At 55.5% G+C, this 63,175-nt stretch overlaps 1 protein-coding gene across 1 annotated transcript; it reads left to right on the forward strand.

Moving 5' to 3' along the window:
- The first annotated feature begins 20,368 nt into the window (after window positions 1-20,368).
- On the forward strand, window positions 20,369-60,172 carry ALX4 (ALX homeobox 4). The gene is made up of 4 exons (XM_021684761.1): window positions 20,369-20,810; window positions 50,845-51,155; window positions 57,368-57,496; window positions 59,843-60,172. The coding sequence occupies exons 1-4, from the start codon at window positions 20,369-20,371 to the stop codon at window positions 60,170-60,172; spliced, it is 1,212 nt and encodes a 403-aa protein (XP_021540436.1).
- Window positions 60,173-63,175: the final 3,003 nt, after the last annotated feature.

Genomic DNA, 63,175 nt, shown 5'->3' on the forward strand with positions numbered 1-63,175 from the left:
AGTGATGGGGCTCAGTTATCCCTTCCCCAGGACTGCCGTAACAAAGTACCACCACCCGGGTGGCTGGAAACAGCAGAAACTTGTCCTCTTCCAGTTCTGGAGACCAGGAGTCCAAAACCAAGGTGTCAGCAGGGCCATGCTCCCTCCAAAGACTCTAAGGAAAAGAGGTCTTCTTTGCTCCTTCTAGCTTGGGGCGGTTGCCAGCAATCTCTGCTCTATGCCTTGGCTCCTTACACACCTCACTCCAGTCTCTGCCTCCAGCTTCACAGAGCCTTCTCCCCTGTGTGCCTGTGGCCCAGCTTCCCCCCTCCTATAGGGACGCCAGTCGTGGGGAGAGAGCCCACCCTAATCCAGTCTGACCTCATCCTAACGAATTACATCTGCAAAGGCCCTCTTCCCAAACCAGGTTGCACTCGCAAATGCTGAGCAGGCGTGAATTTGAAGGAGACACTGTTGAACCCCGTTTGGCTGGAATTCGAACCAGGTCTTTCCAGAAGAACTGGGCCCAAGTCTTCCACCTGCCGGGTGGAAGGGAGCAGCGGCACCCTCTGGCCGACCCTCCCGTTTCCCTCTGAGTCGGGGTTTGACACAAGCGAGAGGAACACAAGGAGGTCGCCTTCCTTGAAAATGTGGCCCAGTCGCACAGCGGGACATTTGCAGGGGTCCAAGCTCCGGCTGGGGGGGCAGCGAGGGGGTGGCGTATGGCCCTCGGTGGCTGCTGGCCTCTGAGACTTCTGTCTGCTGTCCCTGTGTGTCCCCTGGAAACAGCTTCCTCTCCATCCATCCTTCCTGTCCCCTTCCAGCTACTCCGCACTGTCCCAGACGCTGGCTCCCCTCTCCTCAGTACCACATTCGGGAAGCCACCGTGAGCCCCCCTGGGGCTCAGAGTCCCGGGGGGGTCGGGCCTGGAGCGACAACCAGGACAGGCACCCCCGGTGGACCTGGGCTCACGTAGGGAAAGCGTGTAGCTCCGGCCCCCGCTGCCACCTAGGAAAAGCAGAAGCGTGAAAACCAGGCAGGCCTCATTTCCTGGGAAGGGCAGGGGACTTCCTGCCTGGCCACTGGAGGGGCCTATTTAGCTGTCGCTCTCCTTATCTGTGGTGGCATCCCATTGGTTATTAGGACCCATACTAGCGATGGGGAGTGGGTGTTCTGGAGGCTGACCGCTGGGGTCTGACTCCTGGGCCTGGCACTCACCAGCTAGGTGACTTTTCAACATGTAAGCCGACCTCTCTTTGCCTCAGTTTCTTCTTCTGTAAAATGGGCATGACAACAGTTATCTACCCCACACCATGGAGAGAATTCAGCAACTTCCAGCAGGTAGAACGTCCTGTTGTAGCAGTAGGTGCTGTAACCCCCAAGGGCAGCCACCAGCATCTCAATGGCGGCTACCATCACATAATGGTCATTACCACGGAAACTGACTGGCGGCGTGACCAGCGAAAGGTTCATGGAGTCACCATGGTTCCCAGAGGCAGAATTACTTTTGCAGGATCGGATTTTTTATCGAGTGGACCCCATGTAATGCACTCACTCCCAACACCGGTGGTCCCCGCCCTGCCCCCATGAGCTGCGGGACTGGGGCAAGTCAGCTGACCTCTGGGGGCCTCAGCTTTCTCATCTGTAGAGTGGCCTCCTCCCTTCCCAGACTGCGCTGTGGAAGGAAGGCGAATGTCTGTCACTGTGGGCCCGGGAACCTCCATGTCACTTGCCTGCACGTCCGATTCCTCGTGTGGGAAACGGGGTGATAATTCATCCCCCACAGGGTTGTCCGAATAGTCAGAGACAGGGAGCGTAGGAGTGCCCGGCTCGCAGTCAAGACAATGAGTGACGCAGGTATGATTACTTAGGATCGGGTCACCTTCTGAGGTAAACGTGTGGAAGCTGCAGGTCACGGCCTCCAGGGACAGGAACTCTGGGTGTCGGAGTTAAGGGGTCACTGCCACACACACCCGCCTTCGCCTCAGCCCCCAGTGCCCTCCCATCTGCCATGCCTATCCCAGGGAGTCAGGGGCAGAGCACCAAATGAGGATTTTCAAGCCAGGACCAGGCACTGCCAGCAAGCCTGGGGCTTGGTCTCTGGAAGGCCCTGAGGAAAAGTCGGGGGGAGGATGAGGAAGCAGGGCTCTAAGCGGGGAGCGCTCATAAATTCATTGGCAAGTAATTTATGGCAACCAAATGTAACACCTAATATGTGCCAGTGTGAGAGGTTAATGGGGAAGGTTAAGGGGCACAGCCCGGCTGATTTATGGGCCTGGCCAGGGGCTTTCATCCTGACCAAGGCTCCGGCTCCAGGGGCCCCCGCCCGGAGGAGAGATGGGGGTGGGGGGGAGGGAGGGAGCAGGCCAGCTTGAGCGGGTGGGGTGGGGAGGGCCCTGGGGCAGGGAGGATCTGAGGAGAAGTGGGATAGAAGAGGGGAAGGGAATGGTCTAGAAAAAAGGCAGGGAGGAAGAAGGGGGGATGTGCCAGTCACACGCACCCCTGCAAGGCAGTGGTGATGGAATCTGTTGCTCGGAGGCCCTGGAGGCTTGTCTTGTATGTGACCTTCAAGTGGTGGGTTCCAGAACAGTGTGCGTGTATCAGTGTGGCCAGGAAGACAAAGTGGAACCAGCGCGTTCAGTGGTGTAAACTGGGGAGTGATTTGTGTGTGCAGAGAATAAGGCAGTTGACAACTAACTTCATCAACATAGAACCACAGTCCGGAGCCAAGGCAGGCCTGCTGGCTTTGCCACTTACTGAGAGTTGGGGCTCTCAGTTCCCCGCCTATAAGTAGCCATCGTGATGTCTACTGCCAAGGACATTTCTGTGCATTCCGCAGCTAACCTGGCACTGTAGCTGACCCGGAGAAGGTGAGGTGCAAGAGTCGGGACTCAGGGGACACCAGCGGCAATGTTTTAACGTTAACAGCAAAAAGAGCAACGAGTAGCTGGCTGAGCCATCCGTCACCCCCCGACCCTGGGATAGTGATCTCAGGGCCGCTGGACAAGCTCCCAGGCTGGACCCTTGAGCCGGCACCCGGACTGGCCTTCTAAAAGAATCAGACTGACATTGTCAAATTCAAGAAGATTAAATACAATGAAGGCTGGGAGGATTTTTGAGACCCTGCCGTCCCAAACAGCAGAGCCAGAATTCCCTGAAAGCCAGGCCAGGGTCACCACTGACGGTTATAGTAAGAAACGCAGACCCCCACGTGCCCAGCCCCTCGGAACTCATGGAGCACCTTCCGCCCACCAGCCCACGCAGCCTTCCCTGTGGAAAAGCTGGGCTCAGAGAGGCCAAGTGACTTGCCCAAGGTTGCACAGCCTGTCAGTGTGTACGGAGCCATGCCGAGAGCCCAGTTTCTTGGCTCCAAGTTCAAGACTTTCTCCTTGTGCCCAGTGCTTTAGTTACAGAGACCCACGCACTTGCTGTTGTTTGCTGGGGGTGGGGTGGGGGGCAGCACTACTCACTCTGGGTGGGGGGAACGGAGGAAAGGCAAGCACCGCCTTAATGGATGCACCTCACTACATCTAGAATCTCCCACTAACCACCACCCGTTACCTGGGTCCTTCCAATTCTGCTCTCGGTCCCTCTCTCAGCTAAATCCCCCTAGAGGCCATTTTGTGTTTTCTGAGCTGATTTCTCCCACATCCTGCCCTAGCCCATAACAAGTAACAATTCCCCAAAAGTGGAGGTGGGGAGCTTCTCCTGATTCAAACCTTCCAGATCCTCCAGGGTTATCTGACTCCACTCCCGAGTAGGGGCTGTGTTCACAATTTGGGGCCGAGCAGTACTGGTACCCAGCCCCCAACACACATACACACACATACACACACACATATACACACGTACACACATACACACATACACACATACATACACACACATACACATACACACATACACACATACATATACACATACACACATACATATACACACACATACATATACACACACGTACACACACGTATACACACACATGCACGTGCACCTTCGGTTAGAGAAACCTCCTACATGCATATGAGCACACACATGTACAAACGTGTGCACACACATAGAGAACACACCTGCACAGACATCTTAACTCTCGAAAGCCAAGCCAGCTCCTAGCCCCTCTCGACACAGACCCTCAATCAAAGAAGCATCGGCCAGCATCCAAAACTAACTTGAAATTCTATTAAAATGTTTACTACAGACTCACAGGAACGGGGAGATTCTATTCACAATGCATAACACCAAAACCATCTGAAAGACTCTCCCTCTCCCCTCAGCTCCCAGGGCTCCTAGACCTGGCAGCCTCCCTCCCAGCCTCCCTCCTGGCCTGCCTTCTCTCCTGACTGCAGAGTCCCAAAACCCCATTCTCCCACCCTAGCCTGTCTGTGCTGTTCCTACTTCCCACGTCTCTGTAACCTTTCCCAGGTAAATGCAGCCCCTTTTTCTGGCTCCTCTGCACCTCCTCCTTGCTCCACAATTCCTCTGATCCCTGGTGGGTGGGGGTGGGGGTGGGGCTAGAAGCTATGAATACTCAGGCCCTAGTAGTTTACACACACACACACACACACTCACACACACACATACACACACACATGCAAGCACGTAGCCATGGTCTTATGAGTCTCCTCGATAGAGGGTCCTTCACCCTCTGCCAATCCCTGGCCTTCAAGGCATCCGCACCATGTATTAAGCTAGAGCCCTCATGCCTTCCTTCTGCCCACCTGGCTGCTGGGCTGAGATACTGATTTGGGGGAGAAGAACCAGGTGTGGCACCCGGGCTCTGCTTTGCACTTTCCTGGCTGTGTGAGCCCGGAGGGGTCACTCAGACTCCCTGGGAGACCACGTGCCTTAAATGCAAGATGTGCATGGCCTTCCTGGCCAGATCCAGACTTGAACGCCAGCTCTGCAACTTCCTCGCTGTGTGTCTTTTGGCAAGTGGTCAGCCTCTCTGAGCTTTGATTTCTTCATTTTAGAATGGTGTATCGTGATCACAATCTGAACGGTTTCTGCGAAAACTCAAGAAAACAAGAAGTTGTCAGATCATGAATACAAATATTTGGGAAATGTTTCTTCGAACACAAGGGCAACAAGTTTCCATTTTGGACAAGGCCTTCTGTTTCCAACAGAATATTCACTGTAAGGGAAGCCAGGTGGGCAAGAGAAGGCAGTGTAGGATCTCATATTCCAGGGTTGGAATCTCAGCTCTGACCCTCCTGAGTGTATTCACTTTGTCAAGGCTCCAGGCCAACCCCCTGCCTCATTTGTCTTATCTGTAAAATGAAGAGAGCACCATAGTACCTTCCTATAAGACTGCTCTGAAGAGTATCCACTCACTCAGACGAAAAGTAAAATAATAAAATATTTACCGAGCACCTGTTCGGTGCCGAACACTTCTCCAGGCCCTAGAGTATGAAAACTACATAAGGTTCCTGGCCTCATCATGGGGGAGACAGACCATAGACAGGCAAACAAATAAATAAGCCAGATAGTGACAGATAGTGATAAGCGCTCGGAAGAATTCAAGCAAGGTAAGTGACGAGGAGTCCCCGGGGAGGTGAACTTGCATCAGGTGCCCCAGAAGACAAAATCTCTGGAACAAGCTGAGAACTGAGTCTGCCTCATCATAGGTGCTCAATAAATGATACTAACCATTGATGATTGTTACTATAGGTCAGATTCACAGATTGATCAGGAAGTGCTTCTGGGAGCTGACGGAAAATCACCCGAAAGAGCGGGTCTTGCTGCCCCGTTTGGCAAGGGAGAGATGTGGGAGGGATGGCCTAGCGAGGGCAAAGGCCCGACTTGCTCTAGCTGCCACAGTGTTTCTGGAAGGTCCGGCACCATCTTCTCCTCCAGCCCCCATCAGGCTTTCATTTCCTCAGGCAGAGGCTCAGCGCCAGCGCCCTGCTGCCAACCTGGATGGCACATCAGAGACCAGGACCATTTGCCACGGATTTCACGGGGTGTAAAGTGCTCGGCACCCATTAAAGCTAGAGGGGTTGCGGGCTGGGGGCTAAGATCCTGCCTACAAGGCTCAGAAACACTTTGGAAAGAGCCAAAGATTTCCAGCACTTTGGGAATAACCCTGATCTCTGGCTTTGCCCTGGAACTGTTTATCCCAGCTTTTAAATGTCGTGGGCCAGGCTGAGAGTTTTGTCAAAAGGAAAAATGGAGGGGCGCCTGGGTGGCTCGGGCTGTTAAGCGTCCGACTCTTGATTTTGGCTCCAGTTATGATCTCGGGGTCCTGGGATCCAGCCCCACCTGAGGGCTCTGCGTTCAGCAGGGAACCTCCTTCTCCCTCTCCCCCTCCTCCTGCTCACATGCACACTCTCTTTCTCTCTCCCTCTCTCTAAATAAATAAAATCTTAAAAAAAAAAAAAAACGGGAAAAACGGAGCCAGGATGAGTGAGTTGTCTCCCTGAGAGCTCCCCAGTATGGGCAATGTAGCCCCCGTTAGTCCATCCACCTATGGCAGCTGGTAGGCCCCGTCTGTGTGTAGGACTTTAGGAGAGGCACCCAGAGCAGCAGGTACAAGGGATCTGCTTGTCATCCACGTGGGGAAAGGGAGGAAAGAAACACCATTTATAAAGTGCCCGTGACCTGTTAGGTACCACACCTTCCCATCATCTCCTTTACGTCCTCAGAGCAATGCATCAGGGCTCGCATTATCATTCTCCTTTATCAGATAGGAAAACAGAGGCCCAGAGAGGTTAAGTAACTCACCGGAGGTTGCCCAGTGACTATGTAGCAGAGGCAGGATTCAAACCCTTGATGAAAGAATGGTTTTCCTCCACAGAGAAAGTAAAGGAAAGCAGCTTGGAAGAGACTATTCCTCCCTTCTGTGGAGGGGGGTGGGGTCGAGGTGGGGGAGGGGCAACAGGACCCCTGCCCAACCAGCCCATCGTGCCCAGAGACCCGGGAGTGGCAGGTAAACAGCCAAGTCCTCTTCCATCCTAAACAATGAGGAGAGAGCACTTACCTATGCCAAGCACTTCCCAGGAATTTGCTCAAATAATCCTCTCTCCTCCTCCCCAGGACCTGGTTATGAAAGTTATTGCCATTTTACAGATGAGAAAACTGAGGTCTCATGTCAGTCAGTGACACAGCCTTAATCATTTGGACTCCAGTGTCTGACCCGCTCACTACCCATGTGACTCAACCACTGAACTGTGCGCAGTGTTAAGTGCTACCCTCGCCGTTCACAAGCATGTTTTCCATTCATTATCTCCACTGACAATTTGAGCAAGCCTCGGGGATGGGGCATCCCCCCAAATCCAGGCTTTGACCAGTGGTCCTGTGGGAAGATAAGCAGTGGGGCCATGAGGTGCTGAGAAGGAGAGGCTAGGGGCAGGAGAGTCCTGGGGAGGCCCCACAGCCAAGGTGTGAGGAGGCTAAGCCTCGTCAGCCATCAGGCGTCTTCAGGACCCTGAGACTTAACCTCCAGGAAGCAGTCACCACATCTCTGACAGTATGGAATAGCACCTCACCTTTTGTTTCTACCTGGAGGCAAAGGAAGGGACCAGAAGACCTAACTGACTTCTCTTCTGACCTATGTCCCAGGCACAAGATGGTTGGAAGACAGCAACTTGGAATGAAAAGGGGGCCATGAGCTGGTTTCCATATGATGGAACTATTCAGATCCTTTTTTTTAAGGTTTTTTTTTTTAATTTGTTTGACAGAGAGAGACACAACGAGAGAGAGAGAGAGAGAGAGAGAGAGAGAGAGGGAACACAAGCAGGGGGGAGGTGGGAGAGGGAGAAGCAGACTCCCCACTGAGCAGGGAGCCCGATGTGGGGCTCCATGTGGGGTTCCATGTGGGGCTCGATGATCCCACAATCCCAGGACCCTGGGACCATGACCTGACCCGAAGGCAGATGCTAACTGCTAACTAACGACTGAGTCATCAGTTGCCCCATTCAGATCCCTTTTTAAAGCAGAAAACAATTAACCCCTCCCCAAACAGCTGCTTTCCTGGAGGTACCTCAGATGTAGTGAAACAGAATTCGCCAGCCAGTGCTACTAAGTTCATGTGTTCATTCATTCTTTCAGCATTTTTGCCTGAGCCCATTCCAGCCAAAGATTATATTACAGGTGAGAAGTGGATAGAATGAATACTCTTCAGGGGAGGGGCCCATAACTCCAGTAGAGAAAGGGTGTGGGGAAAATTCCAGAAGACTGAGGCTTCTGTGCCTCAGAAGCTGCTAGGGGGAAGAGAGAAGAGCATTTCAGACAAAACACATGGCATGGGCAAAGGAGACATTCCAGGAAATCCTCTGGGGACCCAGATTGGCCGCGCCCAGCCCGGGCCTCACCCCAGCTCTCTCTAGAGCTAAGGCCCCTGGTACTTCCTGATAAAGGTGCCATGATTTCCCTCCTTCCCTTCCAAGTGTCAGCTCCCCAATTTGTGGGGATTTTATTAAAAACACACAGTTAATGGCTAGGAAAGAGGAGGCATTTCTGCCTTCTCTCTCCCCAACCTGAGCCCCTACTCTGGCTGGAATGTTGCCATCAAAATAAACATTAAATACGAAATGCTATAGCTGAGTTATGACTTTTGAGGGTGCTGGGAGAAAAATTTATAGCAACATTACAGTGTTTTGTTAGAAATCTCTTAATGCACCAAAATGGGAAGGTGTGTGTGTTTTTTATTAAAATGTTACACTCTATAAATCCTATCTGCAGGAAGGACACAGGTGGCGACCCAGGGACTCAGCTGAGGGAGCTGTCACTTCTATCTTTGGGGCCCGTCCGGTTCCCTAGCTCTGGGAATAGCTCTCCCCAACCCTGATTCCTCTCCACGCTGCTCCCCTTCCCTGGGAAGGGGTAAAAAAAAAAAAAAAAAAAAAAAAAGCTTGTTTCTTCCGTCCCCACCCCAGGAAAAGCCACAAAGGAGTGTGAAGATCTTTGTGAGACTTCCCTCAGGGTCTGACTAAAAGTTGCAATTTTCTTAAAAGGCTTCTCTGAGCCAGAGAGCCCCTACAGGGTCTTTATGAAGTTTGTCTGACAGGGCAAAATTTCCTGTTGGTCCGTTTTTGCAAATTTAGATTCTGGCTGATGCTGCAGTTTTCAAGGCTTCTTTGTAAAAAGGCAACCAATTTCTGTCTCTAGCCTTCTGTTCTGGAATGTCATCCCTCAAAAGGGTAGATGATATCAAGGGGGCAGAATGGTGGGTCCATTTTCTCCTTTTAACCTTATGTCGGTGCTCCCTTCCTTAAGGAAAACTGTGGACCCAGGCGTGGTATCTTTTCCCTTTACCTTTCTAACAGTGACATCCAAGGATTCCTTTGTGACTTGAAATCAGAGAGTCCTAGCCTGAGCAGCAGTCTGGGAACCCCTGAAGTTGTATGAGAAATTGGGTGTAGGCACCCATACTGGGTGAAATGTAAGCCTCCAGAAGATATCTCCAGGTCCTAACCCCTGGTACCTGTGAGTGTGACCATACTGGGGGGAAAAGGATGTTTGAGATAATCCTGGATTCTCCAAGTGGACCCTTAATCCAATGGCAAGTGTCCTTATGAGATCCAGGGAAGAAGGTCATGTGAAGACAGAAACAGAGAAGGTCATCATGAAGCCACAGGGAGCCTGGAGCCTCCTGGAGCTGGAAAAAGCAAGGAAGGGGTCCTCCTCAGAACATGGCCCTCATATCTCGTTGAGTTCAGTCGCCTAGCCTCCAGAGCTGTGAGAGAATAAATTTCTGTTCTTATAAGGCCCCAAGTCTGTGGTCATTTGTTATGACAGCCCTAGAAAACCAATGTAACATTGATCTGCATCTTTCTAGAACGAGGGTCCTTTGCTTTCATCTGATTACCAAAGTGGCTCCTCCCAAATTGCTAAAAGACACTGATGTGAAATGTTTGTATAAAACTATAAATGCAGCGTCCTCGCTCCTGCAGAATGAAGATGGTACCTATAATTTGGATGAGCAGGACCATGACGCACCTGCTACCTGGGCCTGGTTCTCCAGTGTCCGGTCTCACAATCCCTTCTCTGCACACACATACACACACACACACTGGTTCCCTGGGTTCTGAAAAAGCACCCTATTCCCACCTCCTTGGCTCCCTAGTCCTCTGAGAGCAACCTTGCAAATCATTTGAGAAACTGAGCTCCTTTGAAAGACATTAAAAAGGGAAATTGTAAAGGTACCGAGTCCTGGCATCTAGTTTGTCTGCCTACTCCCAGCTCCATTCTGGGGACAGAGCTGAAAAAGGAAATTAGGTCCTTTCAAGGTGATGAAAACGTTTTGGAACTAGACAGAATGTACGCTGCAGTTCACTCTAAGATGGCTAATGTAAAAAAATATTTTAAATAAAATGGCTAATTTATGTTATGTGAATTTCACCTTAAAAAAAAAAAGGAAGCTAGGCATCAATTTCTACTCTAGGTGCAATAATTAGCAAAGCTCATTTTGTTCCCCACCTTTATCCCCCAGAAATGGAAACCATGTCAGTTAGCTTGGCAAAGGGAAAGGGTGAGTCTGGTGAATTATTTTAAAGGAGGCAAATCCCGAAAGGACTTGACTGGCCACACTTGGGGACCAGAGGGGCGAGTCATGTGGCCCCAGGACCAGGAGAGGATGAAGAACTCCGGGAACCTGGTGGCCAGGTGATCTGAACGTGACTGCATACTAGGTCATGGTGACTGCAAGAACTGTGTGTTCCTCCAAGCCGGGCAAATCCCGCAACTGTCCTAAATACGAATAAGAACTGGAGTCGAGGAGCGCCGACCCATGTGATCCCTTCGCTAGGAAACAGCAATAACCACCGCCAACTCACAGCTGAGGACACTGAGGCACGGAGAGAAGTGACCTGTCCAAGATCGCGCATCCGCAAGCAGATCGGGGGATTAGCAACCAGTTTTGCCTGGCTCTAGAGCCCAGGCGTTTGCAACTAGCTGTTGAAAAACTCGACTCCAACCTGGAAACGAATTCAATGTAGAGAAAGTAGCTAGGAGTTTCCGCGCCCCTGAGGATGGCAGAGCAGCTGCGGGAAAACAGGCGGAGAGAGCAAGCTCGGCGTCCAAGGCCCCACAGCGCGTCACTGCGCAGACGCAGCGAGGACACGGGGGCCAAAGTCTGTCCCGCCGCCAGCTCTGGGGGCTTGTGGTTCTCTACGTACTTCGGGCGGGCGGCTCCTCTTCGAGGCCCGGCGCTGCCTCCTTCAGTCCCCAGCCCGTGGGCGAGCACCGAGGGAGAGTGCGTTGCGGGGATCCGCAGAGGCGCGCGGGGCCTGAACCGGCACCCAAGACCCTCAGAGAAGGGGCCACCACCTCGGGGCCTCGCCTCTGTCCCCTGGTGGCGGACCGAGCCCGGCGCAAGGCTCTAGATTTGTTGTCTTTTATCCTGTCGGCTGCCTTTTCGGTTTTCCAAGTCGATTCACTCCAGTCCCGGGCGACCGGGAATCCGCGCTGGTTCCCCCTAGGGCTAGGTGTCCAGCTGCACGACAATTCGGCCCTTAGCTCGGTGGTCAAGGCCCCTGCTTCCCCCTCCCCCCACCTACCCTTCGGCTCCGGGAGGAGAAGGTCGACTGGAGGAGAAGGACCCCCAGTTTGCCCGCAGCTGTGCGCCCACGGGTCCCAGGGAGGGAAGGACAGCAGGCTGGGCAGGAGACAGAGGGTCCATGGAAATCTTCCCACACAAGCCGCCGGATGGAGGGGGTAGGGAGGTTGGGAGGCAGCTAGTGAGAGCAGGAGGCAAGAGAAAGAGAATAACCACCACCCCATACTAAGCACCTACTATGTGCCAGGCACTGTGCCAAGCTCTGTAGCTGTCTGTCCTTCAGTCTCTGGTTTCTAGGGTTGCTCAAATACTTTTCTCTCCCTGCCCTGCCCTCCCCCTAACCCTCCCTCCCCCTCCTCCCTGCCAATCACAAGCCTCGGGATTATGCGGATCAGAATGTGCGCTCTGGCTGCCTCTTAGGACAGGTGCTAGGGCCAGGATCCCTCCCTCCCGATCCCTCCCTCTGGAGGCAGGCCACGTGGGGCTGGCGGTTGGGGGATGGGGTGCAGGCGAGGGATGTAAATTCCAGCTCCCCCCTACGGTGAAGCCAGGGGCCTGCTATGGCTGCCCCCCCAAAGATACCAGGCTGGGAGCCCAAAGCACTGAGCCTGAGAGTCAGCCTGACCTCTTGTGGGCAATGTGACTTTGGGCAAGGGGCGTCACGTCTCTGGGCTTCCATTTCCCTGGCTGTAAACAGGGACTCACACCCTACCCCACAGGACAGTGGGGAGCTTACAAAGAGAACCAAGGGATGTGAAGGAGCTACTGCTTGAAGTGCAAGGTGGGGTGACACTGGGACCTTGAGGGCAGCAGCTACCCTCCAACCCTAAACGCCCCCTACACACACACACACACACACACACACACACACACACACAAACCCACACCAACCACCGGGCACCAACTGCAGGAAGGGCAGGACTCTGGAAGCCATGAATTCCTTTGGCCTTTTCACTCCTGGTGCATTGAGAAGAACCTGACACATCATGGAGGAGCTATGGCCAGAGAGAAGGAGGAATATGACCCATTTCCCCAAAGGAAGAAGGACAGAAACCCCAAATGGCCATTTCTGGTTCTGCGAGGCTGGGCTACAGTACGATGTTAAAATAGCAGAGTCTCCAATATGGAAAGGAGGTGATTACTGTTGTTACTAGAAAATACCTTAACTGGGCGTGATCTCACTTACTCCTTACAGCTATCCTGTGAAGTGGGTACTATCATCATCCCCATTTTACAGAAGAGGAAGCAGAGACTTATGAAGGTAATCACTTAGCCTGCGTTACACAGCCCAAAAGGGGCAGAACTGGGATTCAAACTTGAACCTAAAGCTTGGCTCTGGACCACTAATGGAATTGCTGTCAGGACACCTTGCTGCCTCCTCCTTCCCACCCCCCTTTCCCAGCCCCAGAGACCTCCCAGTCGCCACAGGCAGACTCCCCAGCCCAGCTGTGTCCCAGAAAGAATCCCGAAGCCCTCTCCCACCACCCCTGAGGATAACTGTGGGGGAAGTGGGAAGTGTCGGGAAGGAGTCAGCACAGGTCCCACCAGCTGCCCACAAACTCTTGCAGCTGGGGGAGGGGCAAGTGGGCAAATGAAACCCTAGAGGAGGGCGCTGGAGCCAGGGCCCTGGAAGTTGGGGAGGAGGAGAACTGGAGTTAGGGGCCGTGCTCCCCTCCGTGATGGGAGCAGAATGAGGTCTGGTCGTTGAGGGAGTGTGGATGTGCCAGTGGGCTTCGGGGATGCTGGGGAACTGAGGGGAAAGGGGGCGATGGCCCAGGGCTGAACTCAAGGATCCCCAGTGGGAGAGGATCAGTCCTTTCCTGCCCTCATAAAAGCCTGCCCCTTTGCCTCTCCTGGCTCCAGCTCGGTTGTCTGGGTGATGGGAGGGGAAAACCACTCGTACTAGGCAGAAGTCCGTTTGTTGAGTAGTCCCAGGAGGAGTACGTGAGCCTCTCCGTTGCAGAGTGAAGGGTGCTTAGGGAGGAAGGGGCTCAAGTGCAGGTCTGAGGGACAGAGAGGACTTTGGGGAAAGCCCTGTTTTGTCCCAAGGGGCCAGCTCTGCCCAGACCAATGAAGTTTAATCTTCCGGAGTTAGGGACTCCTTTGAGACTCTGCTGAAAGTTTTGAACTCTCTCCCCAGAGACAAGAACACTTGACACACAGTGTGAGGGCGGCCTCAGATCCCTCTGGCCATCAACACTTCTTTTCCTCCACTGCTGAAGCCTCCATCCTCCCATCAGAGAAATGGGTGCAAAGTTCCTAGTGCTTCCCTGGAACTCAGTCTGAACAGGGCAGATCCTCTCCTCCCAGCAAGCACCTCAAGAAACCGAGGCCTCATTTCTGCCCACGAGGTGCCTCAGGACCCCCATGTATGTGAGGCTGTCTGTTTGGGCCTCCATCTTCCCACAGCCAGTCTTTTCCAGCCACTTTTTGAAGACTTAAGGACTGCCTTCCAGGAGAGAAAGGACAGGGAGAAAACAAGGGACAGGGAGCTTTAATCCAAACACCTGGCTGGGGGTTTGGCTAATGACATTTGAGAAGTATTTGTAGATTTAAATTATCCGTGTCCTCTTGGGCCGTTACCAATATTCAGGGGGTGCTCCGGCTGGGACCCCAGAGGAGGCCTTCCAGTTCCAACAAGGTCCTCTTCAGATCAAGCGAGGATGAAGGAGATCGAGCCATGTTTTCTACAGGGCTCTCCAGACCCCAGTTCCGCCAGCTCTGGGCCTCGGAGCTCTCTCCCCACCTTGCGCGCTTCCGAGGGAAGGGCAGGGAACCGGGCTGCCACGCCGGGCCTGCGCCTTCAGATGGGATCCCCAGCCCCGCGGGAGAAGTCCGGGTGCCAGGCGCGCCGCGAGTGTGGGAGGCAGATCCCCGGGAGCGCATCTGGGTGGGCCAAGCTGTGTGTCCCCGGGGGAGCGGGCGGCGGCGTGGATCCTTTGTAAAAACCTCCATCCCTCCTGCGTTGGACTGCTTTGACGCCTAAGACAGTGTGTGAGCCACGAGGACTCTAGAACATCTAGCTTATCCGGCCCCTTGGGAGCTCGAGCCCTTCGCAGATTAATGTAGGAAGATATGCCCCTGAACGCAGGCTTCCTTTCGAACCCCTTGCTCTCCGACCTTATTAAACATAGTGCAGGAGGTGGGGGAGGTGGTTGCCCTCGAAGGCCTCTCCCAGCGCCCAATTCCTGAGCATTCGCCAGCTGGGATCGATAGGGGCCCGGAGCATGGGAAAAGGCGAAGCACTGAAACTCGGGGGACAGAGCCAGGCAAGGAGGAAGGGCAGGCTGGGACCTGCTCCCTCACCCCCTAAGACTGGGTCCTCCCTCGAGCTCAACGCTCCTAGGGACACCCACTCCTTCCGCTGGGCAGCTGGGCGCACTTGGGCACGGACCTGCCGTGTCCTGAGCCCCCCACCCCTCACCGCGGGCCTCGGGGAGTGCCTGGAGAACCTCGGTGGGGCAGTGCCACCCTCCCCGCCTAGGTCCGACAGGGAGCGCGGCCCACCCGAGGCAGCCCGGGTGCGGAAGCGGAGCAGGCGAGTGCCTCCGTGTCCGCATTGGGGAGACTGGGGCGGGGTCTGGGAGGCTGCATGCGGGTGGGTCCACGCGTGTGGCCAGGGCTGGCGATCGCTCCAAGTCCCTGGCCCGGCTCACTTCTATCACGAACCTTCAGCACTGGAGAAGTGAAAGCTTCTCTGTAAGGTCTTCAGGCCAAGGGGACCAGGAACCATTTGACCCGCAGGTCCCCAGAGATCTCTGAGAACCAGACTTGCTTACAGAGGTCTCTGACAACGCAAAGTGATCAGGGGCATGGTATAATGTAAGATCACCTGAGTCAGAGTCCCAAGTCCTCTGCTTTGCTGATGACGCTAAGCAATTGCTTCACTTCTCTGGGCTTGGATGTTTTAATCACTGTAAAATAAGAATAATAGTACCACCATGGGGCTATTGTGAGGACTGCAAAGATCTCCACGTGCAAGAACTTACTTGTAACAGTTGTCCAATACACTGTTGCTAATATGTTATTTCCAGAGTGTGAGGCTTGTATACAGGGGTCTGCAAGGTAGGGAGGGGTCCTGTGCAAAATTTATAAGATTTCTGCCTCCCCAATTTATATCTTAACTCTTCCTGCCCATTCTGCGGGTGTCCAAAATGGCCTTTCATCGGCCCCAAACTTCTGGGCAGTCTTTGTTGCCTCCTGCCATTTACCAAGGGGCAACTTGGAGCCAAGGAGTCCGCACTCCCGCTGAGGCGGGTATGATCCCCATTTTACTCACGCTGCAAGTTGAGGTTTGGGGCAGTCAGGAGAAGTCCCGTAGAAGACAAGCCTGTCTGCCCGCCCCCGGGGGGAGGCGGCTAGAGTACCCAGGCCCTGAGCTCCACTGTTTGTCCAGTAGGGGCAAGAATGCAATGGGGAGAGCTCAAACCAAAGGGGGTGGCTCCAAATCTGTCCTTCCCCTTGAAAGAAAGGTGTGTCTGCTGCGTCTTTCCCCAGTCGGGACCTTCTACCCAACTCAGTCCTACATGCCTGATCTCCAGAGTTCCAGCCCCTAACTGCAGGGACTGGGCAGTTACCCTCCAGTGCTGGAGCATGCTCCCCTGCTATTCATTCGTTCATTCATTCGTTCGTTCATTCGTTCGTTCGTTCGTTTATTCACTCCTTCAGCCATTCATTCAATAGATATTACTGAGCGGTACCATGTGCCAGGCACTTACTTCCTACTGGGGAGAAAGTAGCCAAGAACTCACATTCTAGTAGGAAGACAGACAATAAACCAAGCAGATCAACAAACGTGGAAATAATGTCGGATCAGCATAGATACTATGGAAAAAAACAAACAGGCAGACGGCACTGAACAGTAGCTAGGGTGGGGAAGGAAGGTCTCCCAGAGGAGGTGACACTGAGCACTTGGCCTTGACAAAAAAAGGCTTTTTCTTCAGCACTTTCCCTTCCCCAGCAGTGTGGGGAGCCCTCAAAAGGGGGAAGCTGTTTCCAACCCTCAGAGGAGGAGTTGCCACAGGGAGAAGAAAGGGGACAGTCATGATGTGGCTGCAGGGGGTGGGGGTGCAGGACCTAAAGCAGAGGGCCCTGCTGACCCCCACTGTTCCTGGTGGCAGTGAAGTAACAGGAAGTACAGAGATGGCCAAGCCAGGGGCGTCAAGAGCAGTCGGAGGACCTTCAAGACCAACAGCAAGTCAGAGGGAGCTTTAGCTGCAGGAGAAATACCCTACCCGGAAAGCAGAGGCTGGGGCCAAAACCTGGCTTCAGTGCCCTCGGAGTTGCCAGGTGGCTGGTAACCTTCATTGGGGAAGTGCGTGGGAGGGGCTTGGCTTTCAGCAATGGATGGAGGGATGGGTGGGCTGATGGGTGAACAAATGACTGGACGCACACAGACAGAAATAACCCGCTACACTTATTAGTGTTCTCTCCCGAAAGGTGTGTTTTGGGGGAAGGCACTTGGAAGAGGGGGTCAGTGACGGTTTTCATGAGGCAAACAACATGCCCAGCATGTTCTCACCTGGGTCACAGGCAAACCCACACCAGGTTCGTACTTCCCCACTCGCAAGCAAGTGCCCAATCTTTCTGAGTCCATCCATAAGATACAGCATAGAAAGGTAGAATTCTGGTTCTCATGATGGTTCCAAGGATGCAGGACGTCAATGCACCAGAGGGATTCCGGTTGAAGGCATCAAGTGCCATACCCGCTTGGGTTTGAAATTCCCCAGGTAGCTGGGGAAAAGGCTGGATAATGAGGAACTAATGAAATAGGTAATAAAAACCAGGGTGGGTAGGTGGTGAGAGGCAGGGCTTAAAGAAAGCTTCCTGGAACTGGGCGGGTTTTTTACATTGAGAGCTTGCAGCAGCGCAGACATCACTGGAGAAGATCATGTCATTGCAACTGCACCTGTCTTGCACCCATGCATTTCGATGCTTCCCCTCATGTCTAGGCCTGGAATTGGAGGGGTGGGGGAGAAATAGAGGGTTTGCTGCCACGGTGCAGGGGCTTGTGGGCAGCTTCTGGGTGCACGGAACGGAGAGCCTGCTCGCTTGGCACTCCTTGGCAAAAATTCACCCCTAAGCCTCTGGACCACACGCTGTTTTTTCGTTCATTCATTCAACACACATTCTATGAGGACCTATGATGTGTCAAGTCCTATAGTGAACAAAACAAGCCTGGTCCCTGTTCTGAGAGAACTCGCTATTCTTGGGCAGCCCCAGAGAGGTTGGCAGGCTCTTAATTTTGTCGCTTCATTCCTGAAGAGGGGGAGGGATAAAGGAAGCCAAAAACCCTGGAACTAGTATGGCAAGAGGCAGTGAATAGAAACCTGGGTCCAACAGCTCTGACGTTAATATTTTTTTTCACAAATATTTGTGGGGCACCAAGCTTGGAAGACCCTGCCCTCTAGGAACCTCTGACTAGTGAGGTCAAGATTCACATGGACATGGGCAACCAAGACAACAACGGGGTCCGAAATAGCAACTCAGCAAAAGGGAGCACCATATCCCACTGGGAGATATGGGAAGGCTTTCGGGAGGAAGGGACCCTAGCTGGACCCCAAATCATTTACAAGACAAAAGCGCAGGAATGAGATTGGAGAATTCCAGGTAGAGGAAACCCCCAGGCTACTGCGCACAGGCAGGACTTGGCAGCTTCTGAGAACTGAAAGAAGTTGGCTGGACTGGAGCATTTGGGATGATGGAGGCTCATCCACTTTTTACTATCTGAGGTTGGGAAATGCGGTGGTTTCTTTGAGTTTCAATCTACCCATCTGCAAAATGGGTAAGACAAGGTGAGTGATGTCACATTGTTGGGGGGGTGGCAGGGGGAATGACCTGTGGATGGCTTCTGGCACAATAGGTGCTCAATAAATATAAGATGACGTATATCTGCGTGGCTTATGTCTGCGGGCCACAGAGGCACGGGTCCCATGGGCCGCGGGGGAGGGGTTCAGACCTGCGCACCCTTGGCCTAGGTTTTCGGAATATCTTTATTAACGAGCACTTCAAGGTAAGCCGCGATGGAAACCAGATGTGGGATCCAGCAGTCGGCGGCAGAGCAAGGAGCAGAGATAGCAAGGGGGTGGGGTGGGGGTGAGGATTAGCCCAGCTGAGGTTGGGGGTAGAAGCACGACCCCCCAGGTATTTTTTCTTTGGGAGACCTTTGGTGCAGAAGATTGATTTCTGACCCGCATCCCTGGGTTCGTGGCGCTCAGGCACTCTCTCCTTTTACTTTGCCCCTTCACCTCTCACCCCATCCCCCGCCTCCTTTGAGGTAAATCCTCAATCCACGGACTTTCCCTGCAGTTTATCAAAAGCTGCTCTAAGTGGTCTCCTTCCAACTGAGTCATTCCCCAGTGGGAGACCCATTTCCTCTGCTTTTTGCGTTTTCACTGTCCCCAGCGCCATCCCAGGACCATGGAGGGACTAGCCCCAGCATGGGTTCCAAGGCGGGCCCCCGCCAGATGACCGCACCTCTCTGAGCCTCGGTTTGTTCATCTAAAATTGGGGACCCCAACCTCCACCCTTCACAGTTGTTGTGAGGCGGCGCAATCGATGACCAACCCTGGGGAAAAGTCTGGACGCACCCTAAAAGTTCTTCTCCCTTGCTGTGGCTGGTCCCAGTGGCCCGAGGCGCGTGCTGCCGAGGGAAACCACAACCCGTCAAATCCAAGCCATCGGTTTTACAGTGGGAGACAGTGAGTCTAGAGAGAGAAAAGGCTTCCTCACAGGTGACAGCGAGACGACAGGGCACAGCCAGCAGGTCTCCAAACTCCTCGCTCTCAACCTCGCGGACCGAAAACCCCCTGGGCTGGGTGCAGATGGGAGGAGAGCACAGCTCTGTCCCAGGAGGGGAGGGAGGGGACCGAGCTATAAAGCTTCCATAACCTGGCCCATCAAGCGCTTCTCTGGTGTTTGAGCACACACAGGCCCCTCGACACCCTGCCCCAGCACCCATGTAAGGGAGGGAAATAGTTAATTAGACGGGAAAGTGGCTGAGCACAGGACTACCGCCTTGTGTGTGTGCTAATTTCGCAGAGGGACCGAGAATGGGGAAGAGGGGTTGGAAGCAGAGAAAGAGGCGCTGGTGGGAAGGCCCAAAGCTGTGCCGACAAATTCGAAGGTCATTGTCCCAAGGACTGCACTAGGAGGCTAGCGACCCTTCTGACTCTGAAAGTGAAAACCTGTTAGGTATTTTTTGTTTCTTTTCTTTTCTCTTTTCTCTTCTTTTTTTCTTTCTTTTAATCTGTCCCTAAAGTTTTGCCTGCCTCCCTCCCCTAGGCCAAACCGTGGACCCGCCATTCTCAGCCTAGTTTCAGGAGTCTTAGGGCCGGGTCACCTCTCCCACCCGGCCTAGAATCGGAAAGGCCCTCGGGCGCCTCCGGGTTTAATCCCCAGCGAGCGAGTTAGTAGCATCTCCGTGAGAGAGAGGAAGGGAGGAGCAGGGGGTGTTAGGAGAGTAGGGAGAGAGGAGGGGTGGGGTGGGGGAAGAAGGAGAGAAGGAAGGAGAGAGTCAGGGGGAAAAAATTCACTCTCCCTCTTTTTTCACCCCCACTTCAAAATCTTAAGAGGCTTTGGGAGATCTGGTCAACTTTCTGAAACATCTGAATCTTTTTACAGCCCTCGGTTCTTTCCCTGGGCCAGCTGCGGGGAGGGAGAAGGAAGAGAGAGGAGGAGGGGGAGGAGAGAGAGAGGCAGAGAGACAGAGAGAGAGAGAGAGAGAGACGAGAGGAGAAAGAGAGAGAGAGACGTGGAGGGAGGAGGGAGAGCGAGCAGGCCCGCGCGGAGCGCAAGGCCACCGCCTCCTCGCCTCCCCAAACTCCCGGGCAGGGCGCGCGGTGGCGTCCTCGCGCTCTCGCTCGCGCCCCCGCCCGTCGCCCGCGCAGGCCAGGCATGAATGCTGAGACTTGCGTCTCTTACTGCGAGTCGCCGGCTGCTGCCATGGACGCCTACTACAGCCCGGTGTCGCAGAGCCGGGAGGGCTCCTCGCCTTTCAGGGCATACCCCGGCGGCGAGAAGTTCGGCACAACTTTCCTCTCGGCCGCCGCCAAAGGGCAGGGATTCGCAGACGCCAAGAGCCGGGCCCGCTACGGCGCGGGGCAGCAGGACCTGGCGGCACCCCTGGAGAGCGGCGCCGGGGCGCGGGGCTCCTTTACCAAGTTCCAGCAGCAGCCGCAGCCGCAGCCGCCGGCCCCGCAGCCGCCGCCGCCGCCGCCCGCGCAGCCCCCGCATCTCTACTTGCAGCGCGGCGCTTGCAAGACTCCCCCGGACGGCAGCCTCAAACTCCAGGAAGGCAGTGGCGGCCACAACGGGGCCTTGCAGGTCCCCTGCTACGGTGAGTGCACGTGCGGGGCGCTCGGGGCCGGGGCTCGGGGGCGGGAGGCAGGGCTCGGCGGGCCGGGGAGGCGCGGGGCCGCGCCGCCGGTGGCTCTGGGTCGGAAAACGGGAGCCGACGGTTCCGAGGGGACCGTGGGATCGGTCCGGCCCCCTTCATCTCCCCACGCCGAGGGCTCGGAGCGGTTGTGGCTGTTAAACCCGCCCTGGGGTTTGTTTTCTCCCCATCCTCGCCGGTTCCCCCGACCACTTGCTTTGCGCGGCTCGCGGGGCCGCCTCCGAAGCGGATGCTTCGCCGGCTCGGGGCGTGCGGCGGCGAAGTGTGGCGGCGCGGCGCTCGGGCGCGGGGCTCCGGGGCTCCGGGGCTCCGGGGCTGCCGAGGCCTCGCTCCCCGCAGGCCTGGAGGCTCCCCGGGCGGTGCTGCAGGTGGGAGCGTCGCAGGTGCCGAGCCCGCTGGGAGCCCGGAGCGCAGTCGGGCTGAGCGCGCCCGGGGAGCCGCGGGTCGGGGACGCCGCACGGGTGCGGGGCCGCAAACGCCTGGAGCCGCCGCCGAGGACCCGAGTTCGCCCCCTACACACACCATCCCCCCCCCCCCCGCCCCCCGACAAGCGCGGCTCGCTGGGGAGAGGCAGGCCGGCTGGCGTTCGGAGCGATTCTCTCCCGGCGAACCTGGGAGGCGGCTGGCCTCGGAACAATGGTTTAGGACCGACCAGCAAGAAGGCAGGGAGCTGCAGAGTTCCAGGCAGCGCAATGCTGGGGGAAGAGGGAAGCTTCTGGGTCCTGATTTGGGCCCACAGGGAAAGCCGAGGCCTAAATGACCTCCAAGCCCCCTTGAGCTCGCAGGCAGGACATAGGCCTGGGCCCCCAGAGCTTAGCAACCATGATGGAGGGAAGGGCAGCCTGAGGCCAGAGCCGCTCAGGAGCCTAGGACTTCTCGCCCACTGAATCGGGATTGACAAGCCCCAAGCTGGCAAAGAGAGAAACCCAGAAGGGAGGGAAAAATCTTCCTGGGCTAGGAGCCCTGGATACACTCTCCCTGAGGCCTTGGCCTTCAGGCAGGGCCCTGGAGATGAGCTGGTCCTGACACAGCAACAGCTTTGGCTGCACTGGTCCAGTCTGGATGGAGAGACACCAAGACTGGGGACAGACATGGGACATGGTGGAGGCCTTGGTGGCTAGAATTGCCTTAGGAAAACAGCCCATGGCAGACACTTTCTTATATCCAAACTAGCTTTCCAGAGGCTCACAACTAGTTCATTAGGTGGTTGTTGACGCAAACATTTGCACAATCATACACTTGACTACACACACAACCTCTTCCTCATGAGCCAACAGAGTCACATACTAAATACACTCAGTCATGTGGCCTCACACATAGTCACACACTCCCAAACCCACAGGACAGGACTGAGAGCAGATTTAGAAAGGTCCAGTGGCCTTTCCCCACTTCCACCGCCTTTCCTCTCCACCTTCCTGTGGGAATGAGATCAGGCACTCAGATCACAGACATTCACGGCCGCACACAGGTGCTCCTTCCCCACTCGGGCAGGCAGGGGTTGTCAGCTCCTGTCAGCAGGCATCCGCCTGCCAGGGCTGCAGACTCGCGCTCCCTCCTCCAGGCCTTACCCAGGCCCCTCCTGGTCCCTGTTGCCAGGACTATTAGGTGGGAGCAAGTCTCAGACTGAGGGGCCCGTGGAGGTCCATTGTGCAAAGCCAGGAGCCTCATAGGCTTTCTCTCCCACTATACTGGATTTTCATGTTTTAAAGAAATCCACCAAAGAGGCTTCTGCAGAGGAAGAGACATTACATAAGAAGAGGTGCCAAGCTGCTTCCAACCTCTTGTTTGGCAGATGTCTTCAGGTCCAGGGAGAGAGAGGAAAGGGCTGGCCTCCTCTGGGCACTGTCTCAGAGCGCTGCTGGGCCCCCACACACCGGCCTGGCCCTTCCTCTAACTTGCATTAGCCGGTTGAGCAAGCGACTCCTCGAAGGCCCTTTTCCTCATAGAGGTAACTGCATCAGTGGGTGGTAAGTGCCCCCCCACCCCAGGCCAAGAAAGCAAAAGTCTAGTTTCCTCCAGGATTCCACCAAAAGCCTCTGTGCTGTTGGGAACCTGTAGACACTCAATTCTGAGGACAGGGCAGGCCCCTGCCCCTGCTCTGGGCAAAGCCCTAAGCTGCAGATTGGGACAAAAGGAGGCCCAGAATCAGCCACAGGACCACCACTCCCCTGCTGCCTGAGATGGAGGCACCGCTCAGGGCAAAGCCACAAACAACAAACAGCTCTGTTTATTCTTCTCCTAGCAGCTGAGCTTCCCTGGCCAGGAGGAGATTTCTGGCCCTTGCGGAAAGATTAGGCACACGAAGTCCAAGACGAGAAACCAAGGCACCAAGAGGTTAGGCTGTGCCCTTTACAGAGGCAGCTGGGAGGAGGGCCTCTGGAGTTGGCTCTGTAGGCGGCCAGCAAGCAGGGAAACTGAGGCACACGCTGGTGGCAGTTCTCTCCCACACTTGGAGAATGTGGACTCAAGAGGGGGTAAATGGGGTTCAAAGAAAAAGCCGGCCCCGAGATCTGACTGCAGGTAGCTTGGACCTTGCAAACCTCCCTCCCGGCTCTTTTGGTCCCGGGGCTGGAAGCTCCGTTCTGAATCGGCGGAAGGGCACCGAATGGGAGACCTCCTCCGGGACCTCAGCCTGGGGAGCCACTCCTGGCGCGTCCAAGCGCCCCTGCGCGAGCGAAGCCCCGGCCTGGCGGGGTTGCGCCAGGGCCACGCTGAGCGGGCGCGCGGCGGGGAAGCCGCCTGCAGTCCCGCGGGCCCGGCCTTCTCCTTCCCAGAGCTGCCAAAAGTGGAGGTGAGAAATCCTCTCAGTCCGCAGGCGTCCCTACCCCTTCCTGGGCCTCCGTTTCCCCCTCAGTACTAAAAGCTCGCCGAGCAAGCCGACTGGGCAGTCCCCTCCGGGTGCAGGAGATGATTGCGAGTTTGGGAACGTGCCCCACGGTTCGCGCGTGCTGCAGTCACCATCTCGCCGGGCTCCCGGGGCGCACCTCGGCCTTGCGAAGTCCTTGCTGGTTCCTGGCCCGTCCTTGGGCCCATGGGCCCCAGCGGACACGCCAGGTTGGAGACCCGACGTTTCTCCGCCGCACAAAGAGCCTCCTCGTCGCCAGAGTGAGGTCCCCCACGCCTCGCCCCCCGAGCCCCGGGCAGCCGCCCCGGGCCCCCCCCCCCCCCCCCGGCCCCCCCCCCCCCCCGCGGCCGCCGCTGCCCCAGGCCTCGGCCATGCGCCCCGGGAAGCTTCGGGGAGCAGCTCTGCTCCCTCCTTCTCTTTCGCTTTCGATTCGGTGCGCGCAGGTTTTCGTTGCTAGCCGCTGGCTACCTTGCCATCCACGTGCCCCCCCCACTCCCCCAAAGAAGCGCTCACAGCTCAGAGGTCGCGAGATGCGCGGGCCGGGCCGGAGACCCCTGGGGCGCCGCCGAGGGGCTGGTCCTCATTTGTCGAATTAGATGCAGTGTTTGAACGCTAAGGGTATTTATTTCCCCCCCCCCCCCCCCCGCACCGACACAGTCCATACACCACCAAATGTGTAAACCCCGCCTGGGTCCTATTCGAAGTTAGTCAAAGAACCGGCGTGTGGTTTATAGGAGAAGCCCAAAATAAGACCGCGAGAAACGGACAGGAGAGAAGAAGCAGTTAAGAGCCCCTGGGTGATTGTAGGATGATGGAGAGAAAACTCCAGCCTGGGAGCTGTGCCGTTGCCGACCCGGGTCACTTTTGGAGGGGCAGAGAAGGAAAATGCTTTTAATGTTGTACTTTGTTAATTTCTGTAGCCGTCAGCGGGCTGGAACAGTTGGCCTAAACACAGATGACCTTAAATAGAAAAACAGAAGGCCTGGATTAAAGGTTTAGTATTTTAAATCAATCGATTTGCAGTTTTTTTTTTATTATAAGTTATTTCAGTGCAGTAGACAGCTAAGTGGAAAGTTCGAAGAACTGTTCTGTAAACTACCACCGGGATCACGATACAGACGCATATATATACCCGAAAATTTGGGGGGAATTTTTTTTTTTTTTTTTTTTTTTTTGGTGAGTTGTTTTAAGAAAAATTCAGAAGAGACTTGGGAGAGCCGGAGACCCCACCCCCGTTTGCGACGGTGGTGTTTCTTGAGCAGGGTGACCTTGTATGCCCGGACATTTGCACCACCCGGACTGGAAAACGAGGTTACTTACCCGCTGCACCAGAAACCTCGATGCAGCGGCCAGGCTGTCCCGGTCTGGACTCCCCAAAGCCCCGGGCTGGGCAGGCTGCAAAACGGAGCCGAGGTAGGAAAACAAGTTAAAATACCATGCATAACATTTCCCGAAGTCCCTAAGGACTTTCGTTTTGGAGAGCAGCGGGGCACACTTTTCCGGGGATGTACCTTCATCTGGGCCTCAGCCGCTTTCCTCCTGCAGCTCTGTGCGCGCGGCTTTGTTTTGATGGAAAATTGGAATACAAAGTGGAAATATGGTGGCCTTCGCGGCGGTGGGGGTGAGGGGAGGTTGGAGTCCCGCGTGCTCAGTCTGGGTTCGGGCTTCTCTGCTGACCGGGGTGCCCGAAGCAGCAGGAGGGGAAAACTGCCGGGAGCGCCCGAGGCTCCGAGGCTCCGAGGCCAGGCGTCCGGGAATGGGGAAGCCACCGGGCTTGGTGGTGCTTGGTTTTGCTGCAAGGAAACGGGAGTAGGGAAGAGGGGCTGCGACAGAGTGCTTGGCTAGAGAGAGCTCCCTGCCCCCGAACGAAGCCTGCTGCCCAGACACCTCACCACCACCACCACCCCCCGCCCCACCTAGGCCCCGGGCACTGTTTTGGGTGGGGCTGTGGGAGCCCAGTTGTGCCTCTGGACACCGCCTTCCAGGCGCCATCTGGCCACATGCTCCCCAAGCTATGGGGTTCCCGGGCGTCGATAAAGTGACAAGGTGGGTCATCAGAGTAGGAAATCAAGACAGCTCCGTGCTGATACTGCTCAGTGAATTCAGAGTTTAGGACACCGGGGCCCCTTGATCAGGGGCCCTGGGCACCACACACCTTCGTTGGGTCTGGATTAGACTAGTGAGAAGAGGCCCTTCTTCCAAAGAGTACCCTTTTGCGGAAAGAAGATGCACCTCTCTCCAGCCGGCAATCCCTCTCAGTCGCAGGCTGGTGCCTCATCTGGGATCCCAGTTTTTCGGGGTCCCCAGGGACCCCCCCCCCGGGGCGGGGGCCCCCCCCCCCCCCCCCCAGCCTTCTCTGGTCTACAAATGTGCACGTGGTCCACACCCCCTCCTCTTTGCAAGATTCTCCTTCCTCACCCAGTACAGGGGGTCAAGGTAGCCTGGGTCGGCCGCTCTCCCCCTAAAAAAGCTGACTCAGTGGTTGGATAGAAGCCTCCCATGTGTCCAGGGAGGTGTCCTGGGGACCTCAGACCCGCCCACACACCCCCGGGCCCAGGGCATTCCAACACCTTACCAAAGACCTCTTCTCTACCCCCCATCCCACCCCACAAGCACCGCCAGCACCAAGGGGGGTGAGTGGAAAGGGAACTGAGGCTCGGGTGAGGGGAGGTTCAGAGGAGCAACAGGCTGGGGATTTGGGTGGTGATGCGGGGCAGCGGGCAGTTTCCTATTTTAGCTCCAGAGGCAGATAGAAGTATCACCACGGAGCTCCACTGCACCCAAAATGCCTTTTTGGAGAGGAGGGTTTTACTGCGAAATACTAGCGGGGTGTGTGTGTGAGAGAGAGAGAGAGAGAGAGAGCGCGAGGAAGAGACTGAGGCGCCACCACTGGCCAAGTACCTGTCTTTCCCCGGCCACCGCGCTGGGCGTGCTTGAGTACCCACGCTCCGAGCTGCTGGGCGCCGGCTCTGCTGCGTGTTCCAGAAAGAGCGAGAGCTGGGTGTGCGCTTCACTGGATTCTTAAAGCAGATCGCTTTCCAGTAGATTCTCTGTCCAAACTGGGGGCCGCGGAGGGTGGGCGTCAGCCCCAAGGCCCTTGCAGATGGACTGCCGGCGACCCAGGCTGGGGCAGAGCAGCTGGTTCTCCCTGTGCTCCGAACGCCCTGGCGGCGAAGATTGAGAGGCTGTGGAAGGTTTGGGCGAGGACGCTAAGGTCCAGCGTGGCACACGTGCAGGGCAGGGGGCCCAATCCAGGACAGATCACGGGTCTCCACGGCTGAATTCTCTATTCCCTGCGTGGCCTTGGGAAAGCCCCTTCCCCGTCCCCTCCTGGGTCTGAATTTGTGAAATGCAAGAGTTTGGACAATTTCCAAAGGCACTCTAGGGGTTTCTGCGAAGGTACCAGTCTGGACCCGCCTTCAGCTCGCTTCCCTGGAAGCAGAAACGGGTCTTGAGGGTTCCCTGAGGTGAGCTTAGGGGGTACAGGGACAACGTGGGCAGCTGTTCCAGGATAAGCGGGCTGGTGGCTCTGGAGGGCCTTGGTTGAATGCAGGTTCTAGACTCCAGGCTTGGACTTAAATACGGAGAGGAGCCAACTGGGGAGCGTCTTCGTGCCCACAGATGGCCAGGCTCAAGCTGAGGCTCTGGGGTTCCTGGTCCCTCCAGTCTGCTCATGTCCCCTGTCTCCACTCATGGTACCTATGTCCACACTTACTGAGCACCTACTATGTGCCAGACTTCCTCCTAGGAGAACGCAGTGCTTGTCTGCTATCCTATAGCTTAGGTCCTTCCAGATGAAGCTCTTTGGGCATAATAAATGTTTACTGGCTAGTAGAAGGATGAATGGAGAATTGGTGTCTCATTCAGAGTGTGGCTTGAGCATGGATAGGGGGGTTTTTATGAGCACGAGCACAGCGTGAACTCAGTGGGCGTGTGTCCCGCCCATACTCACTGGATCTGGGGCTTGCGGTCCGAATGTGTCTCAGGGTGCGGCCACGGGTACTAATTGATGTGCACTCCTGCGTGAAAGACGTACTTGCGCCCATTGTACCCCATTTGGGGAGCTGCATGCGTGTTAGGGGGCCACCTGTGCCAGTTAGGAACGCCCCTCGGGGCCCCCTGTGGCACGCAGGGCCTCAGCTGCCAGAGTCACTTGTGGGGAGACAGTGACTAAGCATGTGTGTTTCACAGCCTGTGGCCTTCCCAGCCACGGGTCCCACCTCCCCAGGAAGGCTGACTCAGTGAGTGACAAGAGAGTCCCACGTGGAGCCCTGGAGTCTTCCTGGGGCCCTGACCGGCTCCACCCAGCCCACCCACACCACAAAGAGACCTCCTCCAACCTCTAGCTCTCAAGTGTACCCTCTGTCCTGTGTAGCTCACTGTGGAGGAGAAACCAGTATGAGTGCCATTTTTATGCACAATGCAGATCCTATTTAGCAGTTGAGCAAACTGAGACCCAGGGAGAAATGGAGTCCTGCAGCCCGGTTAGTGGGAAGGCAGAAATGCACAGCTGGGTTTTCTTCCTTCCACAGCTAGGGGTGGGGGAGGAAGGGGTTGGGGGAGTATCTGCTGGGCTCACCCACTCTCTTCCTTTGCTGTAACCCTTCCAAAAAGTCACACACTCTCTGTGGGCACCAAATAGGGCAGGTGCTTGCAGCACCACGCTCCTGAGAAAAAAGGCGGGCTCCACCCTGAGAACCTGGGGATTCAAGGCAAAAGTTGAGTACCTGGGCTGGGAGCGGGGGATGGGGGTCCCTGTAGGATTGCAGGGACTCATCCCACCTGTGACTCGGCTGGGACTCCTGATCTCTGCAAGTCTCCCTAGGACAAGTTTACTTCCCTGAGTGGCGGAAACCATGCAGGTGCATGGCTGAGGGAATTAGCTGAGGCCACATGACCAATCTTCTCTTCTTTGGGACGGCCACTGGTCCAGCCCAGGGCATTGGTCACGTCCAGGAGCCTTGCTTCTCCCCCACCACACACAAATGGTCACAGTGTTGGAAGAGACGCCAGATGTCTGCTGGCTCAAATGTCCTGTTTCACAGACAGGGGGACTGAGGTGCTGGTTCTACTTACTCATCACTCACCGAACTTTGCCTGTCACTATGCCAGGCCTTGTGGGGGATTCTGAGAAGCACAGGACATGATCCCAGCCTTCAGGCCTGGAGTGGGAGAAAGATCGGTACTGGGCAAGTCCAGTTCACTGGGGCTGGTACTGGGATGCAGAAGCCTGGACTCAGGCTGTGGGGCATGCACAGCAGGAAGTGCTGTCCGCAGGGTTTGCAGCTCATGAGAAGTCCTCCCAGCTCCCCTCCCATTCCCAGGTGAGCCTAACCTCGCCCAGTAAGGGGAGGACTCAGAGAGATTGGGGGAAATCGGAGGTTACAGAGGTGGATCCTCTCTGGTAGCTGAACAGCCCAAGGCTGCTTCTTCCCTTCCTCCTTTTCTCCCTCCAGGCCTTCTCTAGAGAGCAAGAGGTCTGGGTTCAAGTCTTGGCTTTGCCACGGAAATGTGCCTTTAGAACACTCCCCTATCTCCACGATTCCACTCAATATTCTCATTTGCAAACTGAGGCCCTTTGGGCCTGTCCTGCCTAGGAGGGAGGAGAGTGTGGGGAGTATGAGGGTGCAGAGAGGTAGTGTGCCTTCAGGGTCAAGTTCTCTGCTGGGGAAGGATTAAGAGCCCCACCCCCTCACACTGTCCACCCTTGCAAATGATGGCGAGGAGGTGGGGGTTCTGATCAGGTTTCAGAGTGGGGGATGGAGATTTGGGGGCTCTCCCAGGTGTATGGGCCCCTCAGTGTCCATGGATCTCCCTCGCAGGGTCTGCAGCCCCACCATCCAGCCGCATGGGTTCCCATCTGGCTCAGGTCCCCATTCGGGGCCTGGATCTCCCCTCTATAAAACCCCCGCATGACACTAGGTGATTTCTTTTTTTTTTTTTTTTTAAAGATTTTATTTATTTATTTGACAGAGAGAGACACAGCGAGAGAGGGAACACAAGCAGGGGGAGTGGGAGAGGGAGAAGCAGGCTTCCCGCGGAGTAGGGAGCCCAATGCGGGGCTCGATCCCAGGACCCTGGGACCATGACCTGAGCCGAAGGCAGATGCTTAACGACTGAGCCACCCAGGCGCCCCGGCACTAGATGATTTCTGAAGCCCTTGGGTTCTGTGCTGTTCCAGGCCTGGGATCGAGGCGCCAGGAGAGAGGTGGATGGTCCCTCCAGGATCCTCTGGGCCCCACCACTCTGCCTGATTCATTGTACTGAGAGAGGCCCCTCTGGGAGCGGAAAGTTAGTCTGACCCACCAAAGCGGCCAGTCTGGCGTGCTGGGCCTGGCTCCCTGCCTCAGTTTTCCCATCTGCAAGGCAGGGACAATAATGAAGTGAGTCTGGTGGAGTGTGAGGTGAAAGGGGGTTTGAGTTGGCAGGGCAAAACCCCTGCGCTACTGGTACCTTGTGACAACCCACATTTACCTGCCCCAGTGGGTGCATCAGGCAGCGTACCAAATCTCAAGGGTGATTTCATTGAATCCCAGTTGCTGTCCCATGAGATAGATCCTCCTGCCATCCCTGCTTCATGGATGCAAACAGATTCCAAGAGCTGGAGTACTTCCTAAGGTGGGAATGCTAGGAAGGGAGAAGGTAAGTTCTTGATGGCCAAAGGCCCTGAGAGCCTGAAAGGCATTCTTTTGTAGGATGATCCTAACTAGACTTGAGGCCACCCTAATCCTATGAGATTGGAAGCCTGGGTTTTACAAATATGGCCTCCAAAGAGCTCTTCCCTTCCCCACGTCTGGGGATGCGGTGGGTGTGGAGGTCAAGGGTAGGCTTGGTGCCCGGCAGGTCAGAGTTCTAGACCTGACTCTGTGACCCTGGGCATGGCTTCTTCACCTGTTCAAGTGTCCTGCCAAGCTGTGGTGAGAATGGGGGGGGGGGGAGGCAGGCATGACACAGGGACCTCAAGCTGGTATGAGGGAATTCCTCCTTGAGTTTCCAGAGGCCGTAGGAACATGCCAGAAACTCTGCTCAGGGCAGGGTGGAGCTGAAGACCATGGGAGGGACCAATAATGGGCAAATCTTTCCATTCTCTCTTCTTCCCTCCTCCCTTTGAACCCAGGCCTGGGATGAAAACCCAACTTCCAGTCCTCTTGCACCCTGGTGGGAAAAAGTTTATTCCCCCAGGGATCCCTGTGGAGCGCGAGGTGAGGGAGCAGAGAGGTCTTGGGTAGCCCCATTTTGTATGAGCCTTGAGTCCTCTCAGCCTCCACCATAGGAGGAACACCCCTTTGCCCTACTGTTTCCCCTTGGCTGTCACCTCAGGGGTCACAAGCCAGGGTCCAGCTGCCACAGCCAGGGCCAGCTCCAGTGAGATGGGTAACCTCCCTCCCCTCCCCACTGTCCTCCTCAGGTCTCCCCATTCCCTGCAGTGAGTGTTAGGTACCCCCTGCTTGCGGCCCCACCCCTGCCTGCCCCATTCTGGGCCCCTTGTCCTCTAGTACTGCCCTCCTGAGAGTTGCTACTGTTCCTGCCTGAGTACCCCATCTACTCAGCCCTACCCCCTGGGGTTCAGAGACCCCCCTCCCCCCCACACACACAGGATGCAGCACTCTGCTCTGGCAAGGATCTTGTCCTGAGCTCAGAGCCCAGACAGGAAGAAGCATTTAGACCTGAGCCTCAGGTGTAGACAGCACTTGGGGGGGGCGGGGTGGCAGCCATGATTACAGTGCGCCAGGCACTGAGGGGGATGGTGTGGACGGAGAGGCGGAGGGCTCCCTCCTCCCCCTTTGTAGAGGGAATTGGGTGTAAACAGCCCTGTGAGAAGTGTGCTGCCAGAGCTTCTCCTGTCCCACAAACCCCCCGCAGCCTTGAGCCCCGTGTCAGGGACGCGTGGAGCATTTGGCTGTGAGTGAGTTGATCCCGGACCTCAGGGAGCTGGATGTGCAGAAGCCAGAGTCCCCAGGGGAAGTGTAAATGGACTGGGGCTTTGTGGGTACGGACATCTGAAGTTGACTTGGGAGGCTGAAGAGGGGCTCCTGCTGAAGGAGCTGGAAATGGCACTCTTGACCCAGAAAACAGCAGGAACAAGGGCTTTGAGTTGGGAAAGTACCTGCAGTGTTTGGGAACGAGCGAGCCTGTGGTGTGCAGGGGGCCGCGCTGGACACAGGCAAGATGGGGCAAGATGGGGCCTGAGGAATGGCAGGCGCAAAGCCCAACGCGCGATTGGCTTTCTGCTGAAGGATTTGGACTTGAGAGAAGCCCCTGGAGGCCTCTGAGCAAGGCAGAGAGAAGCCAAGATCCCAAGCTGAGTGTTCTCTGTGCTACTTAGATGGCCTTTTTAAAAATTCAAAGTCTCTTGCTGAATTAGGGGTAGTTTTTTATTGTGGTAAAAATACAAAGTTTGCCATTTTGACCATTTTAAGTGAACCATTCGGTGAGGACTAGGTACCTCATGGAAGGGGACTCACACAGCAGCTGTCCTTTTGTGTCTGGTCAGCTGTAGATCTTCTTTGAAGAAATGTGGATTCAAGTGTGTTTCCCATTTGGGAGGTTGGGTTGCGTGTTTGTATGTTGTTGAACTGTGGGAGCCCTTTATATATTCTGGATAGTAATCCCTCATCAGGTACATGATTCTCAAATATTTTCTCTCGTTCTGTGGGTTGTCTCTCACTCTCTGGATAATGTCCTTTCGATGCACAGAAGATTTTAATTTTGATGAAATCCAGTTTATCAATTTTTGTCTTTTGCTGCGTGTGCTTTCAATGTCACATCCACAGAATCATCACTAGCTCACGTCATGAAGAATTTCCCCTGTGTTTTCTTCTAAGAGCTTTATAGTTTTTGCTCTTAAGTTGAGGTCCATTCTGAGTAAGGATCCAACTCTTTATTTTTTCGCATTTACATATTCAGTTTTCCCAGCACCATTTGTTGAAAAGACTGCCCTTTCTCTGTTGAATGGTCTTGTCACCTTTGCCGAAAATCAGTTGGCCGTATGTCTGAGAGTCTATTTCTAGGCTTTCTATGTTGTTCCATTGGTTTGTCTGTCTGTCCCAGGCATGGCCTTCTGAGGTGAGGTCCAGAATCTCTGAATGTGGGGAACCTGAAAAGTCGTCCTGTCCATCCGCTTGCCTCCAAACTAATGACTAAGCAGCCAAAGAGATCCAGCTCAGGGACACTTTTGTTTTCCAGGAACCAGAGCTGGTAAGGTAGCTGGTAGGGCAGAGCCATTGGCAAGAGTGCCAGAATTATGTCCTTGGCCTCTGGCTAGGCCCCTGGCTGTTGAGGAGCCCCAAGTATGTCAGCTGACCTTCCTGTGAGGACATGGCCTTTGAGAAAATTCTCATGTGCTCTTAGGGTCCACATACCATTTGGGCCACTGCTGAGAGCCCCAAATCTGGGACCTCTTCCTTCAGTAAGATGATCCCAGTGCCCCCTCCTGGTGGAGCAGGGAGGAACCCCAGGAGGGAAGCCCCCATCTACCCCAAACCAGCTCCATGCTGTTGGCCCTGCATCTTGACTATTTTCTGTTTGAGTCCCATGAGAGGCACTTGCCACTCCCTGGCCTCCACCTCGGCCATCCCAAGTGCTGACCAGTGAACAGCAGAGCCTGGGGCCGAGGCTCCAGGCTAGACAATGATTCTGGTCCCCCCCGTAGGTGGCCAGAGAGGAGGGGGCTGTAGAGCAGAGGAGGGGGGTCTCCCTTGTGCTTCTTACCTTGCGGTTCCCCGGCCCCAGTGATTAGACAGGCACCTGCTTGAGCCTGGTCTCCCAACTGCTTGTCCAAAGACAAGGAACAGGCACGCTCTCTCGTATTCTTGGAATCTTGTAGAAACTGTGTTCAGCCCACCATGGGGTTCCCAGGCAGCCTGAAGCTTTAGATGCCGTTGGTTTGGGGACGCTGCTGTGCCAGGGCCTAGGAACAGGTGTCAGCCTATGCAGCTGAGGGCCTCGGGCAAACTGGTTGACCTCTCTGCCTCAACCTCTTTATCTGTAAGGTGAGGCTCAGAAACTTTGACAGGCAGTTACGGTTGACTTGGATACATCAAATTGGAAAGTGAACAAATGATCATTGAATCTACACCAGGTGGTTGACAAAATCCTTTAAAATATGGCTGAGTGAAACAAGGGGTGGGGGCTGGCCGTCGGCCTTAACATGGGGGCAGGAAGGGTCAAGAAGGGAGAAGGAGGGCACCCCCAGGCCCCTCAGAACCCACAGCCCGCGTCTCCCCAGGCTGCTATACCTTGCACCCAGGCATCATGAGCTGGGGCATAACTTTCTTTCTTCCCCATCCGAAAGTCTGTTCTCTGTGCTCATTCGACCGCGTCAGACCCAGAGGTCCCCGAGGGCAGGATTTGTGCATGTTCATCCCTGCATGGACTCAGGGCTGGGCACAGAGGATGTCCGGCTTGGGGCCTGTCAGGGAGGTTCTGCACCCACTCTGGGCCCCCGCACACCCATCCGTGATGAAGGGAGTGGTGGTAAGCGTCGCCCATGGGCCAAGCCTGCACTGGGATCTTGCACTCAACCCCCTCAGGAGGTATTAGTACTCCTAATTTACAGATGAAGAAGGGGAGACCCAGTGTGGGCCAGGTGCCCAAGGGCCTGAATTGAGCTCAGATCTCCTGAAGCCAAAGGGCCTTTTTCTTCTCCACTCCTCTGCCCTTAAGGTTAATGCTCTTGGCCGTGGTGACGTCATGTCTCTGTGGCCATCGGACACAATCAGGCACGTGGGAGAGCTCAGTCAGCTGTGGAGTGGGGCACGCCTGGGGGTGGATTTCCAGTATACAGCACACCGTCTTCCCCTCACCCACTACAGTGATGACCACAGATCTTGACCACACAGGCCCCATCTCCCTCCTACTTCCAGAGTCCTCCACAGAACCAGGCCAGCCCAGCTCGAGACCCCGTGTGTGGGAGCAGCTCCGAGGGTGAGGAAGGAGGAGCCAAGCGCACCTGCTCCCTCCGAACTCATGATAGATAACTGACCACACGTGGAACGGCCTCCTTGTTTGCTCAGCATCAGCATCTGGACCAGGGTAGAGGGAAAGAGTTGACCTGGAGAAACCTTTCCTGAGCTGAGGCAGGTGGGTGGGCAGCGAGGGCCGGGCTTCCCCCCCATGAAGGCGTGTGCCTGACCATTGCGTTACCTCATGAGCCCCACAGGACTCAGCCCCTCGGAGAAGATCCACAGAAGTCAGTTTTGTGCCACACAAGGTGGATTCTCACTGTTTTATGGGATGCTTCATTCTCCTGAGAAGTGGTAACAGGTGGAAAAGAGATGAACTTGTCACACATCCTCTGCGGATTAAGGTTTTCTTGGTAGAAGGTGCATGCCGTGCATTTTATTTTATTTTTATTTTTAAAATTTATTTTATTTATTTGAGAGAGAGAGCGCGCATGAGCGGGGGGAGGAGCAGAGACATAAGCAGACTCCCCGCAGATCCTGAAGTGGGGCTTGACATGGGGCTTGATCCCAGGACCTGAGCCGAAGTCAGACCCTTAACTGACTGAGCCACCCAGGCGCCCCCACACCACGCATTTTAAAGCAGAGACTTATTTGAAAACTTTTTTCAGTCCAGATGAGCAAAAGTCAATGAAAGAACCATTCTCCAACCAACACGTAAATACTGGAATATTGAGGATTATTTATACTTACCTACCTGTATGTGATGGGCAAAACACTTGGAACTTACCTACTCCAAATCCCAGCCACATAGATGGAAACCCTAACCAATAGCTTAGATACAAGCATGTTCTAGAAGTTTTGAAATTTTAACCATTTGATAGGTATAAAGGTGGAATTTTTTAAAGCTGAGATTGAATAATCTCACCCATCTCTATCCATCTCAGAAAACTCTAACTGGCAGGCTTACAATTACTTCCACCATTAGTCTTCCTTTCTCATCCAAGAGGAGAAAAGTCTTCTGGCTTTTTCAGCTTATAAATGATTCTTTAGGTTTGAATAAACCCATTTGGAGAAAGAAAACGCTTGATCCTGGTGAAAGAAGCAAATTTGCAGCAGGCCCACGTGGTCCTTGCGCAGGCTGAGCCGTTCAGTTATTTAACAAGATTAATTCGGTGCAACAGGTATTCGCTGGGGGGCATCAAGGGTAAGGGAGCAGGGCAAGATGCCGTCCCTGCCTCTGGTGCGGGTCCATCCGATGACGGAGGCTGCCCATCTTCTCTTGCAATGCTGCGTGATGAGCGATTTAATTAGTAGGGGCCACTAGGGAAGCTCAAAAGAAGGTGTGGCAGGGAATCCACAGGGAGGAGGTGATACCAGCCTGGGAAGGTGGCCTGGGGCCCACTAGGCAGAAGGGGCCCCGACCTGGCCCTGAATCAGCGAGCTTAGTTTCTCTGCGACAGCACCAAGTGGTACATTTCTGGAATGGTCCCTCTTGCCACTGCCCACCCCGGATGCCTTTCCAATGATACAGTGGGTGGAAGGTACTGGATGTTCCCACTGAGAAATTCTTGAGCAGTTAAACACTGGGGTGCCTGCAGAGACCAGATGTCACCAAGAGTGTCCGTGGAAGTGAGGCTTTTATAAGTCGTTCACAACGGACCTGAACTTCATGATCAGTGCCGTGATTAAAATTCCCTTTCTCCTTTCCTGGCTATGCATTCACATTGCAATGTACCTTAGGCTAAAATGTATTTATGGAAGTGTCTTTCTTTAAAACACACTAAAAGTTTTAAGTAAATGTCAAACAAAATAAATTTAACATCTCGTTTTTACAGTGGTTCCAAGTGTGTCAGCCAGCCCATGGACAGTCTTTGCTATAAATGTGGGAAATGGGCCCTGATTGGAAGGGGACATTTGCAGGCGGAGTGACTTCGCCTTGCTCCTGCAGCTCCCCTGGCCTTCCTTGGCCCCAAACAACAACTGTATTAATTTCTCCCGGAGGACTCCCACTGATGGAGGGCATGCTGTGTCTCCGGCAGGGATGTGCATGCTTGCGCTCTGCTTCATTCAAAGCTCACACCCATTCTGGAACGTGGACCGTATGGGCCTCACTTTACAGGTGAGGAGACCCGGGCAGCCCAAGGCCAAGTCATGCCCTTCAGGGGTGACAGAGCGACGGATGGCTTGGGAGCCTTCCCTGTAACCTTCTTTAGACTCCTTCCATTTCCTGGATTGGGAAAACTGACATTTCCTCCTCTTATGTAAAGTGCTAGCAAAGCACGGCTTCCACAGACCCGCTCCAATCAAAGCCTTCCTATATAGAGATCTGGACTGGCCCCTCCACTGAGGCTGGTCTAGATGCCCCTGCCCTGTCCAGCACCCTACACCGTAACCGGTCTCCCTCATGACTGTGGGCCTTTGAAGGAAGGGCTCTTTATCGGACTTTGTGTTTCCTCCACTGAGAACTTGGCATGCACATAGCTGGTGCTCCAGAAATGTTGCTGAATGAATGAATGAACAAATGAATGAGTGAGTGAGTGAAGCAAATAAGTGACAGAATCAGAAATCAAGTCTGTCGGACTCCGAAGATTTCTCATTCATTTCATTTCACTGAGTGCAGGATTTAAGCTTCTCCGCCTGGCCTGCTTTGGGTCTGAAAGTGCTATTTCAGCGTCTCTTGTGGGGTGGGGGGTGGGGTGCAGGGGATGCAGGTTTTCGCCCTGTTAAGGGGAGGAATGGAGGCTCAGAGGGGTTCTGTGGGAGATGTTTAGGGACAAGCCCAAGGCTGTATGGTTTGGCGGAGGTGGAGAGGGACAATGGGCAGACAGACCACAGGGCTGATTTGAAGTCAGGAAATGGAGATCCTCCACTAACAGGCTGTGTGATGGGCTCAGGGCTTCCTCATCCTCCCTATAAGGTGGGGGGTGGCCCAGTGTGGACCCTGAGCTCTCGGGCTTCTTGCTGGGGGGAGGGGAGAGTTTGGGAGGCTATACCTGCTTCTCTGGCCAGCCCCCTTTCCCCTGGAAGGTGCCAGGATCTCGGACGCCTGGGTGGCTCAGTCCGTTAAGCGTCTGCCTTTGGCCAGGTCATGATCCCAGGGTGCTGGGATCAAGCTCCGCATCGGGCTCCCTGCTCAGCGGGGAGTCTGCTTCTCCCTCTTATTCTGCTGCTTCTTTCTCTCTCTCTGTCAATTATTAAATAAAATCTTAAAAAAAAAAAAAAAAGGTGCCAGGATCTCTTCCAGGCATGGGAGGCCGAGCTTAGGGTTGAGACCTGGGCTGGACCTGGAAGGGAGAAGCTGGGAAACTTCCAGTCTCCTTGAGGAGCAGCTAACAGGGGGGTGTGAGTTCTGGCTGAGGTCAAGACCCCCACACCACTGTAGCAGATATCAGGAGGTAATGTTCCATGTTCAATCATAAGTGGGCTTTTCGTGAAATAGTGGATGGGTTGGTACTGCTCAGAGGGATTATGTGATTGTTTTTATTATTGTCCCCAGCCCTGCGGGGAGGCCCCTGTCTAAGGCTCCTCCCTGGTAATTAGGACCTGCCTAGTCTGGAGAGTTGGAAGTGTCCTGTTTTACTTTAAAATGTAACAGGTCTTACCAAGACTTCATTGGTTTTCAATACTCAGTTCAAGGCCACGCCGTCATGAAGCTTCCCCTGACGTTTTCAAGCAGAACTGACCACTCCTCCTTGGGGACCCCGCTGTGCCCAGGACGCAGGGCTCTTGCCCTTTGGGTCCTGGGACAACTGACCACCGTTACCTGTCTCTCCCCTCCATAAGGTCACGACCAAGGGGAGGCACTCCACGAATGGACACCTGAGTGAACCGAGGGATGAGGGCATGAACAGATGCAAACCCGGACACAGTATCAGGAGAGGACAAGAAAAGGAATTTGGGGGTGTAGGCTGGGAGGTGGAGGGGACCTAGCCCCGGATAGAGTGAGCTGAAGCCAGGACAAAGGCCCTAAGGGACACTGACTAGGGGACTTTCTTTTCTTTTTTCAATTTTTTTGTGATAAAATACACACATAACATAAAATTTACCATCTTAAAACTATTTTAATTAAGTATAATTAACAACTATTTTTAGGTGCATAGTTCAGTGGTATTAAATATATTAGTGATGTTGTACAACCATCCCCGCCATCCACCTCCAGAGCTCTTCTCATCTTGTAAAAGCAAAACTCTGTACCCGCGAACCACTAACTTCCCATCCCCCCCCCAGCCGCTGAAAACCACCATCTACTTTCTGTCTCTGTGAACTTGACCACTCCAGGTACCTCAGATGAGTGGAGGTTTTTCTGTGACTGGCTTATTTCATTTATCAGCATGTCCTCAAGGTTCATCCATGTTGTAGCATAGGTCAGAATTTCCTTCCTTTTTAAGGCTGAATACTATTCCATTGTATGGAGAGACCACCGTTGTTTGCTTATCCATTCATCTGCCATTTATTGGCTTGCGCCCATGTGTTAGCTATTGTCAGTGGCTTTCTTATCGTTCCTTTTTTTTTTGGCTACAAGGAAACCTACCTCATTCATACCACTTGTAAGAAAGCTGAAATTATAACGGCCTCAAAAAATAAAGTACTTCTTTTACTTTTAAGTTCCAGCGGTAGCTTGACCTCGGCTAACAAAATATGCCTCCTACAGGTCTTAGAAACGCTGCTAGAAAAATCACGTGCTCCAACTGGGTCACCCGTCGCTTCCATGGAAGGGAGGGTTTCCAGAGGGCTGGGGAAGCAAGGTTCGTCCCCAGAGGTGGCATCTGCCTTGCGATTTTAAATTAACATACAACATGTTATCAGTTTCGGGTATACAACATAATGGTTTGGTACTGGGAGATGTTGAGAAATGATCACCACAGTAAGTCTCGTTAGCATCTGTCACCTTCCATAGTTCCAATAAGTTTTTTTCCTTGGGATGAGAACTTCTGAGATCTACTCTCTTAGCAACTTTCAAATATACGATACAGCATTATCCACATACTTCTTCTTTTTAAAAACTTTTTATTTGGGCACAGTTTCCGACTTAGAGAAAAGTTACAAGCAGAGTACCAAGACTTCCCGAATTCCCATTGCACCAAGTCCCCAAATGTTAACGTCTTACCGTATTTGTGTCCTTCTCAGTCCCTCTTGCAGGCTCTCTGGGTGTACATGCGTGTGCTGATTTATATGCACACACACACACCTGTTGTGTCCTGCACTGTTTAAGAGTGAGTTGGCACACACACCTCCTTCCTCTGAATCCTTCAGTATTTAGCAGAGAATGAATGCAAAACAAGACTCAGTGCTGGGGGGGGGGAATTAATGGGGTGCAAGCTGGGGGATGGAGGAGACCCCAAAACCGAGGTCCCGAGAAAAGGCCTGGGTCCCCATTGGAGGTCGCAGATGTTCAAGAGAGTTCTATCCAGTGCCCGAGCTGAAGGCGGGACATACTGGGGCTGCTATAGAGGCAGCCGAGAGGAGCGGCTTCCTGGGACTCTGGGTCTTGTTCCTTCGTCTTGACCCTGTCTCCCAGCTGCCCCGTCCCAGCCCCGCAGAGAAGGTTTGAACCTTAGCTCTGCCTCCGACCCCTTGTAGGTTCTTACACAAGCCATTTACTCCCACCAGCCTCAGTTTCCATCCTGGACCTGGGTCAAGCCCAAGGCCCTATCACTGGCTTGTAGGGAGAGCGCACTGCTGGTTTCTTTTTCTTCCTCGGCTCTGGGAAGCCCCCTCCATCCTCTGGGCCAGAAGAAGACCATCCCCCAGCCCATGTGGGAAGAACGGAGAGAGCTTCTGGGAGTGGGACCACAGGGCTCCTTCACAAGCAACTGGGGGACCCGGGATTCCCCAGGGTCTCCACGAAGGGAGGCGACTTTGGGGAATAAACTGCCACTCAGTGGCTGGGGACATTCAGTGAGTCCTTTCTCTCTGAGCCTCAATTTGCCCGTCTGTGGAGTGAGGATGCTCAGGAGAGCCACTGAGTGGGAATTTTGAGGGGGCTGAAATCAGTCAAGAATGTGAAAACCCCCAGAACTGGAGGAGGAATGAGCTCTGTGGGGAAGGACAGGGACCCATCTCATTCATCTCTGTGTCCCTTGGGGTGCTAGGAGGGTGGCAGACACATAGTAGGGCTGGACAGCTGCTCGTCTGGCCAACCCTCCCAGGTCGGGCCTTGGTCTTCAAGCAGACTTCTAGAAACCTCATCAAGCTTGGGGCCCTGGGGGACCACCTTCCACCCTGAGGAACTTCACTGGGACTGCAGTGCCTCCTGGTGGCAAAACGAGCAACTGCAGCCTTGATCCTGGTCAGCGGGGGAGTGGGGCTCTAGAACCTTCCAGCAGGCAGGGGACCGGGGACCTCGCCCTGTGGTTGAGCATCATGTCCCCTGGTGACTCCTCCTCAGTTGTGACTTCCCACAGGGACTGTGCCCCTCCATAACCCCTTCCCCACTCCCTGAGAGGGAGTCAGGCAATACTTGTTGAAATGAGGACACAGAGAAGCCAGAAGTTCTGTTCAGGATCATAGAGGCAGCAGGGCTGCCTGTGGTCCTTTATGCCCGTCCCTGTGGCTAGGTGGGTTTTTGAGCCTTCTATCCCACCCTGCTTCCACAGCCACCACAGTGTGAGCCGAGGGACCAAGGCCCACCTGGGTCTGGAGCCCAGCCCCGTGGCCTGGTCCCTTCCCTGCAGGTGCCCTGGATCACCCCCCAGCAGGACGTACAGAGCTCCCAAAGGCAGAAGGAGCCCAGGCCCCCAGCAGTGTATCAGGGACGCCCTGCTCTGAACCGCTCACACACTCGAGTGGGGGACAGGCCCCGACACGAGCGCTCGAAAGCAAGGAATTCAGTATTCAAGAGGTAAGCCCAACCCTGGGGTCGGGGAGGGAGAAAGGGCATCCTCACACCGAACCTTGGGACTCCAGTAAAAGCAATCCACAGAAGAAAGAACCTAACAAATGAAAGATTCAACTTTGCAAGTAATAAAAACGTAAATTCAAACAAGATCTCACTTCATTTATCATACTGGCAAAGATTTTTAACACGCTAGGACAGCCCTGTTCCTGTAGCAGGTGGGCACGCTGGTAGCTGAGGGGAGTGTCACGGTTCTGGAAGGCAGTTTGGCCGTGTTTATCAGAGACCTTCAAATGTGAACATGATGTAATCCAGTTTTTCTAGTTCTTGGAGCTTCTTCTAACGTAATCACCATGATGTATGAAGGATTTAACTACGAGGATGTTCATCGAGGGGCTGTTATCACTTCAATCAGAAACCCGGGTGCCCAGCAGCAGGGGATTGGACCAACCACAGAGTTGGTCCCTGTGGTGGAATCATACGCAGCCATTAACAATGGTGTGATGGAAGAATCAAGAACAGCATGGAAAGATGTCCAGGATAGAGTGTTAGGTTAAAAAAAAAAAGTGTAAGAAAAAATATGTCCCCGCGGGTGTGTGTGTATGTGTGAGTGTTATCGTTTTCTTCTCTTGGCTTATCTTCACTTAGCTGATTGATTTTTAACCTTTTTCCATGTGGAACATAGATAATTATTAAATTCGTGTGGCGCTCTGGGGGAGTGAAAGCAGCTCTGCGAGACTAGAAACAAGGTGGAGGGTGGGAGGATATGAGTCTATGAAGCAGCCAGGGGTCAGTCCTGCCTGGGGAATCATGAATGCCACAGTAAGCCTGATTTGTGGGGTTGGCAGATTCAGGGGGGAAAAAAAAAAACAACCCTAACAATAAACCCAGAATGCTCAGTTAAATTAGAATTTCAAATAAACAATGAATAATTTTTCTGTCAGTATTTCCCATGCAATCTTTAGGACATACTTATACTAAAAATTATTCATTGTTTCTCTGAAATTCTAATTTAACTGAGCACCCTGTGTTTTATTTGGCAATCCCAGTGAGAGCTCTGGGAACCAGTGAAAGCCTTTAGGGAAGGTCACGATACAATCAGATGCATGTGTCTGGTTGTATTTGAGGGTAGTGGGCCTGAAGGCAGAGAAACCCTTTAGGAGGTGAACTTAAGCCTGTGTCTGGAGGCTTCCAGTACCTAAGAGAACTCAGAGTCATAAGGGGCCCAGTTTGTGAGGACAGCGGCCAATCCCCACCCCAAAAGGGACTTTCTCTGAAGCATCCCTACCCTTCCTCCACCCCACCCCTATTGGTGCTCATCTCCCACCTCCCAAAACTTCACAGCAGAGTCCAGCACCCTACCAAAGCAGTCATCTTTCAGGATTCTAATCGCTGCTTTCAAACAGTATTTTAAAATGATAAAAGCAGTTCTTGTTCGTGGTAGGACAAATAGAAAATTAACTCAGACCAGAAAAAAAAAAAAAAAGGAACAAAAATCAACCCATATACCTGTATTCCCACCTCTAGAAACTTCTGGAATTTTCTAAGGACAGATACTCCACCCCTTCTCCACTTTTTTTTAAGATGAGATTTACTTACTATAACATGCGAACATCCTTCCAGATACTAAAATGCTATCCTTTTATAATACCGGTTTCATTCATTTGTTCATCAAATGCTTATTGAATACCTACTGCATGCCAGCCACGATAGCAGGTGTTAGACAGGGGTAGACAAAGCAAATATATTCAGATATACTCCCCATTTTATGGAAGGCAGAGAGAGATAATAAACAAAAGGGGGAAAAATCCCCAATAAATACATAATAATGTGTGCTAAAGGCCAAGAAAGAAACATTTTGCAGAATAACAAATATCAGGAAGGATCTCCTATTTATGGAAATAACATCTTTTATTTAACCAATCTCCTGTTACTGGATATTTTGGTTATTTTTGGTTTTTCTATATAATGATGCCATAATGAACTTTCTCCCTAGCAAATTCTTTGTGCCCATCCATAATGATTCCTTTAGAATAAATTCCTAGAAGTGGGATTTCTGGGTGAAGACATACAAACTTTTTATTAGTTTTTCTGTAACATATTGAAATGCAATTTTGTGGGGCACCTGGGTGGCTCAGTCGGTTAAGCCGCTGCCTTCGGCTCGGGTCATGGTCCCAGGGTCCTGGGATTGAGCCCCGCATCGGGCTCCCTGCTCGGCGGGGAGCCTGCTTCTCCCTCTCCCTCTGCCTGCCTCTCTGCCTACTTGTTCTCTCTCCCTCTGTCAAATAAATAAATAAAATCTTTAAAAAAAAAAAAAAAGAAATGCAATTTTGTATTTTCTCTATAGCTTACGTGTCTTTCGTTTTTAAAATAACATGCTGCAAAATTAAAATTTGGGGCGTGTATAGTTTTATGAATCTTACATCCCTGTGCAGATTCATGTACTCACACCCCAGCCCTTTCTGCTCCAGCCTTCCCCCTCCCCAGCCCCTGGCAACCGGTGATCTGTTCTCCATCCTCTGCTGCTGTCTTTCCCAGGATGTCCTGTGATAAATAAGCGGAGTCATACATATGTAAATTTTTAGTCTGGCGTCTTTTAAGAACCATAACGCTGCTTTTGAGAGTTATTCGTGCCACTCTCTGTGTTCCTTTCATCTCTGAGTCCTCTCCCCTCGCATGGCAGTTCCAGTTTGCTTACCCATTCACCTGTTAGAGGACATTTGAGTCGTTTCCAGTTTGGAGTGATTCTGGCCAAAGCTGCCATAAGCATTTGCACGCAGGTTTGGTGTTGCTCCCCTGAACACCAGTCTTCATGTCTTCCGGGCCAATGCCGCGCGGTGGCGTCCCTGGGTCACGTGGGGAGTGTGGGTTTAATTATGGAACTGCTGCTCTGTTTTCCCACCAGCGACGTGGGAGACTTTCCGTGGCTCTGTGTCCTGGTCATCACCTGGCGCCGTCCGGGTTTTCACATCCGTGGCAGTCGGTGCGTGGGGCTATCTCATGGGGGTCCTAGTTGAAATTTCCTGGCTGGATAATCCGTCCGGAGGGTTTTTCATGCTTTTTTGCCGCCTGAAGGTCTTTTCGGGGGAGGTGTCTATTTAGATGTTTTGCCCACTTTTTTTTTCCTCCTTTCGCATTACTGTTAACTAAATCCCACCCTTTATTCAGAGGTCACTAGTTTTTCCCCAGATGTCCTTTTACTGTTCCAGGACCCGATCCAGCACACCGCATGTGGTCCGCAGGTCTCCTTGGCCTCCCTTGGTCTGTGCCAGTGTCTCAGACTTTCTGTGTTTTAAGAGGCACGTTTAGGGTGCCTGGGTGGCTCAGTTGGTTAAGCGACTGCCTTCGGCTCAGGTCATGATCCTGGAGTCCCGGGATCGAGTCCCGCATCGGGCTCCCTGCTCGGCAGGGAGTCTGCTTCGTCCTCTGACCCTATCCCCTCTCATGTGTTCTCTCTCTCTCATTCTCTCTCTCTCAAATAAATAAATAAAATCTTAAAAAAAAAAAAAGAGGCATGTTTAGAGCTTGCGTGGGTGAGCAGGGGTGCCCACGTCACCTGTGGGTGGCCGGCCTGAGCCCCCGAGTGTCTACCTCCCACTCTCCCCTGCAGATCGGCAGCTCCCCGAGGGCAGGGACCCGGTCTGCCTCCACCGCCTGAGACCACGTCCGCTGAAATGTCTCCCCAGTTACTGCTGCCCCTTCGGCATTAGTTATAGGCCTGGAGCTAAACCAGGGACGTCCAGGCTGAGCTCTGCACAGAGCCCAGGGGCAGAGGAGGTGGGCCGGGTCTGTGATCAATGGCTAACCTTTCACCTTCGCCCCTACCCCCACACGACTGTTTGGACAGCAGTGGGTTTAGTCGGTGCCCTTTAAATAGCATGAAAGGGCCTCACGCTGGCCTGTTTTGTTTAAGGAGATTACATCGGCGCAGTGCGTTCTGCCACAGGGTGTGCAAGCCGGCTCACCCGAGAACAGAGCGAGCGGCATGTCCCCCACGAAGCACATGTTTGGAGGAAAAATAGATGCAATCAAAACCATGGAGGATACAGTTACTCAGACCCTTAGACATACACCCGTATGCACAGGCCCGTGCACAACTGTACACACACACACACACACACACACACACACCCCTCCCGCGTCCGTACTCACCTGTGTGTACCTGCAAAGTCACGCTCGCTTGCACAAATCCCCAGACCCAGCAGCACACATCCTACTTGTGGGCCTGCATTCAGCCCCGTGGGCCTGCTCACTCCGCAGACTGTCTGCAGGCAACCACACATGTGTTCCGCACACCCATTCACAACTGCAGGCTTGTGCCCCATGCCTGCGGGCGCACATCCGGGCACACAGAAGGAATGCACACACACAGGCCTCCAGCAGCCTCCCCGCTTCAGAAGTGCACACGCTTGAAATCACAGTCATAAAAAAAAAAAAACACACGGTCACCTTCGGAAATCTCTAAGGGCTTTTGTATCAAAGGAAAAAAAAAAAAGGTTAGACTAGGTTAGAGTGACGTCATTGGGTTGAACCAGGACAACAAGCAGAGGGGAAGGGAAGGAAGAAAGGTTTTCCATCGCTTGTCTTTCTCGGAGTTCAGGCAGAGGTTGGAGGCCCTTCTGTGGCTCCTGATTCGGAATATACGCTCGAACCAAATGCTTCTACTTCACCAGAAGTGGTTGATGGAAATACTTACCTGGGGTGGTTCGAAGGGCGTGCTGCCCCATCATGGCTGCCATTGCGCGTGGACCCTCGGAGGGGCAGCCACTGAGCGCTCTGGGTGTTTTCTGTACGCGCGTTGCTTCATTCCTCTGGGTCGTCTGGGATTTATATCCACCTCAGGACATTCTGTTGGGAAGCTGCAGATCAGGATGACAATTTCTTGGGCCCCAGAGACCGGGACAGAGCCCTCTCAGGGGCCCCTCCGCGCTGTGGAAGGGGCATCGGCGTGGCGCCAGCCCAGAGTCCATAGGGAAGGAGGGGCAGGGGGGAAGCCGGAGATGCAAGCAGGTGGCCTGGCCCAGGGGGGCTCTGTTGCTGCTCAGCCTCGGGCGGCACAGGGCTGTCATCCCTGAAGAAGCCTGGCCCAGAAGCAGGGCGAGCGGAGGGTCTCCCAGGGGCCTTTACCCCACTGCGGCCTCATGGTGGGTGTGGAGCTGGCTCCCGGCAGGTCCTGGGCTGGCTTCCCTGGATGTTTACATTCTAGAGCCCCTGCCAGGAATCCCATCCCTTTGCTTCTCCGTCTGCTTCCCTGATGCTCCCTGTTCCCTCCTGCCCCACGTGGAGACATCCTTCACTGTCTGTGTTGGTCCTGTCTCCGGCCATCTCATCTCCCCCTGCTACTTCTGCTGCCAACAGTTCACTCGTGAATGTGAGCCTCTTCCTCACGTATCCTAGCCACCTGTCTCCTCCTTGTCCAGCAGGATGAACTGTTCACTCGGGGGTTCAGCAGTCACTTTCTGCAGGCAGCTCCAGAGCGCGTAGCCGAAACACGGCGGGCACACGAAGGTAGCTGCCCAGAGTGAGAGCTCAGCAGTATTTGGTTGTTAGAAATTGTTCGCTTATTCTTCAGCGACTTTTCACTGCACATCTGCCGTCTGCCCCATCCTGGGCTAAGCCCAGGGTCCGTGACATGAGGTTCCAACCCTCGGGGAACTGATGTGCTATAGGAGGAAAGGGACACTCAGGGCTTGATTATGTACCAGTCAGAAACACAGGCAGTAATTGGAGAGGCTGAGCAGGGGACAGAGGAGTCTATATGGTTGTCGCAGTCTGGGAGGACGTCCTGGAGGGGCTGGTGTTTGACGGGATCGTGCAGGTCAGCTGGAAAGGAAGGCATTCCAGGCAGGTGGCTGGAGGTGCAGGTGAGGGAGACCAAGGGGGTCAGTGGTAGTGGGTTTGCTCAAGAGTATTTCAGCATGAGTTGTGGGCTCCTGTGTTTCCAGCGGCTGTCTTGTCGAGGAGGGCACTGCAGGGCGAGCTGGATCCTGACCAAGCACCCAGGCCTCGGGCCACCCACCTGATTCTTCACCCAGCTCCTCAGGATTGTTCGGTTGGAGAGCAAACTGCTGGCTTTGCCCAGGGGCCAGCACCATCACGCAGCCCGTCCCTGGCAGCCCCCTGTGTCAGTCTTATTAAACTTGGGGCCACCTGAGGAACAGCAGTGGGAACCCCAGCTGTTGAGACAGGAGGACAGAAGACTCTGGGAGGTGTGGCAGCCGTCTCGGGGAAGGGCCCTGGAGACTTGGAACGAGGACCAGTGAGCCGTACCTCCAAGACACAGACATGGGCTGGAGCTCAGGGAGCTCTCTGTCCCCACAGGCCGTGTGGCCCCCTTGCTGGAGAAGCTGCAGGGTGGAAGGAGTTTGAAATAGACTCCCCTCCCACCCCAAGTCTGGGATCCTTAGACTGAGCACCTGTGAGAGTCTTGGCTTGTCATTCTGACCAGTCGTCCATGGGACCTTGGGGAATCTAAATTAGAGACCCAGCCTCCCGATTTAAAGCAAAATGATCAGTAGTGAAGACTGAGATGGGAAGGCTCTCTTCCCTCTTCTTTGAGGAGCCAGAAGCATCAGTTTGCCAGAATTCCTTCCATCTCTAAGGTTTCCCAGTTGGCCGACGTTTGCCTGGACACAGACCGGTCCCCATCCTGCTCCCCTCTTCTCGCCGCTCCAGACCCTAAGGGAAGGCCCCGGTGGTGACTGAGGCAGGAGGGACACTCCACAGGGCCGAGGCGGTGACACATCCCTGCCTGCTCCCCCCACTCCAGAAGGGGCACCATCAAACCTCCAGCTGCAGAGGAGACTCTGGGATGTGAGAAGAGTCATCTGCCGTCACGGGCAGATCATGGTAGAGCTGGGACCAACAGCAGATCTGCCAACTCTTGGTCCGGCGGTCTTTGTCCACCCCGTGCTGACTCCCCATTTCTCCCCCACTCGCTTGGTCTCAGTGGGTGGCTGGAGGTTTGAGAAACTGGATTCTTACTCCTTGCCATAGAAGACTGGATGTTCTGCTGCCTCCCCACCAGCTAAGCCTGGAACTAGGTCAGCACTGAGGGGCTTCCCTCCTCATCCTCAGAGGCTGGTCCTCCTGCCCCCAGGAGCAAAGCAGGACTCCTTGATTTTGTGCGCTCCTTGCCTTCTGCCCCTACCCTTCTCTCCCTGGGAAGAGGCCCCAAGCCCACAGGGTAGGAATAGAGGACAGAGCCGGGGGCTAGAGGCCGTGCTTTGTCACTAACTAGCACACATTCCCTGCTCTCTCTGGTGTGAGTTCCCCCCAGTTAAAACTCGGAGCTTGAGCTCATCCCTACAACCCTTGGTCTCTGCAACACGGAGCTCCCCATGCGGCCCAGCCCCTATTGCTATGTGGGGTGGTCCCAATCCCAGGCCGGATGCCAGAGGACACTCCAAGGGTCCATGGGGTCATGGGATGGGGCCCGGAGATCAGTGAGGGGGCAGGAGGGGCAGGGGCTGCCCCCCAGTCTGGCCTCCAGGAAATTGCATAACAGAGATGTTTATTTTTGGTAAGGCTGGGTGGGATTTCTTCTCTTAAAAAAAACCCAAAACATAAAACTTGTTTGTCTGCCAGCAAGATAAATATCTTTGCTGAAAGCTCTTGGCCCGGCTGCCATCTGCAGTTTGCATAACGTTGTCACCGAAACCGCGGCGGTCTGCGTGTGCCCGGGCTCACGTGGGCGTCCTGCACATGGCCCCTCCCGATGCCGTGTGCACATCCGCCCGCTCCGGGCACTCACCTCCACCCCCTTCGTCGGGGCCTTGGAGAGAGAGGTGGGGATGGCAGGCAGCTGCCCCTCGTGCCTTCCCAGGGCACACGCAAAGCTCGGGAGGAGAGCCAGCCCGAGGCCTCAGCCGCCAGGATGCGGACGGAGCAGGGAGACCTGAGCCAGCAGCATCGTCCCGACACTTGATGCCCGCCGCGTGGACCTGTTCCCAGAAGAGGTGCTCACACCAGCCACGCGTGCTTGCGACAGTCAGAGCTTGTACGTGTGCAGGCCTTCTCCAGTGCTCCCCGGAAGCCTTATTAATAATCGTCGGTACATTACCGCACGGGCCGGGGGGGGGGGCGGCGCAGAGAAGGGCTCACACCAGTCTCTGGACACCAGGCCAGGGCCTGCACCTGCTCCCGCACCCAGATGCTCTTGGGAGGGCCCGCCTGCTGGGAAGACTTCTCCAGGGTCCACGTCCTCTGCTGCTCGGAAGTCCACACTGGAACTGGGGATTCCAATATGGGCAGAAACCTACGGAGCCGGCGCCGTGCTAAGGGCTTTGCCTGTTGGCCTCCTTAATCCCACAGTATGCCAGGAGGAAGAGCCCACAAGTATCTTCATCCCCATTTTATAGAGGGGGGAAACTGAGGCACAAAGAGGTTAAGTGAGCTGTCCCAAGTACACAGCCAGAGCGAGGTACATGTGGGAGTCCTACCCTCCTCCACTAGCTCCAGAGTCCACGTTCTAACCTTGACTCTGAGGCAAGTGTGTCTGCCCAGGGTGCTGACGGGTCCATTTGGGTGTGGACAGGTCACTCCCTGCCTCTCTCTCCCCCTGCTGGCCTCCACCTCCTCATCCCTGACTTACATAGATCCACTGGTCCTTTCCAGCTCTGGACATCTAGGAATCAACCAGTGGAGCCCCATCCTGGCAGATGGCAGTGGCTGTGGGCCCAGGCCTCGAGCTTAGTGTGAATCTAGTGGGGCACACACGTCAGCATCCTGGGGACGCAGGCGCCCGCCCTGCTTCTTTAGTAAATGTGCCACTTGCCTGGAGCAGGCCGGACCCTGCGTGGACAGTAGGTGAAACCTGTGGAGGGCGAGGGGCGTGACCCCTCACGCTGGATTCTTCGGGGCGGGGTGGGGGGATCTCCTCAGCTCCTGCTGAGCCCAAACAGGATCAGGCCTGGATAGGAAGGGCGTTCCTGTCTGCCTCGACGCTGGCCTCCTCCTTGCCCCTGCCCTGTTGGGCCAGACATGGCTGCTGAATTAGCTTTCCCTTCCCCTGGGTGTCTGAGGCACTGGGTCAGCATTCCCAATGCCCAAAGCAGAAGTTCTGACAAAGGGGATCCTTCTAGAAGGAGGAGCCCAGGATCAGTGGGGGCGGGGATTAAAGGTCCAAGAGATCAGATTGACCCAGAGTCATATTACGTTGGTGGTAAAAGGGGTCCATTCTGAGATGATGGCAACGAGGCTCAGAGAGGGAAATGGACTTGCCCAAGGTCACACAGCATGTTAATGGCAAGTCAGGACTAGAACCAGGGCCTCCTGCCCTCGCATCCAGTGTGACACTGACAGGGGAATGGCAGGGGAGGGCTCTCCCTGTCCCTCCCTCCTCTCTTGCTCGGTTCAGTCATTGTTCTCTGACCTTGTTTCCTCCCCCTTCAGCCAAAGAGAGCTCCCTGGGTGAGCCAGAGTTGCCGCCGGACTCTGACACCGTGGGGATGGACAGCAGCTACCTCAGTGTGAAGGAGGCTGGAGTGAAGGCACCCCAGGACCGGGCCAGCGCCGAGCTGCCCAGCCCGCTGGAGAAGGCTGACTCCGAGAGCAACAAGGGCAAGAAGCGGAGGAACAGAACTACCTTCACCAGCTACCAGTTGGAGGAGCTGGAGAAGGTCTTCCAGAAGACCCACTACCCCGACGTGTATGCCCGGGAGCAGCTGGCCATGAGGACAGACCTCACCGAGGCCCGCGTGCAGGTCAGTGAGGGCAGCTGGGGAGAGGCTGGGATAGCAGGGCCTGCCCTTGGGCTGGTGGCCAAAGCTGGGACTGCCTGACTGTCCCTCAACCGCACCAGGGCTTTCTTTACTTCAGTCCAAGGACAGCCTGCCCCTCACACCCTTGCTCCAAACAGGGCCAGTCTGCTTTTACCCACCTGACTATCAGGCCTCCTGCTCTGGCAGGAGCAGGGGCAGAAGAAGGAGGGTCGCCTGTTAGCTATATTCCTGGGCTCTGTGTGCTGTGAGTGTCCAGGCCCTTTCACAAAGGAGAAGATGACTGATCTTTGCCCTCGAAGGCCTATCTCTTAGGAAGGAAACAGGATAGACCTAAAGACATCCACAGCAGTCCAATGGGCAGAAACAGAGAACAACCTGGCTCTTCTTTCTGCCCAGGATAGCTGCCTCCTCCATCTTTCAGCTCCCAAATCAATATACCTCCTTTGTGAAGTCTTCCTGACCACCGTGGCTAAAGCAGTAGCCCCCTACCACTATCCAGCCACCAGAACACCCAAGCCAACAGAACCCAACCCAACACAACATAACCCAAACCAACACAGCCAACCCAACACAACCCAACACAGCCCAAACAACACAGTCAACCCAACCTGACATGGCTCAATGCAACCCAACAGAACCCAACCCAAGGCAGCATAACCCAAACCAACACAACCCAACACAACTCAAGCAACACAGTCAACCCAACCCAACACAGTTCAACATAACCCTAAAGAACCCAACCCAACACAACATAACCCAAAGCAACACAGCCAACCCAACACAACCCAACACAGCCCAAACAACACAGTCAACCCAACCCAACACGGCTCAACACAACCCAACAGAACCCAACCCAAGGCAGCATAACCCAGAGCAACACAGCCAACCCAACACAACCCATACAACACAGTCAACCCAACCTAACACAGTTCAACACAACCCAACAGAACCCAAATAACACAGTCAACCCAACCGAACACAGCTCAACACAATCCAACAGAACCCAACCCAATGCAACATAACCTAAACCAACACAGCCAACACAACACAACCCAACTCATCCCAAACCAACATAACACAACACAAGCAAATCAGATCACCTTCTTCCACATTGTCCTGTTTTTTTTTCTTTGTAGAATATATGACTGGCTTAAATTATTTTATGTTTATCTCCTCTCACTATGATGTGAGTTCCTTGAAGACAGGTACTGTCTGATTGTTCATCACTATATTCCTACCAAATAGAGAAGGCTGAACTCAGAGCAACGAGGGCAAAAAATAAATATTTGTAGATTGGTGGACCTCTTTTGTCCAGAGAGGTGTGTCCTCCCTCCTCGCATGAAGTTACAGCAAGAAAAGAACCAGAGAGGAAGCAAAGACCTCTGAGTACCCAAAACACAGAAGACAAAATCCATGCACTAAAGCTCAGGCTTCAGCTTCACACAAATAAATGTCATGCTCAGTCTACTTTTCCATCCCAGAGCATGTGAGGAATGGCAAATAAAGTGTTGTCAGATAGCGGTTTTTCCCCCTCCAGTGGGGTGAGGGAAGTCAACAGCTTGAGAACGAAGAGCAGTTCTTGGGTTGTGTTTTTTTTTAAAGCAACACAGCTCAGCTGGGCTAAGCTCAGCTCAGATGTGGGTTCAGGGCCAGGACAGAGCCTTCCGTTATCCGCAGGCCCCAAGGGCGCCCCCTGCTGCCTCAGTTCACTAAGGAACCTTCAGCGAGCGTTCTTAAGGCATCAGTCACAACCATGTTCTGTGTAACAAGGCAGAGCTTCTGTAACATCGTCCAGAAACGTTTTCATTCAAAATGGATCATGCGAGAAAGGACCAGCAATTACCATAAATATGCAGCCATCCAGAAACTGCAGGTACCCAGAGTGAACAGTCGGGTTGTTTGGCCACAAGTTCCCGGAGTCCGGCTGCCCCTCTTATTCCTGCCCAGTGCCTGGTGAACGGTTGGGGAAGGAAGGCAGGGCAGGTGAGGCTTTCCTGTCATTCCACAAGCATTCACGCACCAGCTGTCTTATTTGCATCAGGATAGGCCGCCGTGTGACCCCCTGGGCCTCAGAGTCTGGACAGTAACCCCAGAACGTGGCCTCGGCCCAGCCCCTGGATTGGGAGGAACTGAAGGAGCTGGTGGAGAAGGGGGTGGCTGGTTATGGGACATTCCTATAGGCACCGTGTTCGTGTGGGATCGACTGATCCATCCTTTGCACAGTGTGTGTGTGTGTGTGTGTGTTCCTTACAAGTGCATGGGAGTGCCTGGGAGTAGAATTCACTTAGTATCAAAAGAAGGATGGCGCTTCTAGGACAAACCATGGAAATGACACTGGGCTATAGAGAACATTTTTCAGGTGCCATCGCATAACCAAAGCAGAGTGTTCCCTCTGCGTGTGCGCACACACCCATTTATGCCTGCTTCCAAAATGGAGTAGAGGCAGCTACAATTAAAGACTTGTTAGCTTCATCTAAAAACAAGAACGGTGCCATGAAATAGACAGGTAATTACGTCAAACATCTAGGCTAATAATCATAGTTGCCACTGAGCACAGATTTCAACCCTGAGCTTCCCAGCAGCCAAGGCAGAAAGGGAAATGCTGATGTGTTTGCATATCTTCTCATCTAAGGGGAGGATCATAGGAATATAGAACGTTAGTGCTGGAAAGGATCATCTATCTGGTCCTCTCGTTTGATAATAAGTAGGAGGAGGCCCACAGGTGGGACGTGATCACCTGTGGTCAGGTGACTCAGGAACAGTGACTCAGTGGCAGGGCTAAGACTAGAATCCAGGACTCCAGAGCTCCAGCCCAGTGTTTCTTTTACTTTAGTTGGCTCGGCCAGGACATGGGCCATATTGTTCTGAGACTTTTCTTTGTATAAAGGCAGCAGGGTGGGTGGGATCTCCATGTGCGTCAGACCTCTGGATCGAGCCTGGCAGTGCCCCGAGGTTTGGGGGGAGTGGTGGTGGAACCCCCTGCCTGCCCCTGCTGGGTTTGTTCGGGGCCCCTACTCGGCTGGTGGGAAGCCAGGTGCCTGGCATAGAGTGGCGCTGGGGACAGGGAGGGGGTGGGCGGCTCCAAGAGGGACCTTTCCTGGGAAGAAGCTCGGGGCTTGGCCCTGCTCCAGGGGCTGCAGGGGCCTCTCTCTGCTGTCTGGGATTCCAATCTCCGCAGCTGGTGCTGAAGACAATAAGACAGAGGCCTCCCCGCCCTGGGCCACCCCGCCCTGGCCCCAGATGGGCTGCGGTTACTGAGGCCCCTGCCAAGACGGTTGGTTCCTTGGGGAGAGGCCTGTGCTGAGCAGGCCCAGGCCAGGGTGGGCCGGGAGCGGGGTGGTCCTGGGGCGCGACATGCAGACTAGAAGGCTGGACCTCGTGGTCCCCTCTCCCCCTTAGGGTTGTCCTGTGGAGACAGGCTGGGGCCGCAGAGCCCTGAGGCACAGAGCATCTGTGGGGAGCTCTCCGATCGCCAGGCTCCGGGGGCCAGAGATGGAAGGACGGCCGTGCCTCATCTCCAGGCCCTCCACCGTGAGCTCAGAGGGGCCGTGAGGATGTCCGGCCACCACCCAAGCTGGGGGGCTTGAGGCTTGAGACTGCAGAGCCGCGGGGCTCACTTAGCAGAAGAGCTCCAGCCCTGCGCAGGAACGGGGCCCAGTGCTGCAGGCAAGGGAAGAGGGTTTGGGCGGTTCTGCTGCCCCACAGCCTCGCCTCCCGCCTCCCGAAGTCTCTGGGTCTTTAACCCTCCCTTCCATCCCTGGGCCAGGCCCTCCTCCACTCCCATCCCAAAGACAGCGTTATCTCTGCGCACTCCCCCGCTGCTCAGCTGTCTTCCCAGATAACCCAGCACCCCCACCACCGCTCCAGCCCCCACATTCCATCTCCCCCCACTGTGCTCCTCCTCCCACTTCTGGGACCGGCCGCCCCTGTCCCCTTGCAGTGCCTCCCCAGCCCATCCAGAGCCTGCGGGACATCTCCAGGAGCACCCCTCCACCTGCCGCTCCCGCCTCCCACCACCGGGGCTCCCGGCAAACCCCCCACAGTGGCGGCCACGGACACTTTTCCTCACCTTCTCCCCACCCCCCGAAGAAAGAATGGAGCCATATATCTTGATGCCTCCAGTGGGCTTCTCCCCTCCCCCTGGCTTCCCCCCCAGCAAACCCTGGGAGGCTGAGGAAGGAGCGGAAAGACGGAGCTAAGCCTGCAGGAAATTAAACATGAAATGAAAACAAGCTCCTCTGATTCATTCTCTCATCCTGCCCCCCGGCCCCCATTCCAGGCCACTGATAAAGGGGGATCCCGTTTCAGTGGTGCAGAGAGGAGACCCGATCCGCCCTTGGCTCTCAGCGGGCGGCCTGGGCCTGGGCCCCAGGAGCCCCTGGAGGAGAAGGGGCCCAGGAGGCTCTGGAGCAGGGGCTGAGTGCGTCTCCTACACCAGACTCAAGTCAGGGAGGCAGAATGACTGTCAAAGCAATGCCAGCCCGTGCGTGCACATGCGCGTGCGCGTGCGTGTGCACACATGCATGTATCCCTGGGACCAGGGAAGGAAACTGAGGTGCAGCGCCACACTGGCTCCCTGCCCCCACCCTCCCCACACTAACACGAGTCACACACATCCCAGCTTCTTTTCCTTTTAGCGAAAGACAGCAAGAAAAAGGTGAGGAGCTATAAATAAACGAGTGTGCAGTACTCTCAGAAACTCTGTGACAGCATTTATCATCTCTCACCTGCTGTTCTATGAGGCGCCACCCCCGTGAGGACATCAGTACAGATATTGGCCCCATTTTGCAGACACAGAAAGCGAGGCCAGTGGCAATGCCAGGGCTGGAATGGGCGCTCGGGGGCGCGGCTCCACTGGAAGCCGGAACAGGCGGAGCAGCCTCTGCGCTACCCTGCGCTACCCTGCGGGGCTCCCCGCCTCTGGCCCAGCTCCTTCTCCCTCCTCCGAGGATGCTCGGTGCTCTCAGCTCGGCTGCTGGTGGGCTGCCGTTGGGGTGTGCCCACTTGCACCTGAGTCCACTGGCAGGGACACAGCTGACAGAAACCTCTCTCTGGGGACTCCGAAGCCTGCCTTTGACTCAGCCTGAAGCCATTTCTGGTCTGGAAGCTGACCCCTCCCCTCCTCACACCCTCTCCCACCTGTCCCTGCCCCCTTCCCCACCCCACCCTGGCCCCAGATCCCAAGCCACGTGCAGGGCTAGCAGGCCCCAAGTCCAGCTCTTGTCCATGAAGCCTGGGAAAGTTCTCAGCCTGTCAGAAGTGTTCCTGCAAGGGAGCCAACAGCCCCCACCCACCCGTCAGAGACCACAGCTCACACACCTGGCTCAGAGACCACCCTCCCCACTGCAGCCAATGCCCCAGCGGCCCCTGCTCAGGGACAGGGGGGTCTTCACTCCTCCTTAGAGTCAGGCCACCCTCTGCATGAGACCTCGCAGTGGCCACCTTTACTGACCACACCAAGAGCAAAGCCCCGGGCTGGGCATCAAGGCCCTCCACAATCTGACCTCTGCGTCCACGGGTCTTTCTCTCCCACCACCGGCCAGCTGAGCAGCGGGGCCTCCTGGGGTCTCCTGAGCGTGCCCTGCTGTTTCTACACTCGGGCCCGGCCCCAGGCCCCCCCTCCACGAAGCCATCCCTGAAGGCCTCTGCTGCCACAGGGGGCCCGAGTGGGGAGACTTTCCAACACGAAGGCTGCAGAGAGGACTCAGACAGGTAGGAATTCTGATTCTGGGCCACTAGACAGGCCCCAGGGAACCCCGGAGCTTTTGGGAAATTATGGCCAGACTGTGTGAGCATCTAGAGAATGATTTTCGAGAGGAGCCGTCACAACTTTTGTCAGGTTCCCCTCAGGAGTCCGTGGCCCGAGGCAGGCCAGGCCACACGGTGCTGGGGTTGGTTAGATGACCGCTAGGATGACCAGTGACATGACGCATGGGTGCGACACTTGCCTGCTCTGCATTCTGAAGCTTGGAATAACGAAGTCTGGCCCAAGAGCACACTGTGGTTAGTTGGGGTTAAGCTCGCCTTCCCGACCCTCAGCACGGCTCGTTCTAGATTGTGAGCCTGGAAGCTAAAGGCTGAGGCAGACCCTTCCCTGCAGCCCCATGGCCCAGACCATGCGCTGCGATGGGTGGGAGCTCCAGGGAATGACGTGTACCTTCTGACCCCCCCATGACAACTGCTCTGTCCTGTAGGTCTGGTTCCAGAACCGGAGGGCCAAGTGGAGGAAGAGGGAGCGTTTTGGGCAGATGCAGCAGGTTCGAACCCACTTCTCCACTGCCTACGAGCTGCCCCTCCTCACCCGAGCGGAGAACTACGCCCAGGTAAGTCCCAACCCCGAGCGGCCGGCTCCAGCCCCTCTGGCTCCGGGAATGGGCATCTCAGAGGAGGGCCTAGCCCCCCTCAGATGGGACTCATCAAGCCCAGTGCAGGTGTGTGCCTGTTTGCCCCAGAATGTGCGAGGCCGGGGCCATTTCTGCCTACCCTACGTGCCGGCCCAGGCTTGGCTGGGCGTTAGGGAGGGCCAGGCCTGGACAGAGAGGGAGGCTTTCTCCTCTGCCATGTTTGCCCCTTTCGCTGTGGGCATCAGAAGCAAGGCAGGCTGAAGACCAGGGCCCCCAGGCCATCAGGAGCCACCCCGAGTGTCTCCTAGGAAAGCGAAGTCCGGAAAGCTGGGGGGCTTGAGGCAGGGCTCTAGCGAACAGGGAGGTCTTAGTCCCGAGACTCAGTCCGGCCCCAGACCCTTCTCACTTCAGACAAGCCATGAGCTCTCCGAGCTTCGGTGTCTTCTGAAAACTGGACACGATGAAAGTACCCACCCCAACTCTTTCGTGAGGTTGTTGAAAGGCCGAAATTAGACAACACAGAAGTACTCTGGGGACTAAATAGCCAGTTAAAGGTCGCTCTGCAGCTCTGAGCTCTCCCAGGCGGCTGTGTCCCAACCTGCCCTCTCCTCTGTCCCGTCCCGTCAGCCTGGCCCCATTCTAGCGGCATTGGAGTCTTCAAGAGATGCAAAGGGGTGAGAAGTGGTGTGAGCAGTGGCCGACACCGGGGCACTTGCAGAGATGTCTTTCTAGCTGGGCCCACTCCTCACACCCCACAGCCTGCCCGGCAGAGGCGACTGGTCCCTCCCCTCAGGCCTCTTGGTGGCCGTGGCAGCATGGCCTCTGCCTTCAGCTCCAAGCCCGGCCCCACCCAGCAGCGAGCCGGTGGCGCAGGCCTTCCTGTTTCCTTTAAGACCCACTGTCCCAGGGCCCTGCTGTCCCGTGGCCCCTGGGATGCCCTCCCCCCGCCCCCAGACCAGCTCTGCCCCTCCCCCTGCCGGGATCCATGGGGTCAGGGGTCAGGCCTGGGGTGAGGCTGAGGAATGTGGGGTGTCTCTCACACACACACACACACACACACGCACACACGCGCACACACACACCTCATCCTCAGCTCCTGCTGCATACTTTCCTCTCTCCCCGCCCTCTGTCCTGGGAGGATGAGCCTCCAGCCTGGCTCCTGGGTCTGGATCTCTGCTGCCTGAGCTCCCTGCTGGAGGGAGCGGGGAGGGGACCAACACAGGGCGGGCTCACCCCTCCCACCTGCAACACCACATATCACATGCCTCCTGACGGAGGGGAAGGGAAAAGCCGCTGATTCCCCACCACCCCAGGCAGGAGGAATGTGGTCAGGCCAATCTGCCAGTGGTTCTTGTGGCCATGACAATGCCCTGTGGGACTTGGGGGCGGAGGTCCCCCCTCATTCGGCTTTCAATGTGAGTGGACTACAAACATGGGTGGGGAGGAGAGCAGGCCAGCAGAAGCTGCTTGAGGGCCCCCTGTGATCGCATGCACAGGGCTGAGAGTTCTCGTTTCCTCTGGTCCTGCTCACCCGGGCCCTCCCCAGCCCAGGTCGGCCTCCAGTCCACCCCCAAGTGCTGCCTGAGCATCACACACACACACACACACACACACACACACACATGCACACGCCCTGGCCTGTGGGCATCCAGCCTGGCTTCATCCATCCACCCGTGGGCACTCACCACGTCCTGAGGCAGCCCCTTCCATCCTGAGCCAGTTGTGAAGCCTCGAGGACACAGCCTTTGGAAGCTCAGCCGCTGGTCTTGACACTGGGAGATGAGGCCCCACTGCCCAGCCCTGCCCCCTCCACACCACAACCTGCAAGCCCAGAGCCCACGTTCCCAACGCCAAAGCTCTCTGAGTTGGGGGTCAGCTCCCATTTCTCAGGTTCCTGAGATGCCCCAGGCCTGGTGAGGAGCCACAGGGGAGTAAGACACAGTTGCTGACCTTCAAGGGCGCAGGGAGGGAAAGTCGGCCCCTGCATCTCAAATTCCGAAGTCAGCTGACTGAGGCGGGGCCGCCCTCAGCAGCTTGGCTGTGCCCTGAAGGCAGCCCTGTCACCGGGCCCTTGATGGAGTTCGAAGTTCGGTCCTGAAAACAATTTCTCCCTGCTGGGAGCCAAGCACAAAACCCAAACCCTCCCAGGTCTGGATGGCCATAAAGGTTTTGAGAGGCTCCGGGTAAACACTCGGGCATGATCTCAGCGTAACGAAGGGCTCGTGAGTGGGGAGAGGTCGTCTGGGGACAGGGCCGGCCACCCGCCCCCCACGTGCCCTCCCCCCGCAGCCCTGCCCCAGCCGGCTCTCCCTTCCCTCTCCCCAGATTCAGAACCCATCCTGGATCGGCAACAATGGGGCTGCCTCGCCAGTGCCAGCCTGTGTGGTCCCCTGCGACCCGGTGCCCGCCTGCATGTCGCCTCATACCCACGCCCCCGGCTCCGGGGCCAGCGGCGTCACCGACTTCCTGAGCGTCTCCGGGGCAGGCGGCCACGTGGGCCAGACACACATGGGAGGCCTGTTTGGAGCAGCGGGCCTCAGCCCGGGCCTCAACGGCTACGAGCTCAACGGCGAGCCGGACCGCAAGACCTCGAGCATCGCGGCCCTGCGCATGAAGGCCAAGGAGCACAGTGCGGCCATCTCCTGGGCCACATGACAGGGCACCGCTCGGCCCGTCCCCACACCCTCCCCCACCTTGGGGCCCTGGCCACGCCCACGCTCCCCAGGCCCCCAGCCTCCCGTTCAACTTTCCCCTTAGGAACCTGGCCTGGGCCAGGGGCCCGGCCCTCAGCACTTTCAGCCACCCCAAGTGTGAGGCCCCGTGGGCCACTGGGAGGGAGGGGGCAGCAGGTCCCGCCCGCCCTGGCACCGAGGCCGAGCCCCCACTCCTGGCCGGAGGCCGTGGAGGAAGCCGGGTGGCCGAGTTTTGCAGCTTTGCATCCATTATAAGCTGAAGACCCTTTCTCCCCACTCCTGCTCTTCTGCCCTGCCCGGTTTGAGGGTTGAGTCAAGGCTAGTTTCCCATCCAGACCGAGCAACGGCCACATGCCGTCACGTCCGTCCTTCCCTCTGCCGTGTGGTCCCCTGGTCACCGGGCCAGTGACTGTGTCTGAAGAACAGAGTTCTGTTCTTCCGAGTCCTGCAGAGTTGGCCTCCTGCCCCTCCCATCGCCCCGTTGTCCTCCTAAAAGCCCACGGAATCCGACCTCCTGGGCCCAAGGCACCCGCCTCACCTCCACCCACCCTGGCCGGGCCCCTGCGCTGGACCCACCTGGAGCACTGCACAGAACAGGAGAGGGGCTGGAGCTGAAGAATCCTGCTGTCATCCAGCAATGCTGGCGTCTAGGAGAGTGGATCGTCCCCGAAGGGGCTTGTTCCAGCTCCCTTGCACCCGCAGACTCTGGATCTCGGTGAACACTGCAAGGGGAGGACACAGGCCACCCACAGTATCCACAGTGCTGCAAGAAGAAGAGCTTCTAGAGAGAGGAAGAGCTGCCAGGTGTCCGGGAAGGGACAGGGGCTCAGGCACTCACTTCCGCTCTCCTGACCGCCCGACAGCCCACAACCCGCAGGATGCCTGTTGCAGTGGGCAGGTCTGGGCAGCTTTGTTCTCTAGCCAGTCAGACCCCTCCAGGAGGACCTGGAGACGCTTGTCCCTTCCCCCACCCATTCTGGGAGCTCACCAGGGCTGCTGAGCAGTGTCCTGGCGTGGAAGGACTTATACCTCGGAACACACGAGTAGGGCCTGCAGTCATGTTGGGAGAGGGGGGTCGAGAGCAGCGTGCGGAATTTGCTGAAGGATGTGTGCTCACACTCTGCCTCTCGGCCCCTACAACCGCCTCAGACTGCCTGTCCCTCGCCAGCCATCCCTGGAGCAGCACCCTACCTGCCCAGAGCCTTCCACGGTGGGTGGGGGCCCCGTGTTCTCCCAGGCGAGGGCAGAGAGAGCCTGCTCTTGCCCTTCATCCCTAGGGAATCCGAAATCTCAGCCCCCTCTCTCCAGCCTCTAGAAGGGCTGGTGGGCTCCGCTCCTCTGGGTCGCTCTGTTCCAGATGTGGGGGGCAGGATGCCGTCCAGAAGCCGTTTCCCTGCCTGCAGGAAGGTGCCTCCTTCTGGGGAGGAACTCCACCTCTGCCTGAGTGGAGACGAGCAGCTCGAGTTTTGGCACCAGATCCAGCCGTCACCTAACCTAGTGGCACACGGTCCCTGTCCTCTGGGGCCGGCCTTGAGAGCCCGAGAGGCCCCTCCAGCAGGCAGCCCCTGGGGACAAGTCAGGGAGGAGGGCCAAGTCCAGCAGGCTTGGGGGCCTGCACACAGGACAGCCTCTTGGTTTGGGTGGAGGGTGAGATCCTCTGCCCTTGAGCCGCTCAAGGCTTAGAAGGAGTCACAGCTCCCCCGCCTGCCTTGTGCTCTCGGCCCTGGAAACAGGCCTGGGGAAGGATCTGGCTTTGGCTTCCCTTGGTAAGAGTCAGACCTCTTTGTGAACCGTATAGCTCTAACATGGATCTTCTAGAAGTGAAAAGCATCTTGGACATGGAGTTAAATGTTGGTTTTAAATGTTTCATATATCTGAGGATCTTGGGATGACTCTTAGGAAGCCTTTTGCAGTTCTGAGGTTCACTGAAATAACTCAGGCTCCCCAAATCTAGGAAGGGAAAGGGAGAAGCACTTAAGGCTGGGAATCATTCCCCTTAAGGGCTCTGGTGGCTGGCAAGGACAAGGGAGGAACCCTCATCACACATGTTCTTACCCGGGAGGGGATCCGTGCAGAGAGATGGAGAACTGGGAGATCCCCAGAGGAGGAGGGGAGGGAGGGGGCTCTAGGCAGATTCTTCTGGAAGGGACCCCTGGTGCTCAATTCCTCTATCTGGCTGCTTTCTGGCTGCCCTTCTCACCAACAGAGCCAAGTATTTATGATTCAAATGTCGGGGTGAAATGTGCCTGTTCACCTCCCCACAGGTAGTTCCCTGCCCCAGGCCCCCCAGGGCCGGCCCAATACTGGGAGAATCAGAAAACCCGGCGCTGGGAGGGACTTAAAGATCCTCTACTTAGTACACTCCCTTCACAATGGAGATGAGAAGGTCCCAGCCCGGGGCGGGGCGGGGAGGGGGGGGCAGACAGAGGAGGGCGTGACTGCCCTGGGGAGTGGGGTACACGCAGGGCCTGAGCCTCACGCAGCCTCTCCCCTGCCTCTCCCCTCTCTGCCGGGGGCCTCCCTCCCCTCAGCCTTCCCTTGACCGCCTTCCCCGCGGGTGGCCAGGCCCAGACCTTGGAGGGCAAGAGGCGTCCCCGCGGCAGCTCCTGCGAGGAGCCCGCACGCTCGGGCCGACTCTCTGGGGCCAGCGGGCTGCCTTCCTCGGGCGCGAGGGCTCGGGCAGGTGGGCAGAGAGGAGTGCCAGCCGGCCCCGGTGGGTCACCGCCAAGCCAACAAGCTACACGAGCTGAGGATTCCCTTTGGCTCCGTGCCCAAGGTCTCGACAGAGACAGAGATGTGAGCCTGAGGAGTCAGCGGACCGACGGGCAGCCTCCTCGGCACTGAGAACCTCCGGGCCCCGCTGGGAACAAGGCCAGGCGGCCGGGGGGGCTCGACGCAAAGGTGCTGCCCTCACGACTCCCGGGGCGCGGGGGGAGAGGGCCCTGGGGGCACACGGAGAGGCTTG

The sequence above is a fragment of the Neomonachus schauinslandi genome, chromosome 11 (genome assembly GCF_002201575.2).
Source record: "Neomonachus schauinslandi chromosome 11, ASM220157v2, whole genome shotgun sequence".
Classification (NCBI taxonomy): Eukaryota; Metazoa; Chordata; class Mammalia; order Carnivora; family Phocidae; genus Neomonachus; species Neomonachus schauinslandi.

Bases quoted from the DNA above. Each gene is read 5' to 3' on its own strand.
- ALX4 (XM_021684761.1), top strand. From the start codon at position 20,369: ATGAATGCTGAGACTTGCGTCTCTTACTGCGAGTCGCCGGCTGCTGCC. The intron at 20,811-50,844 runs GTGAGTGCACGT...CTCCCCCTTCAG, and splicing joins CTTGCAGGTCCCCTGCTACG to CCAAAGAGAGCTCCCTGGGT. The intron at 57,497-59,842 runs GTAAGTCCCAAC...CCCTCTCCCCAG, and splicing joins GAGCGGAGAACTACGCCCAG to ATTCAGAACCCATCCTGGAT.